Genomic DNA, 72,089 nt, shown 5'->3' with positions numbered 1-72,089 from the left:
CTTTATGGGCAGACGATGCACCACAATGTTAGTACTTAGCCCAGGTATATCTTGGTACGACCACGCGAAAACATCTTTGAACTCTCTGAGCAAATTAATGAGGTCTTGCCTTGTCTTTGCGGTGATTTCAGTTCCAATTTTCACCTCCTTTCCATCCTCTAGGCTCACTATTTCTAATGATTCCCTATGAGGTAGGATATGCTTATCCTCTTGTTCCACCATTCTTAACAAGTCCGGAGATGCATCATAATCTTCGTCATTTTCAAAGTCGCAGGATCCCTCTAAACACACTTCTTGCTCAAAAATAGGCTCCGCGTTTGAGGCAGCGTCACTCATGTCATTGATATCTGAAGACCTATGAGGGCACATCAAAGAATATACCAAGAATACATAAATTTATGAATATGTTTGTGCAAAAGAATTACAAATGAAAGAATTATTTGTAAGACAATCAACCAAATGAAAAATATAAAAGGAAAAAAAAAGTGACTGATCGAGATGAACGTAGACACGTATTTCATTAAAATAATGATACTTAGGCCCGATGCCTATTTCAAAAAAGATTCATATCGTTTCTAGGCCAACAAACAACAGGAATGTTTTGAGCATTACTCTGAATAAGCCCTAAAGACTACAGGGATTTCTTCAGCAGTTCAATTGTTTAGCTCGCTTCCAGGCTCATAAGGGCAGATCTCCAACAAGGCCCTCCTTTCCGTTGCTTCTATGGCGTTGGTATAAACGTTTTCCAACATTCCTCCCATGCCGCTACCGGACACTCCACATTCAGAATGAATAAATCCTCCCGACACAAAAGATGTAGATATGTGGGGAAAGGTTAAAGGCTCACACTTAGCTTCATGTCCATTCAAACGCGCCCTTCTTCTCTCTTGTCTCTTCTCTACTTCTTTCTTCTTCTGCTTCATGTCTGGCTGGTACCCTAAACCAAATCTATCAAACTTCTCCTTCGGCATTGGTGCCTCAATCCTTCCCTGAAGATATTTTCCCAATCTTTTCCCGGGTAAGGCTCCTCTTCCTACTATCAATCGCAATCCCATCTCAGTGGTCCTGGATATTTTCGGTACTGGAATTCTATTTCCCTCCGTAATAAACATCGCGTTCACAAATTCTAACGACCGAAAAGAACATTCTAGTGCCTCATCGTTGATGTCCACATAAGGTGCGTCGCTGGTCATCACTGCGATAATATCCTCCTCTGCATCTATTGTTACCAACCGATCCTCCGATACCAACTTCACCTTCTGATGTAATGATGAAGGTACTGCCCCTGCTGAGTGTATCCACGGTCTCCCCAATAGACAGTTGTAGGAGGGTTTAATATCCATTACCAAGAAATCCACCTCATAAGTGACTGGGCCAATCCTTAATGGTACCTCAATTCTCCCCATAACCTCCTTTTTTGTTCCATCAAATGCCCTTACTATGCTCTGGCATGCTTTCATGTGCGAACTGTCTATTGGTAATCGACTAAGAGTGGACAAAGGCAATACATTTAGTGCAGATCCATTATCAACCAAGGCCCCCGGGAGTGTGTACCCTTTGCATCGGACAGTAACATGCAGGGCTTTAGTAGAACCTCTTCCTCCGGATGGTATTTCATCATCATTGAAGAAGATAAAATTGTCAGCACCAATATTGTTGATCAACCGATCCAGCTTGTTTACCGAAATATCGTCAGCCACATATGTTTCGTTTAGCACCTTTAAAAGTGCATTCCGATGTACTTCTGAGTTTAAGAGTAAAGCCAATACAGAAATGCGGGCTGGCTGTTTGTGCAGTTGCTCCACAACACTGTATTCACTGTGTTTCAAAAACTTCAAAAACTCCTTTGCCTCCTCCTCTTTTATTGGTTCATTTACCAATGGCTCAACTTCTACTGCTTTCCCTTTCCTCTGTTCTTTCTTCTAATTCTCTTCCCTGGACGACTCTGCTTGAGCGTCATATCTTTTTCCATTGCGCGTGTAAGAACCTATTTCCTGATTTCTTTCTGCTTCTTTTCCCAAAATGGTCACATTACACCCGTAATTCCACGGCACCATTTTGTTATCCCTATAAGAGAAATTTGATGGTTTCTGGATTACAATTTTCGGTGTTACCTGAGCCCTAACCTCATTACCCTTAGGGTGTGAGATAATGACCACAGGATGATTTATTTTTGGAGCCTTTGTTCCCAACTCTGTCGCGCATATGCTCCTCATTTCTTTCGCATCTTCGTAAAACCTCATCTCCTTGTTATCCATCATGCTTTGAACCAAAGCCTTGAATCCTTCACATTCTTGGATTTCATGCCCTGTTTTATGATGAAATTCACAATAATTTCCCATCTCATGCCCTTCCTCAGAATCTGAAATAACCAACCCTCTTTTTGCCATTTCTTTCCAGACCCGTTTCAATGGAGTTTTTACTTTAGCAATGTCAGTCTTGACTTCTTCTCCCGTACCTTTGCTAACCATATTCACCCCCTTATCTGCGTGATTAGGTAACGGATTCTTTGCGCTAGGTGAGTCGTCAAGTTTGACAACACCTAAATTGATAAGTCCTTCTACTACCTTCTTGAAGGCCGTACAATTTTCTATCGAGTGCCCAGAAATTCCCGCATGATAATCACATTGCGCGTTCGTATCATACCATTTTGGATACGGGGGTTGTAGGGGACTCAAGTAACGAGGAGCAACAACATGTGCATCGAATAAAGTCTGATACAACTCCTTGTATGACATTGGGATTGGCGTGAATTGGGGCTTTTCAGTAGTTTGCCTAGCTCCCGATTCTTGTCTTGATGATCCCTGTTGATTAGCAACCACTTTTTTTGGTTGATTCACGGTAATTGACCTACCATAAGCATTCACATTATTCACTTCATTTTCTCTTTTCCTCGGGGGTGCCCTCCTATTATTTTCTCCTCCATCTATTTTTCCGCTTTTAATGGCATGCTCAATCATTTCACCATTCATGATTATATCCGAGAAATTTTTTGAAGCGCTTCCCAACATGTGAGTGATGAACGGGGCTTTCAAAGTATTAATAAAAAGCGTCGTCATCTCTTTTTCCAAAAGCGGTGGTTGCACCTGAACCGCCACCTCTCGCCACCTCTGCGCATATTGTCTGAAGCTTTCGTTCGATTTCTTCTCTAAATTTTGCAGAGTTATCCTGTCAGGCATCATTTCTGAGACATGATTGTATTGTCTCAGGAAAGCCTGTGCTAAATCCCTCCAAGTAGCAATTTTAGCTCGGCTCAGCTGATTGTACCACTTTGACGCCGCTCCCGTAAGACTTTTCTGAAAGCAATGTATTAATAATTGATCATTATTAATATGCCCCGTCATTCTTCTACAAAACATAGTAATATGGGATCCTGGGCAACTAGTCCCGTTGTATTTCTCGAATTCCGGCATCTTAAATTTGTAAGGGAGCACCAAGTCCGGAACCAAGCTCAGATCCTTTGCATCTATTCCATAGCTTTCGATGCTTTCTATTGCCCTAAACTTCTCTTCTATCCATTTCCATTTCTCCTCAAATTGTTTTGGAAATTCCTCATTCGCCTTGTCCTTTTCAACCATCTCGTCAAGATCTGGGACAGCAATATTATTCGGGCTCTCACCGGGATTAAGGCCCGCTCCGGGTTAAAAATTCATTGGGATTGAAGCATCGCCTTGGAACTGCTGGGGCCTAACTGACACCGAGGGTCTCCGCGGATGCAGCTCAGTCTGTACTTGCGCATGCGGAGGCGTGAAACCTGGAGGATAAAGTGGTTCACCATTGTTTTCTTCTTCACTAACAATCACAGGACCTTTACCCTTATCTACTCCCTTCAATAATTGCGTCATCTTAGCCACCAGATCATTTTGGGACTCCTCCATCTTTTGCACCATGTCACGCTGAATCTTTTCTATTTGCTCTTTCATTTGCGCCTGCAACTGGTCTTGCATTTCTCTTTGAAGTCGCTCTAGCTTCTCCAACCTTTGGTCCATAATTTTTGCCTTAGCTCGGGTGCCGTAACTTTGTTGGTTTTCCAGGTTAACTGAAATGATTTTATTCGATTAGGTTTTTAATGGTCATTAATGCATATGATGTGATGCAATGCATGAAAAGAATACGAAGAAAAAGAGGCACTGATTCTAATTCAACTTCATTAGAAAACTTTACTAGATAAAGAGTTTCTTTACATAAAATAGACTACATATATGGCTTTGCCCTCACACTCAAAGCCTTAACCTTTCTAAGAAGCCAAGCTAATTCTCGGCCCCTGTCCGACTCTGACTCATACTTCAAACTTAATAGATCAGCCTGAACCGCTAGAGTCTGCAGATGATCAGCTACTTCGCGCACTTGAGCCACCGCCTCTCCCATAATATAATCTCTTTCTCTAATCTGCTCTTGAGACCGACGGAATTGTCTTTGCCACTGCTCATTATTTTCTTCCAGAAGCTCTATCCGGATTTCACTACTTTGCAATGCATTCTCTAGCCCTCCTATTTGTCCTTTTAATTCTTCAATTTTGTCTAAGCTCGCCCTTAGTTCAACCGCAGCATTACGATTACAGTACTGTTGAAGCAATCTTTCTAGTTCAGTTATCCGGACCTTCAACTCCGTCTTCTCGTCTTGGCAAACTAGTAGACTCTTTCCCAAGGCGACTTCTCGAGCCCGAGTATCCTGGAATTTCTTTTCCCATTGATTAGCTTTCGTCTTTTCCTCCTGAATTTCTTGTCGCCATTGTTCTGGTGTTTTACCCAAGCCAGCAGCTCTTACCGACCTACGCAACTTCTTGTAATCTGTCTTCAGGCTGTCCAAATCTTCTTCTGCTTTGTTCTTTCCTTTCCTCAATTTATCGGCCTCTAATCTTTGAATGTCCACATCCAGTCCTAACTGCATTGTTTCTTCCTCTAGTTGTTCTATCTTCTTCCCCAATTCTAAACTCATTTTTTCAAATTCTTGTTTGATGATTTCTATCTCAGAAGGCAAAACTTGTAAGTGTTCCTCTAAAGATCGAGCAGTTTCTGAATTTGACGCCGGGATGTTGTCGTTGATCCTTTGATCACGCCACTGACTATACTCGGGGGTAATTGTCGGACCCACGGCTAAAATCTTCATTCGACGAGTCTGGTTCCAGGCACTAGATATTTCTCGAACCTTCTTCTTGTAATTGTCCTCCCTATAGGAAAAACACAATAGGCCAACCCCTGCGTCGCTGGTATGAATTATCGTGATCTGTACTGTCTTGATACGAGTAGAGGAGCATATCCGATAGCTCCCCATATCCCCGAGTAGCGGAACCCAGTCAAAATCTCCACATCGGTACAATATCTCATCAGGAATTAACCAAGGAGCCCTCCATTCAATATCTTCATCCTGGAGATTCTGGAGTATCTCTATCCATTTTCCTTCTGAAATATCATCCCGTCTTGGCGTGGCCACCAATTCTCCTAGAGGGGAGTAGCTATCAGAGAATACTCGATAAGAGACCTTTTCGACTTTCCAGAAGTGGCTATGGAACCATGCCAATAAGAGCTGCGCGCATCCAATAAACCTTCCCTCCCCTGCTTTCCGACACGCATTCAAGGATCTAAAAGTTTCAGCTAGTATTGCTGGAACCGGTGTAACCCCTTTACTAAGCCGATCAAACAAATCAGATACAACCTCGTCTATGTGTCCTAAAGCTTTGGGGAAAACCACTAGTCTATAGATACCTAAAGCGAAGACATCGACCCTTTTCTTTAAGTCAGGATGTACAAGCACCAAGTCTCGCAAACTTTTCCAAGGAACACATTTACTGTCGCCCTTCTGTTGGATCCGGGCAGCGACCCACTGCTCGCTCATCCCAGTGATGTTCATTAATTTCTTTAACAACGGAGGGACACAGGCAGCTCTGGAATAAGCCTTGTCGACTTGAATTTTTGGGCACCGAAGCAAGGTCGTATACTCCTCCACAGTAGGCGTCAAATCTACTTTCCCAAAAGTGAAACAACTGTAGGCAGGATTCCAAAACTGAGAGAGGGCTCGGAATAAATACTTGTCCACTTTGACACTAAGCAGATAAGGTAGGTCACCGTAGTTACAATAGAACAGCTGCTTGGCCTCGACATCCCATTGATCCCAGACTTCTTTCATTTCTCGAAGGTCATTCTGGATTACACTGATACGGGTAAAATCCCACAATTCTGACACATACCCTTCGGTAAGACTATCGCCTTTCTCTCGTTGTGTCGTTTCAGCCCATATTCGCACAGCCGCATTATCCTCTACTTTATCAACAAACCCCTTTTCCATGATAAGCTTTCTACCAAGAAACTGAACGTAAATCGACACCTCTTTTAGAATGAAGATGCCATGCAATCACAAACAAAGTAAATTAGCATTAAACACAGAATAAGATTTAAAATAAGCGACAATAAATACAACATTCATTTAGGTAAGCACTAAAATTTGGAGTAGCTCTACCTAGGTCAGTTCCTATGGCTCATTACATGTGGTTTGGTTCTAAAGTAGGGTACCTGAACCAGCAGATTCCTCGATCCTCACCCATTATAGGCTCATACGGACCGAGTTCGATTCAGGGGGATACATTTCCCTATGGCCATGCGGAGATGAAAATCTCACGAAGACATAGGTACGGATATATCCCGAAAGCGATTCACTATCCCATGCGGAGGTGAAAACCTCACGAAGGCGTAGCTTCTCACTCCCACTTAAAAAGGTGTGACCAACGGTCATGCAATGCAATGCGGAAAGATACCAAAATTTAAACAAACAGAGCAACTATAAACCCCACTGATGATGATTATGATAAAGACAGATAAAATGTGATGAAAGGATCGTAATTTTAAACCGAATTTTCAATTTTGACAAAAGACAAAAAGTAATCACCACGTGGCTTGACCCTCTTATCGGTCTCCCCAGTGGAGTCGCCAAGCTGTTGACACCGTTTTTTTTATGGAAAACGGGGTCGACCTGGGTTTTGAAAATGAAAAAGGGAGTCGCCACCAATCCTTTTTGAGGTGTGATTGGGTCACCTGGGAAAAGGGTTGTTTTTAATAAATAATTTGATTTTATTAAAACAATGGTTTTGGTCTACGAAATTTAGAAAATGGGTTCGGGAGTCGGTTACGTACGAGGAAGGATTGGCACCCTCGTAACACCCAGAAATTGGTACCTAGTTGATTATCTAATGTCTTGATGTCGAAAATTGGGAACTTGAAAGAACTAAAAATACGATCCTTGTATTAAAATGAAAATTTTTGGAAAAGGAATGTATTTCACGTTAATCGAGAAAGAGAATCATATCCAGTAAGTTAGCATACAATATCTCAAATTCTCGACACGCGAATGAAAAATGCTTATTTGAAAGATATTTTAGCCATCTCGGATTTAAAAATGAGATCGCGACCAGTAAGTTAGGACATGATTTTTTTTATCCCGAGGCCATCTAAAATTTGAGTTTAGAAAGATCCGTACATTTAGATTTATCGAGAGTATCGAAACCCAGTAAGTTAGGGCACGGTTTTCTCGAATCCAAACACGAAATGCCATTTAAAAAAATAAATTTTGTTATATCGAGTAAAAATAAAGCACAAAATTATAGCGAAAGCAAATTACATTATTTATGCATGGCAAAATCATAATGAACATGAAAATATAAAAACGATGCAAGCTATAGCAATCAATATGAACGATCAAACTTACAACATACAAAATAACAAAATAAAAGCGAATAAAGTTAAATCATTCATTCAAAATAATAACAAAAATGAAATAAATAAATAGCAAATACAATTAAGTATAAAAGATATATATAGACATGAACTAAGATATGTGTATACATGAATTAACAAAATATATAAAGTATATTTTATATAAGATAAATAAATATGCGTATATGTAAAAATATGTGCATATAGGTGTATAAAACTATGGAATACGAAGATAAAGGAATACATATAAAAAGTAAGTGTATATATATTGTAAAATAAAAGAAAAAGTATATATGTACAAACAAAAGTTTAAAACTAATGAAAATATACATATGTATACAAATAAATACGTTAATTTATATACATACTAAAAATATATTGAAAATGTGTATGTATATGCGGATTTAAAAAATATAAAAGGGTGTATTTTAGACCATAAAGATTATATAAATATGTATGTATTCATGAAAATGAAAATGTGTATATAGATATATATATATATATAGGTACATAAGTTGTAAAATATAAAAATATATATATATATATGTACCGGAAGTTTAAATAAAATCAATATAAATAAATAGGTAATAATAATAACAGTAATAATAATAATAATAGGACTAATTCAAAACGGGAACGAAACCTCAGGGCTGAAATCAAAAATAAAACAGAATAAAGGATCAAGATGCAATATGCGCGAAAAAGGGGGGGACCAAAATGGTAAATGCCCCGAAGCCCCAAAACGCAGCGCAGCATAGGGTCAAATTAGAACAAAGACGGAATTCTGGGGCTACATTGAAAAATAGGAAATAGCGAAATAGGACCAGATTGCAACGCGCTACAAAGTCGGAGGGACTGCACGCGCAAATATCCCATTTAAAGAAAACACGCGGATCCTTCCCCTGGGTCGGGTCACCGCGCGGGTCAGAGCTCAATACGACGCCGTTTTGGAGCCACTGATCAGACTCCAAACGGCGTCGTTTCACACATCATGCAAGGGCCAAGAAGAACCCTAATCGGGCAGCCTCCATTTCATTTTCTGAGCAATCAAGAAAACAACAAAAGAAACAAAAAAAGAGAGCTGAGAGCCCGAGTGCTCTCCTCCCTATATCTCTCTCGACCCCTTAGGCTCAGGCCGCCATCTCCGCCTCCATGGCCAATGGCCGGAGTTGCGCGAGAAAGGCCTCTAAGCCTCCCAACTTTGCTGCGTCCCCAAAGGCTAAGCCTTCTCAGCCGCAAGACCAAAAGGAAAAGGGATGAGATGCCCATTTCGGCTCGAATCCAACGACGGCAAGGGTGGGGTTCCGACACCAGCCCGTCGAAGCGGTAAGGTATTTTCTCCTCTCCCTTTTAATTCATTTTTCTTTGTTGAACGAATTCGAAAAAAAAATAAACAAAAAATAAACAATAAACAATAAAATAAAGAGTAAAGTAAATAAGAAACAAGAACAGAGAAGAATAAATTGGAGTCAACCTTTTGATCTGTTTTTCTTTTTTGGATTCAAAAAACGCTGTCCCTTCCTAATGTACAGAGATATTGTTTTGCTTTTATATCCAATTTACATTGTATTTTTTAGTTGTATTCTTTGCACTATCTGTTGTGTGCTCCGGCTTTTTCTGCCATTTTGCAGGTGTTGATGAAGCTAGGCACGGTGGGTGGCGATGGCACAAGGCAAACGGCAGAGGGATGGATGCGGCGCTAGGTTCGGCTAGGGTTTCATTTTTCTGAAACCCTAGTTGGGTTTTTAGGGGGGAATTGGGCTCGGGTTTTGGGTTAGGTTTTAGATGGGTTTGGTTTATTTTGTAATTGGGCTTGTAACGGGTAGTGGGCCACCGGGTAAATGGGCCTGCAACAAGTGTGATTAGAAAGACTAGCAAGGCACAATGTCTCTATGGACTACAATAAAGTGTTTTACGAGACCATGATTCAACTATGAATAATGAAGTGATGAGATATAGAAGAGGTGGTGGGTAAACATAAAATAAGCGCATTTCGAATAAGGATTTTTCTAACTGAATATCAGAAGGAATGTACCTATTATCTATATATGTGATCAAACATGGATTGTGGAACGATGGCTTAAAGTTATATATACAAGAGTAACAGTGTTTCAGTCATATAAACCTCTGTAAAGGGATTGGGTAAAAACTTATGAAAGATCAAATTGAAAGAGGTAAGTGGCATATCGAAGATGTTGATGTGTAAAAAATGAGCTCTAAGCAATGTATGGTATCTAACATGTAAATGAGAATAAAAATTAAGAGAGTATTCACCAATGACTAAATTGAAAGTTCAAAATGATATGATCATTTAAATAAATTACTTGTTGAGATGTGCAGAAATGACATAGTTAAATGATGTTTTCCTCACTAAGTTTTTACAACTTATATGGGTGTCTATTTTGTTATAGGTGAATTGATATAAGTCTAATCCAAGAGGGATAATGCTAGGGCTACGCCTAAGGAATGGCGTATTAGGATATTATGCATATAAAGTATGTTGGTGGCGTATTAGGATCCAACATCCTTGATTCGAGGGATTTGTTACAATCGATTCTGTAACACCCATCCGACTCGATTGTTGGGTCTGAGCTATAGGTTACTACATTCGTTGTTAGAGCAACTACGGTTAATCAGACATTGAACAATCATTTATAAATGAAATCTAACTTCAATCACATTCAATTCATGTTAACCAATCAAATCTGAGTCTTAATCGAGCTTAAAAAAGTTTTTTTTCAACTCGAACACGAAATAGGACCAAATTGTAAAGTTTTAAAACTTCAAGGCAACATTGTGACATCATCTTTTCCATGTCATGACATCACCAAACAATTTGTTACGTTACAACGTCAAGCCACTCGACATTGCAATGTCACATACTATTGGCCGGCGTTACAACGAGGAAAAATGATTGCCAGGATGAGAAATCTATTTTTGGAAAGAAAAAAAAAAGAACCATTTGGTACCAATTTCAACGCTTCAACTATAACCATTCAAGGATGCATTACATACCATTTCCAAATGACTTAAAACTTCCCTAAAACATATCAAATATGTTCAAACATACCATTTCAACTCATATCAACTCATATTATCATTTCATCAATTATGTTTAAACATTTCAATATCATAAACCAAATACTAAGAAAATCATTCTAACACCTATCTTTACCTATGATATGCTATATTGAATCATACCATTTCACCTTAGTTTCAAACACATATGTTCGTTTTACAACTTAATGGCTTTTAGGCTTTGAACATGAATGAAATTCACCAATACACATCTCAAACATATATTCAAACATACCATTTTAACTAGGCATCATTTTAGCCATTCAACTTACCTCATCTTACCAATGTAACATACTAAGTTAAATTATGTTCATATTTCAATTTCTCATGTGTATCAAACATTAGCAAATCATGCGTTAACCAACTCACTTGCCATGTAGAACATCTAGATCATCGTGTGCCAATTTCATTACCATATTCAACTCATCAAGACTTTTAAACATTAAAATATGTACCAAGAGACCTATATACATGTCACAACCCTAGGTCCGAAATGATAAAACATCTACCAATTCGATGATAGGATAGTGCGAGCTTCGAGTCGATCCGACTTGATGCATTCTGCAAGGTAACGATCTACAAGGGAAAGAGAAAACAAATAGGGTAAGCATATAGCATGCTTAGTAAGTTCATAAGCAGTAAACAAAAACTTACCTTAGCTTTCAGTTAAATACATTAGGCTACCACAATGTTGGCATAGTTTAGCTAAACATGACAATTCATAACATTAACAAGGTGAGTATTATACCACAACCAAACCAAATGATGCTATAAGTGATCAATATGCTAGTTCATGACATATTAGGGATAATCCATCACATACATTTCAACAGACTCGAATACATAAGTATTTACATTAAACTAGTTGCTCGTCCAAGCTAAGTATATTCATGTTAGGTTACTCGTCCAAGCTAAAACTTTATAAATACACTTCCAATTGCTTGTCCAAGCTAAGTATATATACATGTAAGGTTACTCATCCGGACTAAACATTTAAAATGACAGCAAGTTACTTGTTTGAGCTAAACATGTGTCATATGTATCTTTAAGTCTGCAACAAATGTTCGACCTTGGTAATCATATGTAATCAATCTCGTAGTAGCACGCACAAAACCTATTGACATGTCAATCATATCTTATCATTTACTAAGTTTAAAGGGATTTCTATTACACAAATTAACATTTCTTTACAATTTAGTCCACAACTATCTATATAATTACAAACCAAGTACACAACTGTCTATATAAGTAAATATCATATGAACTTAACTTGTCAAAACAACAAATAAGGTAAACCTTCAATGACTAATCGATAATTTTGGCTTTTCCTTGATTATCTTTGATTTGATCCAATTCTCATTCTATACAATTATTTTAAACAATTCATCAATACCAAACATTTTCATGTTATGCCATGATATGTATGAACCCATATAATTTTGTTTTTTTGATACCCCTAATTTTTTACATTTTATTCAATTTAATCACTAAAATTGAAATAGTCAAAACTTTCAATTTTGAGCTTCGATTTGAAAACTGACTTTAATTAAAATCATTATAGACCATTTACTATTTGTTTTTACTAAAATTTCACCTTAATTTCATAATTTATACATTGTAGTCCTTATGTTCAAAACTAACAATTAAACTTAACAATTTAGTCCTTTTTCATAATCTAAGCTTAAAATCTATCAATTTAACTCCAATTTCTTTAAGAAATCAACAATGGAAACTTTCAAAAACTTTAACAGTTTTGCAAATTGGTACACGGGCTAGCTAAACCAAGCTCTCGTGACCTTAAAAACATAAAAATCACAAGAAAATGACTTGGTTGGGCTTACCAATTTGAGGAATTTAACAGTTTTTGTTTCTTTAACATACGACATGAAGAAGAATGAAAGAAGAAAGATGACAAAAATCCTTTTATACTTTAATTAAAACTTAATTAACCTTAATCACAATTATTCAAAATTAGTGGATTTTTACATCATCCCCCACTAATTGATGAAACAAAATGGTTTATTTACCATTTTGAACATTTAGATATTTAAAAATCTATAGTGATATGGCTTCTACAATTTAGTCCTTAGACCTAAATTAAGCAATTAATAGACAAAATTGAAAGACCAAACTTTAATATATTTAATATTTACGGATCTGATTTACGAAAATGGGGTTCCGAAACCACCTTTTCTATCACCACTAAAATCAGGCTATTATAAATTCAATCTAGTTCAATCCTTAGGTTATGTTTCTCCAAGTAAATTGATCTTCTTTGATGGTCTTGAATCTTTCCACAATATCATTAAGAATCAAATATTTGTTTCAATAAATTATTAATCTTTCAAATAAGACAAATTGCTCTCTATCGTAGTGATGATGAAAGTAAAAACTTTCGTTCCCACATTACATTTGCCTCAATAGGTCTAACTCATTTTACCATTTTGCACGACAAGAATCATGTCATCCGATAATGTGCATTTGAGATACATAGTCCATATCTAGTAACCATATGCATTGTACAAGGCAAGTGCTATGTTATTAGCACTTATCCAAACTCGATGAATATAAGATAAGCTTTTTTTTTATTATCTTTTTTAAAAATATACATTTGGTGTTATACATTTCTATCATATAAAAATATTTTAGCTTATAGGAACTTGGATATTTTGAAAAAAAAAAAGGTTAAATGGGAGAGTTTAGCACTAAACTTTAGTTGGGAATTAAATTGTGCTTGATTAGTCTTTGTTATTTTAATTTTTATTATACTTCAATTTAATATTGAATTTTGCTACTTTTGTTTGGTTACATTTGTCACTAAAAATTGTTTTTTAATTGAATATTTCCACTTAATTTTTATTTTGAAAATTTTGAAATAAAATTGAATTTTATTTTTGAAGTTGTAATAATTCCAAGTGTTAATATGTAGTTTTTCCTTTAAATTTGTCTAAAAATATCTAATTAGTACCTAAACTTATATTTCGTCATCTAAGTTGGTACTTTTGCATTAACACCATTAGTTTATGCTGACGTGACACTAATGACCAATTCAGTAGTGACACGTAACAACATCTCAATATGACACATGTCGAACATAAAATTAAAAATTAAAAAATCTTTTAAAATATATAAATTAATAAAAAAAGTATAATTCTTATTCACATCAAGAATGATCATAGACAAACGGTTGTCCAAATACATTTAAATCTAGACACCCATTGTCCATATTAATTCTAGATTTATTTTTAGTAAGTTTCTATATTTTATTTTTTAGTAAAATATAAGTTTTAGGTTGTTTTTATTTTAAAATATAAAAATATATACAATTAAAAATATATAGAAAACAAATAATATTTTGAAATACATAAAAAATTACAGTATATAATATATATAAATGAAAAATCTAAAATTTATAAATTTATAAAATAACTAAAAAACACATTTATAATGCATCTAGACAATTGTATAGATGCATTTGAATTTGGACAACCATCTATCTAGGTTCATTTTTTTTATGTAAAAGTTTTTTTTATATTTTTTATTAATATATATTTTTAAATTTGAAAACAACAACATTGATATTTTATAAAAAAATATATAAACTTACTAAAAATACATCTAGAATGAATTTAGACAAAAGGGTGTCTAAATTAAAATGTATTTTTAAAATGGAAATTTTTTATTAATTTATATATTTTAAAAGTTTTTATTTCTTTTAATTTATATCAGCAACATGTCATACTAAGAGGCTACCATGTGCCACCATCGGATTGGCCATCAGTGCCATGTCAGCACAAACTAACAATGTTAGTGTGAAGGTATCAACTTGGATGACAGAATACAAGTTCAAATACCAACTAAGTCAAAAAAAAAATCAATACCAATTAGATACTTTTAGACAAATTCATGGATCAAACTAATATTTACTTTAACTCTAGTAGATTAATTGTTACAAACATTGAATTAAATAATTAATTCAATTCAAATTAACTCACACATTTATATTGGGTGAGACTCAAACCCAGGTTCTCAAAGTTAACATCTCATTAATTTCAAATATCTAGTTTTAATGATTTAGAAAAATTAATCTATTGCATAAAATATTAAAAACTAATAATAAAATAATACGAGCAACTCAACCCAATTCAAAGTCCATGATGGAGATGAGCTTAGTTTCCTTTAAGGTCCAACCATGAGATCTAAATTCAAGCAGCTGAAGTTAAAACTCAACTTATGCGTTCAAGACTTTATAATGAAAAAATTAAAAGAATAAGAGTTTAAACTTCAAGATGATGGTCTTTGGAGTTTAATACAGAGTGAGGATGAATTAGGAGAGAACTATTTTGTTTGTGGACTTAAAATTTCAATCCATGATGACAAGCCCATGTGGAAGATGTTAACAAGTTTAGGTGTTAAACTTGAAGGACCCCAATCAAGCCCACTCACCTAGCCGTGTTACAATCAGTCGACTTGCAGTGCATTTTTGGAAGGGATGTAGACATTTTTGAGTTAAGATGTCTTAATAGCGTTCGAAGACTTATCTCTTAGCTTTGATACATATTTTGAATTACTCGATTTCGAGTTCGGGAGCTTAAGTTAGGATCACTATGCAAGAAGAATTTTTGGACGGGATTATTACGAAAATTACAAACTTTGAACTTTAAATTCGAGTTTAAATCATATTGAGTTCGATTTTTAAGCTTAATTTATATTATATATGATCTAAATATTATATTTATTAGGTATTATTATTTGGTAGTTCTCTGCAAATTAAATCCGAATCTTTCTTTCCTGAGTTGAATAACTTAAATACGATCCAATCTTTTGATTATTTATGTCTATCATGTTATTAGGTTGTGTTTGTTCTAGGGAAATTGGTAGAGTGGTTTTATGTTTTTTGCAAGTTAGATGTGATTTCTGGTGTAGGCAGGTTGTTGGATTTTGAGTGTGATGTTGCCGGTGTTGGGGAAGTAGGCTGTTTGTGTCGGTTTAGAGGTTGACGGAACCATCTACAGCAAATATAAAATTAAGAGCATAAATGATGCAACCATTTGAAGACTCCGATAAACTCGCCATGATATTACTTTATAGTACGCGTCTGTTTCTTTCCCACCAAATAAGCCATGTGTTCCTTCATATTCTCCCGACCCTCTCTTTTTATTTCAGCAAATATAAACACACTTTGGATTCCACAATAATGTTTCGTAATTATTACCAAATGGAATAGCAAAGCGTCAAACATTTGAAAGTCAACATATCTAGGCTTTTTTTAATAATTTCATTATAGACCTTGTCGAAAATTATTCATTATCCCTCTTCAACTTATAAATAGAAGGATAATGTATTTCAACGTATTTAAACTCATATCCTTCTACCGTGTTCATACCAATTATACTAAAACTCAATTAAGTAAACTTATCTAGTTGTTAAACATGAAAATGGAAGAATTTAATAACGTGGAAGGCAGTAAACTTTTGTAGAAGTCAAAACTATGAAGGTGCGCGTACCCCGTTTCCGTTTGGCTTTTTTTGTCTAGTCAAACAAAATGGCAATGGAGTAGGTGGCTAATACGTAATGCTAATTAGAATCTTCAAATCCATACCACACCTTCTTTGAATTCCAATCCTTCCCAAAAAAAAGTAATTAAATCAAATCAAACAACACAACTAAAAAAAATTACATAAATATCCTAAACTTTGCTCAACTGGTAACATATTTCTTCATTAATGACTTAGTTACCATAGGTTATAGAGTCGAGTCGAGTTAAGCCGTGTACAAACTCTTCCGTTTGTTCTGATATTATACGGCACTCTCACTCTATAAACCGAACATACGCGGAAACCATCGTCCAACTCCGAGTTGTGATCACGTTTGGCAGATGGTGACAGGCACAGGTGGCTTCTGATCATCGTCGGAAACAGAAGAGCGTTTGATGAATTCCAAGCAATCTGAAATGGCCTCGGAATAAAAAGAATTAGAGTGGCCCAACGATGATCTCAAGCTGCAGCTGTTGGTCAAAGGTACATGGTTGGTCCTGCTACGCCAGCTGCGGCTGCTGTTATTTCTGATAGCCAGGATATCGCCACCCATTTTCTTAATTATGGATCGCAAAGCTCGGCCGTATGATGATCTCCATCTACTTATTTGGTTGAACAAATAAAGGAATCTTGCCCTTAGACCTTGAACCGAGAATCTTCTAAGCCTCAAACCTTTGCTTCTCTTCCCAAACCTGGTGTAGCCCATATGACGAAAGCTCATGTTTCTGATCAAGCTATTTAGAACTATTTACACCAACAAAAAATCGAAACCCTTAGTGGGGAAGCCTTATATAGAATGTAAAGGTGGGCAGAAGAAGAGGTAGTGGTTTCCAATGGTAGCTTTAGACTTTTAGAGCTTTGGGGGTATTACAATTATATCATGAGGAACATTTGTTTTGTAATTGAAAAGTAATTGGGCAGGTAAGTAGGGTCGGTTAGAAGAAAATAGAATTAAAAACCAAAAGAAAAGAATGCATTACAGGTGTCTGTCATTGAATTGGCCATTTGCATTTAATTTATACGTTAAGCTTATTATTCCTTGGCGAAAACTGAAAAACAAAATGAGCATTAGACTTTTCATGGTGAGGACAAGAGAAATTTCTGTACAGAAATCAGCTACACCTCAATGCCCTTTTCTTTACCATATCTTATCCTACTCTTCATAGTTTTTTAAAAATTCCTATCTCCATCAACCACCGCCTTCCATTTTGGATGCCTAGCTCACTTCCTCAATCTCCTAGGTTTATGCTAAACCCACTTTCCAGTGCTTCACTATTTCATGGGTCAAATTCCATTTTTCATTAATGTTTATGGGTCAAAATCTCGAAGTTTTATCAGTTTTTGTCGAAAAATAGACTGAGGATCTTATAACACATCTCTAGATAGGATAATAATTATACTACTGCTTAATCAAAATGACCTTTAAGAAGGAAGAGGATCTACAAACATACAAAATTCCTCCAAAAGAGATTTCTCTTAGTTTAATTTAATCTTTCCATTTGTTTATTTCTAAAAAAAAATACACCACAAAAGTTAATAAAATTACAAGTTCTCAATCACAAGAATTAATAAACAAACAAATAATAAAATTTCCCCAGGTCTAGTTCAAACTAAGTCCAAACAACTCACTGATCACTATATTTTTTCTTGCCAAAAACAAATCCCTACTATTTCTAAAATACTAAAATAGTTCAAAGGTCGGTTTTAGACTAACATATATACATTTTATAAGTAAATTCAAACAAACATATTATTATTAAATACTAATTCAAAGTTGACATGCTTGTTGTTTGAATCATATTAGACCAGTTGAGATATCAGTTTAGAGAGAGTTATTACATCGGTTGACCCACAAATCGGTATAAACTAATTAAATAAGACTAACATTTTTAATAATTTATTTAATCAAATTGTACGAAGCGGTCAATTGACCAATAGAAAGTTTCACCAATTCAACCGTTAGTCCAGTTCTGAAAACCTTGGTTTTCTTAACGTCTCATGTTGCAATGGAAACACACACTACAATCACCCCAAGTTCACAATCATCGTAAGAACAAGAATTAATTGGATATCCTCTTATTCAATGGTTGAGGATGTTGGTACGTAGGGATAAAAAATAAACTTATGAGAAATTAGCTAGTTTTTGAGAATCATAATGCTAAAGTGTTAAAAGTCTCTTCACTAGTTGTGAAAAATTTTTATTTATAGATTTTAGAAAATGAGAATTACAAAGTTAAGTGTGGGTTTGGATAGGCGGTGGGGTACGGTGCAATGCGTTTAGCTTTTTTTTTCTCTCATGTTATAGTATCGCTACAGTATCTAATCTTACCGTCACCTCTATTTTTACACTAATTATAGGTAAATACACCGTCCATCCAATCCCACCCTAAGTAGTTAAATTGAGTAATAAAATTAATTTTCAGTTACAATGACATTAGTAGTTATATTTTTAGTAAAGGGTTTGTTTGTTAATGGTGAATAGTGAAAAAGAATTCACTATGTTTTTGAAAGAAGTGAAAAACACTCAATGTTACTGTAATAGCCCTCACCCAGTCCGGTCATCGAACCTGAGTTATTGGATGTTACTACTGTTATCAAAGTAAAACATATAAAATTCATAACCAGTAATTCATTTAAACTCCAATTCACTCATAATTCCATACATAGTATGATTTGTAAACAAAATCAAAACTTAATCAAGCTTATGAAAGCTTTAAAATTGACCCAAGTATGAAGAAGGATCAAAATGTAAAGTTTTCAAAGTCTAAGTATAGGTATTGATACTAAAATTCAGTATCGATACCGTTTTGGCATTTTGTCAATTTTCAAAATCTAAAACAATTCACTTAGTATCGGTACCATTATAAAATGATCGATACCCATTCTCAAGGATCGATACTTTATATTGGTATCGATACCCAATTTGCATTTTTGCCATTTTGAAATACTGTTCATTTGGTCATGTACCGATACTTTTATTCTAGGTATCGATACTTTATGCCAAAAAGGTCAAAATCATCACATTTTAGTACTTATTTATGCTCAAACCAAATGATGCCTAAAATGGTGTCTTAGACACAATCAAGCATGAATAAAATCGTTTATAATGTAATACATATACTCATCAAATGATCCTAAATTCAACTAACCAATATGTCATCATTTGGCACTATTTCACAACAATATTTCAAGCAAATCATTCAACCAAATTATACCTTTCATACCATTCATATGACTTGATAATTTATAAGCATATACATATAGCATAACACTAATTATAAACATGATCAAGTTGTCATTCCTAAAGGTGCTCAACAAGTGAATTTCCAAAACAAACTAGATGTTTCCAAGGAATATGATAAATCCTAGTTACATGCCACATATAACTGAAATCAAACGATTGAAAATCTACCAAATCTGAGTTGAATCGTGTGAGCTTCTCGAAGATCTGATTGGCACGTTTCGAAAATCAAAATCTAAAGGAAAGGAAAACATCGGGTAAGCATTACGAAACGCTTAGTAAGCTCATATGTAAATAATAATTAACTTACCTCCAATAACAAGTATGTATGTAAAACTAATATGAATATTCAAGTTTACCTAATTCATCAAAACATAATACAACAAGGTGAGTTATGCTCATAATATTCAAACTAATCCCAAATCATACTTAAGTATACATATAATCAAAATTGTCAATTGATCTTTCACCACGATATCTTTAAGCATAAACACAATACATCTCATTATGTTTCACTTTTCATATTACTGTATTACCCAATGAACTCAATAAACAACTCGATTACACAAGTATTAATTCCATCAGAGGCTTAACTGAGCTGAGTATACAATCGTGTCAGGTTACCCGTCTGGGCTAAATGTTTTTATCGACATATCAAATAGCTTGACTAGAGCTATAAATACATACAAGGTTACCAATCTAGGCTAAACTTTTAAAACGACAATAGATTACCAATCTAGGCTAAATTTGTGTACATGTATCTTCAAGCTCGGTATAATCGAAAATCAAACAGTAGTCATGTGTAAGATACGTTCACAAAGTTTCATCAGGGTAATTTCCATCGCTCAAGATCATAGATTTTCCGTTTTCTATTGATTCCAAGTCTCACCCCTTTTGTACTAAATTGTAAATAAATCTAAGTTCACTAATATAATATATATTCACATTAAAATATGAAAAAAGGTTCAAAACATAAATATACCATATGAACTTACCCGTAAAAATTGCTAACGAGTTGAAGTGTGAGGACTAATCAGTAATTTTTCCTTTTCCCTGGTTCTCCTCAACTTGAGTCAAATCCCAATCTATATAGTAATTAATTTCAAACTATTAATTCTAAACATTCCAAAAAAACATACTATTATCATATATCAATTCAATTTCATTTATCGAATATTCCTTAAACTTTTACATTTTATTCATTTTAGTCCCTAAAACCAAAAATGTCATAACTTTCAAATTTGAGCTTCAATTTTGAAAATGATCTCAATTTCATCCTTCTACGGCCTTCTAATATCTAAAATTTCATGTCAAATTCAAAATTACTACACTTTAGTCCATAGGTTCAAAACTAACAATTTTCACTTTACAAATAGGTCATTTTTCATACTTAAGCTCAAAATCTATCAATTTAACTCCAAAAGCTTCAAGATTCACCAATGGCAACCTTTGTAAACTTTAAAAATTTTATAAATTAATCCCTGGACTAGCTAAATCAAGCTCTCAATATCTCAAAAACATAAAAATTATAAAATAAAATTAAAATTTTAGGGTCAAAATGTTGAAACCGTAAAACTTTTCTCCCTCCACGTGGAGCTTATGAATTTTCGGTGAAAGAAAGTTAAAGAAGATGTTGCTTTTATCTTTCTCTCCACTTCCAAATATTGAATTATATCTTGTACCTTAATTTTTAAATTTCAACTTTAATTTACTTAAACTTTTGACAACATTAATATATAATTCACATGTTTACCGTCCACTATACAACCAAATGGTATTTTTCCCATTTTGGTCCTTTAACAATTTAGGAATACACTTTTACCACTTTTATGATTTAGTCTTTATACCAAAATTAACTAACTAATTAACAAAATTAAAGGACCAAGTTCTAATTAAACTTTATATTGACCTCATAAATATTGAATAATACTATTTACGAACTAACTCTTCAGAAATGGGATTCTAAAATCACCATTTTCAACACCACTAAAAAATGGGTTATTACAGTTACATGAAAAGATTAAGAGGAAACATCCCAAGAGTAACCCAAGAATCTTGTCATATTTTGAAGTTACTTCCACTTCTATTTTGGTGAAATTGTACCATGTGAAACATCTTCTGCGAAACATCTCTTAAAATGCAAGCCGAGAGTTGATCCTGAATAAGAGTTGTTGTTTTCTTCTTTGCTTGAGCAAAATAAAAACTTTATTAAACTCCCAAAATGGGAGACTAACTGAAAGGTTAGTAAAACAGAAGCTAATAGCCTGAAGGCTCAACTACACTGCTGCAAAACACAATCACACACCTTACACAATTAAAGACAACATAAACGAAAGAGAGACACCCAAACCAAGAAACACCCAAATAGTTCCTCTCGAAAACCCAAAGCAATCCGCAATAAAACATAAAAAAGGAAAATTTTAGCAAAAACAACTCCTAAAAACCAACATTAGAGCAGTGCAAAAAAACATGCAAACTCGCACACTATAAATATACATGCTCCACCATAACCAGTAAATGCAAAGATCTTCTCCAAACGATTGCCATTTAGCCTCAACTACATGAAGAACACAACTCTCAATTGCATCAAAGGAGGCTTCCATAATTCATTGTTACCATTCCAACAACATATATGACATCTAACAATTAGAAACCGCCAACAAGTGTTTAACACATATGAGTCTTGCATAACCTTGTCCTCACTGCCAAAACTAAACCAAACACCACCATTTCATATCCATAATCTCAAATTATCCAAAAAAGTCATCATCTAAAGTTAAATCCATAACATATACCACAAACAAAATTTTAAAAGTCAAAAGAACTTCATCCATCACCTAATCCAAAACCATCATCACCTTACAAACAAATAATGCAAAAACAAAAATAATAACACCTTTCATGTCGTGGCTTCCACCATGAGAAAAGTTTCAAATCATTAGCCACTTTAGAGGATCAAAATGATTTCCATGAATACTATGAGCTTTTATAACGTGAGAGTTGTTCTGTTCCAAATATAATTTGTTTTGTAGTGACTCAAAAAACTTTTTAATGATTTCCAAACATCCCAAAAATTATTAATTCTATCAAAATCGATTTTTTTTTCATTGGATATACGAATAAAGTTATCGAAAAAGTCTTGTAAGGAGAACTAAAATTTTTTGAGGTGACTCATCTTAAATGGCTACTAAATTTTCTAAATTAACTCACTAGCATTGATTAAATACTAATTTTAATTACATTACATTATTCAACATTCATAAAAAAATGATTTTGCATTGTAAAATAACACATCATATTCTTTTAGAGTTCAAGTATACGGTATCGGTACCAAAGCCCTTCCACTATTTTATGTTGCTTACTGATTTGCGGGTATCGATACTTAGGCAGTCCCAAAACAGGTCTTATTCACTCTTAAGACTTTCCATTTTTAACAATTTTTAAACAGCAAAAGAGGGTATTAACCATAGATTGACTCGGCAAGGTAATGAAGCAACCGATGGCAAATTCAATAGTAGAAAAAATCATAACATTAGCCTTACTAATGGTAACTAATGAAGCAGCTGCCTTGATAACCAAGTAGCTTGAACAGTTGATGACAATAGCAAGTCCAACAAAATATGAATACAGAATATGTTGATTGAAACTTGACTTAATTCATACACTTACCCTTATATAAATACACAAGACATTAATTTGAGTGTGTGTAAGCGTATTTTTCATTTTGTTTTAGTTACACATTATTTTTGAAAAGTTTAATTTAAAATTTAATTATTTAATGTTATTGTCAAAAATACTTTTAATTAAAAAATAAGTGTTCAAAGCCGATTGAACTCGATTGGCATATGCAGGAGGATGTGGGTTCATTACGCTGAAGCGCATTATTATGAGTTGGGGAGAAGCTATAAGTCAAAAAAAGTAAAAATGATAACAACCTAAACTAACAGTGAATTAACTCGACTTCCATGGCATTCATTCATCATAGACTTTCATATCTTACAACGGGGCATATTAGTTGTCCAAAATTGACTTCAACTCCCCAAGGAAAGGGTCACATCCCATGTTTCTTCCGTCACCAGCTTTGATCCTTCCTTCAATCTGTTATTACAACAATAGCTTTTAGTAGTGGATCCTTCAACCTTGATACTCCATTAGTAAAGACGAATGGCAACTGCTGATCCAAACTTTATCCACTTATCCTCACCTCAAAAGGAAAATGGTGTCTCAGAGTCTCCAGGACAGCTTGATGCAGGAGCTCTTTTCGTCCTCAAATCACGAGGTCACTTTTTACTTTATTACCCTGAATTTCGATTCCCATGCTCATCTGAAACATCGTGTTTTGGTTGTAGGTTCTTGGTTGCACTCTGGGTATCACTTGACCACCTCAATTGTTGGCCCTGTTATTTTTAGTTTCCCCTTTGCTCTGTCCTTACTAGGCTGGGCACCTGGACTTCTCATCACAACTCTTCAAGCTCTCATCACTTTTTACTCCTACAACCTTCTCTCTGTGATATTGGACCATCATGCGCAGCTTGGGAAGCGACAACTTCGTTTTAGGGACATGGCCAGAGACATTCTTGGTGAGTAGTCTTTGACTGAATTCAAGATTAAATGGTACCAGTTTCGTGATAAGGACCCGTATATGTAGCATGTCCTCGATTCAAATTGGCAAGGCACACCTAGTGACAAAGCCTTGAGGGGTCAGTAGGTACCCCAACCCCAAGAAAATAATATCCATGAAAATATACAGTATCTTACCTTGCGGCTCTTCTGGTGGAGGGACTAAATCTCTTCTTCTATATTATTACTTGAAACACCAGATTTTTTCCTGCTGCTTTGCATGCACAGATACACCATGTTGCCTAGGCGTGTCTTTTTCTGCACCTTCTGTCTGGGGCAATATATATATGTATATAATGGTTTTAGTAGCTAGAGTACGTTTAGTGCCCTCAGCAACACCGGGACAAACCGTTGTTATTAACCAATTGAGTGATTTGGCAGGACCTAGATGGGGCAAATACTTTGTTGGTCCACTTCAAATTGCAATATGCTATGGTGCTGTTATTGGTTGTATTCTTCTTGGAGGACAAAGTCTTAAAGTCAGTTTCTCCATTCTGCCTCACTAACCATTAATTTGTGCCATATCACTTATGTATTCTAGTGTGATATTTGCAGTTCATTTACTTGCTCTACAATCCAAGTGGGAAAATGCAGCTGTACCAGTTTATAACTATCTTTGGAACCGTACCACTATTCTTGGCACAGATACCATCCTTTCATTCGCTAAGACATATCAACCTTGCCTCTCTACTCCTTGTTCTTGCTTACAGCGCATGCGTCGTTGCTGGTTCGATACACATAGGTCAGAAATCCGTATAATTAATCGGATGCAATGAGGCTCCATCTAATCGATCTATTGTGTTTACAGTGCTATATGTTGACAGGTAATTCCAGGAATGCACCTAACAAGGACTATTCAATAAAGGGATCAAAAGAAAACCGCATTCTTGGTGCCATCAATGGTATTTCAATCATCGCCACCACCTATGGTTGTGGAATTATCCCAGAAATACAGGTACTGTTCCATTCACTTTGCAAATTGTTATATATGCTTTATGTTGAGTTTTAATAATTAAATGTTTATTGTAGGCAACTATAGCTCCCCCAGTGAAGGGGAAGATGTTCAAAGGTTTATGTGTGTGCTTTGGTGTGATAGTTAGCACATATTTCAGTGTGGCAATCTCTGGGTATTGGGCATTTGGCAATCAATCTCAACCATCAATTCTTTCAAATTTTATGGATGAAAACAGGCCATTGCTGCCCTCTTGGTTTCTATTGCTCACCAACATCTTCACTCTTATGCAACTGGCTACAATCACTGTGGTAAGAACTCTTCATTTGTGGAACTCTGGAATTGGTCTACTCAATACTAACTAAAATCATTCTAAGGATTTCAATTTGGTCTATTGGTAGAGTGTTTAGTTCTAATAGATGTCAAGGATCAAACTTTGACCTATTAAGAATCAAAGGATGCCTTTTAAGCTCTGAAATTCGTTGCCCATTTACAGATGGTTAAAAACCTTCCACCTATGAACCATGCCCCTCCCTCAATAATGTCCCAGTTTAACCAAGAAGAAATCATGTCCCAGGTCTATAGGATGCCAGATTTGACTTAGCTTGAAGGAAAGAAATTTGAAGCCTGTTATTTTCCCCAACACTTTAACTCTATGTCGGTAATGACAATATATCAAAGAAAAGAAAAATAAAAATAAAGATTAACGATAGTTCTAAAATAAAATAAAAGAAGGTAGTTCTATAGGGATTTTACTTTTATTTTATTTTACCACTATATTTTATTTAAATAAGGATTTTACTTAATTCTAACATTAACGATTAAAGTGGTTCTCCACTTGCCTCTTATTGTTTCTTTTTCCTCCTTGGAAAGTTGGATGTTGATCATTCCATCCACAATGTCGAGCTCATTTTCCATATCTTAAACTGTTGTGTGGTGAGTCATCATGTCATGTTCCCAAGAGTGGTTCTCGGTCAGGGAGGCACCGGAACATGTCCCTTGTTTAGTTTGGTTACATCTGCCTATTTGAACAAATATTCATGCATTTTCTTGACCATTGTCCATTGCAGATTTACTTGCAACCCACAAATGAAGTATTTGAAAAATGGTTTGCAAACCCAAAGATGGATCAGTTCTCTGCACGTAACGTGATGCCAAGATTGGTTTTAAGATCACTCTCAGTGATAATTGGCACTACATTTGCTGCAATGTTCCCTTTCTTTGGTGATATTATGGCATTGTTTGGAGCATTTGGAGTTATCCCTCTAGACTTTATTTTGCCCATGGTTCTATATAATCTCACTTTCAAGCCATCAAGACAGAGCATCGTATTCTGGGCAAACACATTGATAGCAGTAGCATCATCAGCATTAGTGGCAATGGGAGCTTTAGCTTCAGTTAGACAGATAATTCTTGATGCCAAGACATATAATTTGTTTGCCAACGTGTAACAATAGTAGATAATAAACTAGCCACATTACCTGCTACTACACCTTATATTGCTAAAAAAACAAGAGGATCAATCTTGAAATTCCAAATGTATTTTTGATATGATGTGTAACGTGATGCCAAGTCCTTGCTTCTTGGCTGCTATTTATGGTTAGTCCTAGTATTTTGACCTTATCTCGGACCTCTTCTTCCATAACCAAAGTCATGAATCTGAAATGTTCTTTGTATGCTAAGTGTCATGTATTGAGCATATCTCAGCAATCTTGAATGGTTTGTCCTTTGATTTTGAGTCCGTTGCTGCAACCATATGATGTTGATACTATGGCATCCATGCTCATTGACATGGGAACAAGGCAAAAATTAGTAATGATGTCAAATGTAATCAATGCTAATATGGCAGCCAAGTTATATGTTCCTGGTAGTCAGTCAGCCAATTTGATCATGCACAGCCATAATCAATTTTAGACAAGTGGAGGCCGAGGAGGATTTGGATCTAACATAAGACTACTGTAACATCCCCTGCTCAGTTGGGAGACTTGACCAGGTGGGGGATGCTACATTTGCTGGTGGAGAGCTACAGACAAATTAGAGATTCAAACTAATCAAAACTGGGTCTCAAACTCTATCCGAATCCACCCGAAGCTTGAGAGTCAGCAAAAGCCTATATCAAACATTTTCGACTCAAATTTATACTTAATAGGAACAACACATTTGGGTATCTAAGCTACATATAACGAGGCGTGTGATGTTGGTGCTCTTAAGCCTGCGGTCAGATTGGGTGTCCAATGAGTTCCAACGGTAGGTAACACCGTTAAATTCAGTGTTGACGAGTCGGCTCAGGGTAAACCAAGTCCAGCAGGTTGTGGAGGAGTTCTAAGAGATGCTAAGGGCCATGTCGAAGGTGTTTTTTCAGGATCAGCCGGTTTTGCTTGCTCAAACGAAGCTGAATTGGTTGCTTTTTTGCTTCTTCTCAATGGCTGCATTCTATTTTGCTCGTGATTGAATCAGCATTGTAAACAAATATGATACACACACTAAACATATTATATTAATCTTGGTATTCATGTTCAAAGGTATAATTTATGTCATAAAATCTGGGTAGCCGACATTATGATATTCAAGTAAAAAGAAACCCTGTATTTATTGATGATATAAGGAAGAAAACATGTTAATGAGATAGATTATGGAGGTGGAAGGTGGGAAAGATCAGCAAAGGCGGAGACAATCGTCTTTTTTATACCAACATTGCTTTTTGGGGTCGCCCAAGCAGCACCAACAGGCAACATTGGGGGTGCATTCAGGGTGCAGGATACATGGTCCAAGCTTTATGCCCGTTTCAACCATACTACGGCCTGTGTTTTAAACACCAATATTAATAATTAAATAGAATAAATCATGGGAAAGACTGGTTTAGTTGACTTACATTCATGTACAACTACCAAGGAAGTAAATAAAATGAAAATAAGAGCCATGAACTTGAGATTTCTCATCATATTTTTTTCAATATACAACTTCAAGGAAGGATCAATTCATTTATACTGTTATGGACTAGAATGGTAAGATTACAAAATCCCATAAATATGTGCAAAAAATCCTTTATTACCATAATTCACACTCACTACCATATACTAATTAATAAATTGGATTACATCATCAAAGTGATTGTTTCTAGGTTGGTATAGTTTTTGAAATTTTTAAATTGATTTTTTATTTTTTGAAAAAAGTTATTGAAAAAAAAATATTTTGTATTTATATGAGTTTGAAACAAAGTCAATTCTTTTAAGATTTAAAATTTCTTGTCGGTTGAGACTTAACTCGATTAGCATGGGTATTGTTGTCAATGCAGGAGGACGTGGGTTCGAGTGCATTGAAGCGTATTATCCTCCTATTTACGAGTTGAGGAGGGGTTATGGATAGTTTTATACATTATGTCAAAAAGAGTAGATATGATCAAAATTTCTTTTTTTTAATACAATTCTCTAATATCGTAATCTTTTTTGTTATTACTCTAAATCGTCGTATTTGTATATTTATGGTCCCTAAATATAATATCTTGATTTGCGCATACATTGGATTGGACCAAGTTAAGTTAAAAAAGGGTTAGACTATTTCAAAAACAAAAACTTGTAACACCCAAAACCCGGCCTAGACATTATGGCCAAATCAGAGAGTGTAACAAGGAAGCGTTTTGAAAACAGTATTACTTTGATAAAACTTGTGCAGTTGTTCGATAGACCATCCAAGTTCATAAAAACCATATTTATTTGTATATCTATTGCTGGAAACGTTATTCAATTGTTTCATTTGCCAAAATACAAATTACAGTGGAAGTTAAATAAAGCTGATACATTTTGGAAATCTGGTTTGTATTTTTAGAAAAACTCTTATTTGCATAAAACCGTCGTTTTCATAAAACATTTTTGTCGAAGCATGCAAATTATCAAACAAACAAAACCAAAATCAACAGTTAAAAACCATACAGTCTAGAGAGTTCCAAAAATTACAAACTCTCAAATGAACCCAGAATTTTAAATAAACCATAAATTACTAAGTTTAAGTAGTTTACGGTCAAGTGGTCACCGCTGAGTCTCCATTGCACCGGTTTGCCTAAGCCTGAGGATCACCTGAACGGAACAGACAAACAGAAGTGAGTTTACGTAAACTCAGTGTGTAACCCAACAGACATAGATATGCTATACATATAGAAATCACATACACAGTCTAATTCAAATTTAGATTCGGACTTAAGTCCTTTACAGATTCAGATAATAGAAATAGATATGCAGAATCCTACCCCCATCCTCTACACACCAACTTCAACCATCCCATCACACCATGTGGGGTTAAAAAACACCCACCATCCTTACAAATCATACCGTGCCATTACGACACATATCAAATAATGTGCAGCCAAACTACCAGAGTATAGGCGATGATCACCATGCAGAACACTTCCTCCACATATACAACTCCCACCCCAAACAGATATATATAATCATAATAATCATGCTTATATGCTCATTTATAGATATCAAATATATACATATACATCAGAAAAACAGACATGCATAACAGTGTCATACACAGAGCAGAATATCAGACTATCAAATCACATAGTTTTAGGGTTTGGTTAGCCATTACCGACCCTACGATAGGCCCACAGTCAATCGGAACGACCCGTACGACCCTAAGGAAAATTTTAGAAAAATGGCCCCACATGTCCGTGTGGCATGCCCGTGTAGGCCCATACGCTTAATTTGACCTAGCCTGTGTGGCCGTGTCGACCACACTCACACCACTACACGATCGTGTCTTGTGCACAGCCATGCCCTCGTCAATCACACGGTCGTGTCTTGTACATGGCCAGGCACACGCCCGTGTGGCGTCAACAGTAAGGTTTTTCGAATTTTTCCGAAACTTATTTTTTACGTTTTGGGAACACACATGGTACTATTTCGATGCAAAAACACTCTCGAGCCAAACAGCACCTAATATCAACAGAGCAAACCCCAAAAAAAATCTAAAACTAAGATTAATCTGAAACCACGAAACCAACAAAAATTCAATTCAATCGTTAATCACTTACTCCAACACCCCGCACGATTTTGACTACAAAATAGCACGAGGAGAGCCCCACTCTACGCGATTCACTGTTTCCAAAACGGAAAATATAAACTTCTATTTGGCAATTTAGAAATCGAAACAGCAGAGCACTAGAGCCACTTACCAACAACCGAGGGAAACAGAGAAACATATTACAGATATGTAACGACCGATCGAAACAGAATAGAGGAAAACAACAATTGAAAAATGAAAAAGCAAAAGGGAAATAACACAAAATTAACGTCAGTTTTCTTTTCTGGAAAGAGGGAAAAAATTTGAAAAAAAAAGAATAAAAATAATAAAAATTAACTCCTAAATCCCTCAAATTTCTCCCCACTAACCCACTAACAAACAACCTTCTCAGAAACCCAACTCTACCAAAACCCTAACACACAACTGAGCAAAAATTAACTTCCACGCTCGCACAGGGTCTCAAACACAAGACCTCCAACACACCAACCCCTTTACCACTCAAACCAACAAGCTCATTCTGATATGAATTAACATACAGTTTAATATAAACCCATTCAAAAAAGGTAATGCTAGGATAAAAAAAAAGACAAATTTTGGCAAACGTGAGACTTGAACCCAAGACCTCACACACACCCAAGAACACTTAACCACTAAAGCAGATACACACTTGTGATAGATATTTACAGAAACGGAAATTAATTTACCAGGACATTAAATTTCGACCTCGAAATTTACCTGATCAGAACAGATAAAGATACTACTGACGCATCAAGTCATCGGGTTCCCATGTGGCTTCCTCAGTACCGTGATTCTGCCACAGAACCATTACTAATGGAATGGGCTTCCTCCTTAGAACCTTAATATCACGATCTAGAATCTAAACTGGCTCCTCCTCAAAAGTTAAATCCGGTTTAATCTCAAACTCCTCAACAGAAACAACGTAAGATGGATCAAACCAATACCGCCTTAACATCGAGACATGAAACACATGGTGGATACAGTCTAACTCTGGAGGTAACTCTAACTGATAAGCGATCGGTCCCATACGCTTCAAAATCTGATATGGCCCAATAAACCTAAGACTCAATTTGCCCTTAAGACCGAATCTCAGAACTTTCTCTCACGGTAAAACCTTAAGAAAAATAAAGTCACCCACAGAGTACTCGATATCTCTCCTCTTCAAATTTGCACAAGACTTCTGTCTATCAGAAGCCACCTTCAGATGATCCCGAATAAATCTAACTTTATCTTCGATCTTAAAAACCAACTTAGGACCCAAAATCTGACGCTCACCCAACTCAGTCCAACATAGCGGAGTACGACACTTACGACCATACAAAGCCTCATAAGGTGTCATCTGGATGCTAGACTGGAAACTGTTATTGTAGGCGAACTTAACTAGTGGCAAAAAATCCTCTTAACTACCTCAAAAATTAATTACACAAATCTGAAGCATATCCTCTAATATCTGAATCAACCTCTCAGATTGACCATCAGTCTAAGGATGGAACACAATACTGAAGTCCAATCTCAAACCTAGAGCCTCGTGTAATTTCTTCCAGAACCGAGAAGTGAAGCGAGGATCTCTATCAGATATTATCGAAACAGGAACCCCATGCAGTCTTACAATCTCGGACATATAGAGCTTCGCTAATTTCTGTAGAGAGTAGTTCGTTTGAACCGTAATAAAATAAGCAGACTTGGTCAATCGATCCACAATGACCCAAACAGAATCCTTCTTAGTGGGTGTTAAGGGCAACTCACTAACGAAGTCTATCGTTACTTGTTCTCATTTCCATAAGAGAATCTTAACGGGTTGTAACAAACTCAAAAGCAACTGGTGCTCAGCCTTAACTTACTGGCACGTCAGTCATCGAGCAACAAAATTCGTAACCTCATGCTTCAAACTCAGCCACCAGTACAACTCACAAAGATCGCAATACATCTTATTACCACCGGGATGCATAGCATAAGAGCTACTATGCGCCTCCCTCAGAATCGACTGCCTCAGATCAGAATCATTCAGCACATAAATCTGACCTCAAAAACATAGAACCCATCTTTATTCAGCCCAAAATTAAAAGTACTGCCACTCTAAATCTGACGGAATCGCAAACCCAGAAACTCACCCTCTAACTGCTTACCTCGAATCTCCTCAATCCAAGTCAGCTTAACTTGTAACTCGACTAACAGACCTCCATCATCGAACAGACTAAGACCAACGAACATCGCTCTCAAATCAGTCATCGCTCTACGACTTAGAGCATCGGCCACCACATTGGCCTTACCAGGATGATACTCTATCGTGCAGTCATAATCTTTGAGCACTTCAATCCATCGATGCTGCCTAAGATTCAACTCCTTCTGGGTAAGGAGATACTTGATGTTCTTGTGATCAGTGTAGATAATACACCTCTCACCATACAGATAGTGCCTCCAAATTTTTAAAACAAAAACCACAGCAGCCAACTCGAGATCATGCGTCGGATAATTCCCTTCATGTGCCTTAAGCTGACGGGACGCATAGGCCACAACTTTATCGTTTTGCATCAATACACATCCCAAACTAACGTGCGACGCATCACTGTAGACCACAAATTCTTTACTAGATTCAGGTTGTTTCAGCACAAGAACCTAAGTCAGAACAGACTTGAGCTTCTCGAAGCTCAATTGTTGCGCATCCATCCAAACAAAAGCAACACCCTTGCATAAAAGCTTAGTCAAAGGAGTTGCAATCAGAGAGAACCCCTCGACAGAATATCAATGCCAAACTCAACTTCTCGATTCGAAGGTAAACCCGGTAACTCCTCAGGAAAAACATCCAAAAAATCCCTCACTGTTTCGATATCCTCGATAGAAGAGTCCCTAGAAACAGAAACACTAGTGTAAGTCAAATACGCCACACACCCTTTTCAAACTAATTTTTCAGCCACAAGAGCGGAGATCACATTGGATAGATAATCTCGACGCTTACCAATCACAACCACCTTCTTATCATCCCTAGTCCCCAAAACGACCCCATTAGTTGCGCAATCCAAACTGACTCGGTGCTCAACCAACCAATCCATACCCAGAATCAAATCGAACTCCCCAAACGGTAACTCCATCAGATTTGCCAGAAATACAACCCCTTGCACATCTAACAGAACATCCCTATAAAGTTTACTAACCCGAACAGACTGCTCCAATGGACGCAGTACAGTAATCTCACTAAAAGTGCTCACAATAGAAATCCCCAGGTTTTCAGAAACGATACTAGCTACATAGAAGTCTGTAGAACCTACGTCTATCAAAGCAGTATAGGATACATCAAAAATTGAGAACGTACCCGTGATAACATCAAGTTGCCTGGCCTCTGTCTGACTAGCACCTCTACCCGGTGCTCTCTGTCCACCACCCATACTATTACCACCCCTAGTTGGCTGCTGAACTGCCCTCTGAGGCTGTACAGAACCCGGTCCTGAAGCTTGCATCTGATCAGCCCGCTGTGGACACTATCTAATATGGTGCTCCAAAAATCCACACCTTAAACAAGTCTCTAACCTCCTCCAACACTCGTCCGATGGCGCCTACCACAGTTACTACATGGCTGAATCCCAGTAGGAGCAACATGAACCCCCACTCTAATAGGTCCATTAGGCCTGGCTCATTTCTTAGGCCTTTAAATTGAACTAGAGGGCTCTGAATCCCTCTTATTCTTGTCTCCCTCACGGTCTCTATTCTGGCGCTCCACGCATTTAACCTCTTCGGCTATCTTCGCCTTATCAACCAGAACCGCGAACTCTCGCTCCCTCTGCAGAGCAATCAAAACCCTCAAACTATCCCTCAGATCTTTCTCAAAGCAGATATGTAACGACCGATCAAAATAGAATAGAGGAAAACAGCAATTGAAAAATGAAAGAGTAAAAGGGAAAGAACACAAAATTGACGTCAGTTTTCTTTTCTGGAAATAGGTAAAAATTTTAAAAAAATAATAAAAATTAACTCCCAAATCCCTCAAATTTCTCCCCACTAACCCACTAACAAACAACTTTCTTAGAAACCCAACTCCACCAAAACTCTCACAACCGAGCAAAAATTACCTTCCACACTCGCGCAAAGTCTTGAACACAAGACCTCCAACACACCAACCCCCTTACCACTCAAACCAACAAGCTCATTTTAATATGAATTAACAGAAAGTTTAATATAAACTCACTCAACAAAGGCTAGGATCAGAAAAATGACAAAATTTAGCAAAGGTGAAACTTGAACCTAAGACTTTTCACATACCCAAAAACACTTAACCACTAAAGTAGAACTTAACCACTAAAGTAGATACACACTTGTGATAAATATTTACAGAAACATAAATTAATTTATCAGGACGTTACAAAACTAGTCAATGATGACCCTCCATACATTCACCTATATAAGCCACAGCTAAAGTTGCAAAAATAAGAGCTTGAATCCCACTTGTAAATAATCCAAGGAACATGACAAGTATTGTAACACCCCTTACTCGTATTCCTTACCGGAACAGAGTACGAGGTATTACTAAATTTTCTTTTTAAAAATTTCGACAGCATTTCTGCTTGTTTTTGCTTAAACCCCCTACAATTTCCAACCACAATTCAAATTGCCAACCAAAACAGTTGTATAAAGATACACAATTTAACTATTTATAAACGCCACATTTTAGATCGAACCATAACATATATATATACAGTGACGCCACATTACATAAAGTCGTCTATACATGTCATAATTTCCGAAATACCAGTAGCAAAATACCCAAACGCGGATGATAGTGTGGATGATTGTCCGACTCCGTCCCAATTCTAAGTTGATGGATATCACTATAATCAAGGGAAAAATAAAAGCAAGTAAGCATATAGCTTAGTAAGTAAACATATGACAACTGGATAAATTTTCCACATGATTACACCAAAATATAACTTTTATCACAAACAAATTTCATTATTTGGTCAAATTCCAGCAAGCAGTATTTCTGCGTCATGGTCACTAATTTATTTTTATCGGGAGCTACAGGGCTTCAAATCAAATTCTGTAAATTTTCCCTGAAACTATATTTATATATCTTTCCACCATAAAATTTTTAGAATTTTTGGTCGGGCCAATTAGTACAGTTTATTCATTAAATTTTCCCCTGTTTCACTACCCGACAGTCCTGACCTCCCCTTACAAAAATTCACATAACTCTCTATACAAGTTTCAAACAATGTTCTAGTTTGTTTCTATTAAAAATAGACTCAAAAAGGAATCCATTCATATAAATTTTAAGCTATAATTATTTTTTTATAATTTTTGGTGATTTTCCAAAGTTGGAACAGGGGATTTCGAATTCAATCCAACCCTGTCTCAGTAAAATTTAAATATCCCCAAATACATAATTCCTTTGCTTTCCCCACTTCTTTCATATGAAAATAGACTCATTCAGATTCAATTTCATATTTTATTCAACCTCCAATTCATTTTTCACCATTTATGGTGATTTTTCAAAGTTTCCCAACTGCTGCCATTCAAAACAGTTTTGCATTCAAATTGTTTCTTTTGTATATTTTTTTTCCTCCCATCTTATACATGGGTTGATTAAGTATCAAATCCGATATTCCTCCCATAAACTCGTCCACCACATATATGAATATCCACCTTCTCAATTTACTCGTTGAACACTTGGAATGTTAACCGTTGTTGGTGGATTCCGCACTTAGCACCACCAATGAATCGGGGAATCAGCACACAGCAACCCCTTGGGGGAATCAGCACTTAGCAACCCCTTCACATTTCAGATGCGGTGGAATCAGCACTTAGCAACCACCAAATGGGTCGGGGAATCAGCACTTAGCAACCCCTCGGGGGAATCAGCACTTAGCAACCCCCTTTCACATTTAAAATACGGTGGAATCAGCACTTAGCAACCACCAATAGGTAGGGGAATCAGCACTTAGCAACCCCTCGGGGGAATCAGCACTTAGCAACCCCCTTCCACATTTAAAATACGGTGGAATCAGCACTTAGCAACCACCAATGAACAGGGGAATCAGCACACAGCAACCCCTTTATATGCAATATGCTCCGGCCTATTCCGAGTGTTCAACCAAAAACCGTGTTTTGCAACTCCTTACCACCTTTCCCAATTTAACAACATTTTTGGAATCTTGCCAAACATTTATTTTATATTCAAATAAATCTCAACACATATCAAATAATACCAAAATAATACATTAAGTCACGTGTTTACTTACCTCGGTGCAAAATATCGAAATTTTGCAATTCACTCCACTATCTTTTCTTTTCCTCGTTTGAGATAATCTTCCCGTCTCTCTTGATTATGAGCTTGAAAAAGCAAAGAAACCTTAGCTATGGAGAAGATGATGATTTTTGTCATCTTTTTCCCATTTTATTCTTTTTATAACCAAATGACTAAAACGCCTCCACTTAAAAAAAATCTATTTCTCTCATTTCTTATGTCTATTTTTGTCCATCAATTACTAATGGTCTAATTACCACATAAGGACCCCCAACTTATAATTTCATATCAATTAGACACTTCTACATATAGAACTCAACTTTTGCACTTTTTACAATTTAGTCCTTTTGACTAAATTGAGTGCCCAAACGTCGAAATTTTCGAACGAAATTTTTACAAAAATTTTCCGTGAAATTGTAGACCATAAAAATATAATAATAACCATATTTTCCCTCGTCGGATTTGTGGTCCCGAAACCACTATTCTGACTAGGCCTAGAATCGGGCTGTTACAAGTATAGGGACGACTGAAGGTACTAAAGAAACAATAACAACAACTACTAATTCATCAGCTAATATATTCCTGAAAAGTCGAAAACAAAGTGTTAAGGATTTTGTAAAATCCTCTAAAATGTTAATAGGTGAAAAAATTGGAGTAGGTTAATCTATAATGAGATTGTTCAAAAAAATATTTAAAAACTCTTATTTTTAACTTTTTCGATCACGTATTTTTATTTTTCAAAAATCATTTTCACCAAACGAAACATTTACTTTCTAGATATATTATTTCCTTTATTTATTATTTTTTTTTTTTGCTTTGGTAGCAAAGCTTACATTGATCTTGCTAATTTTAACAAGGGATAAAGTTTTTTGTTAAAGAGATAAATATCAAATTTATGCATGAACTTTAGTTAATTTCTAATTTGATATATAAATTTTATTTTTGGTACAATTATACATATGAAACTTGAATTGGGGTTCATATGTATATATGAAACTTTGATTTTGATTTAATTATACACATTTTAAAAAAATGAATACATGCATTTATTTTCATGTTGGATTAATATAATTGTTTGTATATGCAATAAATCAACGTAAAATGGTATTATTGTTTGTATATGCAATACATCAACGTAAAATGGTATTAACTCGATAATTTTGTAAGTGATTTGTGAAAATTGAATCAAATAAAAATTTCATGTATAAAATCATACAAAATCAAAGTTCATATATGACATTACATATTAGATCAAAGTTCATGTATAGTTTTGATATTTATCCTTTTTTTTAACCCTTGAGCTTCGTATTTTTTCCAAGTTAACACCTTATGTTTTTTTTTTGTCCGGATTAGTATTTGAACTTGTTTTCTATTACACAAATACATCCAGAAACATTAACTTGATTTATATTTTAATCAGACCGCTAACCTTTTATAAATTGACATGTGTCTTATTTATTATATTAAAAATGAGAATTCATTAAATATAAAAAAATGTAAAAGAATATTTTATAATACAAGAAGAAATGATAAAATTACACTATTTTTTTCCTTAAACCTCATCTCTTGTGAAAAAGAAAAAAAAGGCAAAACCCTTCGATCAATAGCTCTCATCTGCAACAATTTAAAAAGTATAGATGTGATTTGAGTTCAAGTCGTATTAATTGCGTTGTTGTTAAGACTTTACTCTCCTATTATAATCAACCAAAAAATATATATAAGGAGACGTATAAGTCCCTTAGTTTGAAACCCTCAAAAATCTACTAATTAGTTTATGATGGTAATTAGAGGGTTGGTGAAACAGAAGCCATAATGAGTGCGACTAAATTTGAGGTTTTACGAAAGTGAAGAAATAGAAAAAAAAATTAATAAAATTTTTAATTTTCTTTTTGGCCCTTCAATTCTAGATATATCATGGGTTGAGCTAAGTTTGGGTTAGGTCAATGTAAAATTTTACGTCCATTTTTTAGGTTTGTTTAAAAAATGAGCCTAAAATCTATCCGAGTCCAGGTCAGATTAAAAATAGTAAACCTAAATCCGACCCGGCTTATCCATATTAATTTTTTTAGATTATTATTTTTTATATAAAAACTAATTTGATAAATATAATACATCAAATGCACTAAAAATATTAAAATAAATGTTTCTAAAAAATTTAAAATACATTAAAAAAAGTTTTTATACTTAAATAACACTAATATAGTTGCAATAGTAACAAAATTAACAATAAAACAAGAGTTATACAATATACAAACAATAACAATAAAAAAAGTAGCAATATAATAGCGAAATGACAAGTAAACAACTGGCCAAAAAAATCTTATCGGACGCTCGACCCGTTTAGAAAATTCGCATTATTTTTTATCCAAACTCATTTTTTGAGCTTATAATTTTACTCAAATCCTCTCACTTTTCGGGCGAACTAGCTCTTAAAAAAAATTTAAAATCAACTGAGCCCTTAAAGAAAAATTGTATCCAAATTGAGCTCTTATTACACACAAAAGAAAAATCAATTAGGTCCTTCTATTAACAGTTTTCGTTGTCGACTAATTTGATCGTTAACGGATGTAACATGGTTGACGGAAGCGACGAGAAACTAATATGTGACATGCCATGTGAACAAGTGTGTTGACGTGACATGCCATGTGGACATATATTTAAAAAATAAAAAATCTAAAAAATGAATATAAATTTACCCTCATTTATATTAACTATAAATTAAAATTTAAAAATAATTTATATTAATTAAGTAAAAATATTTAAATTTTATATTCCATATATCATAATATTTATTGTATTATATGTGTACTATAATTTAAGTTGAATATTTGGTCATACCAAAATAATAATAACATGACATTATGGGAATAATAATAATAATAATAATAATAATAATAACTAGAAATTGTATCACACACATATGTGTATAGAAATCATAGATTTAGAACGCATATGTGTGTTTAAAAATAACATACAATAAATAATAAATCATAAAGTTTGAAACTAATTAATTGTAATAGCACATAAAATATGTACGATATTAAAATAAAAAAATAGATTAAATTGTGAGTTAAACAAAATTTAAACACATGAATACGTCATATTAATAATATTAAATGTATTACAATTCTCTATAAAATATGTTAAAAAGTTTTTGTTTAGTGGTAAATTAAATATTTTATCAATCCAATTGGCACGGGTTCAAATCTCACCATATGCATATTTTTATTTATTTTTGTTAAAATAAAAATATTAAAATAATCTCAAATAATATAACTTATTTTAATTACCAAAAAGCATTTCCATAATTTTCCTAAATGAGTTGGTGACCCGGTTGAGGGCGACACCAACTCAACAAAACACTTATTAAATAGAATAGGTAAATAATAATAATTATTATTATAATAATAATGATAATGATGACGACCACAACGTGAAAATAAGGATTGTGAAAATAAAAATACTTTACATTTGGAGTCTTATAATTTTTACAATATGCTTTTTATTCGGTAAACTACTTTAATTTTATAAAAATATACGAAATGGTGCAAAACTACTTTAATTTTACACTACAAGTAAATTTCTCTCCATATTTATTTCATATATCATAATATAAGATTTTGAGTTTATATATTCCATATATTGCACACATCGAAATATTAATTACTTAATAAATCAATTTTAATATTTTGCCAATACGATTTCAGTTAAATACATTATTAAAAATTCATTAAAAAATAAAAATTATCCAATTCAACCATCAATTCAAATCGATTTGTTATCCCAATTCAAAGTGGTTCACAATGTAACCGGTTCAACCCATTTGTCCGAACTAACAGACCAATCGATTCCTGAATCAACTGATCAATTTGGTCCGATCAGGTTCCAACAATTATGCTTTTAAGAAACAAGATATGGTTTATAGTCCAATTGATTCAACCCTTTTAACACCGATTGATTCCCGGAGTAATTGATCAATCTAGTCCAATCCGGTTCAAGATTCAAATTACTCTCCAAGTTTCCAAACAAAACATGAGAAAATCTAGACAGGATAGGGGGAAATCGGAAATCAGAAATGGTAGATGAAAGACATTTATCCAAATATATATGGGATTGATTTGACACAGTATCAAATATAAACCCCCTAAACAAAATACCATTCAACAAAAAGCAAAACCCAGGCTGCTTAGGGACAACCCAAATTAAGAGTGCCAAATCCAAACTTGAATTTATTAGCAACGATCCAAAATGAAGCCAAGTTTCTAAAAACCATGTCTACGGCAATAACTGTAGCTTTTATCATCAAGCTTGAAAGAGTCAGAGAAGTGAAGGATTATAACCCCCACCAGAAACAACAAATTTAACTTAATATATCCTTAGGGCAATAAGTTTTAAGAAACCTCCATTTTGGCCGCCGGAGATTCTGCACCGGACGTAGAAGCTTCCTTTGCAGAAGGACTAGTAAACCTCCACAGCACAATCTGGAAAACATTCAATACAAATTGTTAATAACTAAATGTTTAATATAGTAATTCCAACAACTTTCATAAGTATAACCCGGATTAGCCAATTAAGTCTTAGTGCAATTGGTATGAGCATTGTTGCCAATACAAGAGGATGTAAGTTTAAGTACGTTAAAATACATTATCCTCCAAGGTTGAAGAAAGACTATAAATAGTTCTAGGCATTATATCAAAAAAAGAATAGATATAATCAGAACTTATAATGAGATTATCCAAATATATATATATATAACCTAAATTATCTCAACAATCAAGACTTTACTCCAACTTTACAGCAATTGTCTATGTTCACATTTGTACAAAATTATATTAAGGATTTAGGGTTGAAGGTATTTTTAATAAATAAAAATTGCTTTTAATAATATAAACATATTTGGCACCTATTTTCCTATAATAGAAATAAATTAAATAATATACCTGCATTTATATGAATTTGAACTAGGGTAACAAATTTACTATTTAACAACTTTTAAAAAACATTTGTTTTCAATTTTACAAAATATTTTTAGTGAAAACAATAAATTTTTTTCTTTTTTTTTTAATTTTCACATATTTTCATTTTCTAAAAAATCATTTTTTAAAATTTTTAACCAAACGCTCTTCTTCAATATTTTCCATTTTCTAAAAAAATGAAAACCAAATGGAAACTAAAATTTCCTCTGAAGGGAAAAAAAAAATTCTCTTTGGACGTAATAAAAGCTCATATTGGACAATCCAACATATAATGCTTCACTAAATAAAGAGGTTTTTCTTTTTTCCTTTCTTTTATGCTTCAACTACAATAATGTTACTAAATTTTGATATTAATTAAATTAATCCTTCTCAAAAAAAATTTGAAGCAATTTAATCTCTACCTATTTAAAAAATGAGCAATTAAAGACAATTAATCAAGGCAGTTAATGTTTTCAGCCAAATGTACATAAATTTGATTGATATAATAAAAACTAAGCTCTAAATACTTGCATATTTAGTCAATTTGATACTAATCTAAAAAAATTATCTGAAAAATTTGTATATTTAAAAATTTTAAAAAGAATATATAAAAGAATTTAGCTTCAAGTATATATAAGATATACAAAATGAGTAAACTTTTAGAGCTAAATTTATTATTATAGCAATCAAAACTATGTGAAATTTGACTAAAAACATTAATCATGTGATTAGTTGTCCTTGTATGCTCAATTTTGAAATTGTCAAAGATTAAATTACTACATTTTTTAAAGTAACCAATTTGCTCAATATCGAAATTGAAATGGATCAGAGAGATCTTTTTACCAATAATCTAATATCTACTTAAACTTAGGCAAAATTTAAAAATTTTGTCAATTTAACCCTTATTCTTTTTTCTAGCTAAATTTAACCATTAACCTTTAAAAAAAGAGTCAAATCACTTCACTTCAATAGAAAAGTTGACTAAACATTAATTTTTTACCATGTTGGTATGACAACTCATATGAAAGTCCACACGTATTTCATGTTGACATGGCACTATTTATCTCATATGCCCAACAATTAAAAAGTCTAAATGTCCAATACATATATATAAAGTTCATAAAGTTCAAAAAAATATATATATAAAGTACACGTGGATTATCACGCGGGTTGTCATGTTTAAAGATTTAACCTTTTAGTATGTAAATCTATTAAAAAACAGCAATTTAACTCTTTTTAAAAAGTTGATTAAATTTTGACTCTTTTTAAAAGGTTGATAGCCTAATTTAGCTAAAAACAATAATAAATAGCCAAATTGACAAAAAGATATAAACATTGAATGCTAAATTTATCATTATACCTTAAATTTATTCACACAAGACTGAATTTCCTACGGCTGATATAATAAACCAACAGGGAAATCAAGTCCTTACTTGAACATTAGTTTTTGCCATCAAAGGGCCAGAAACATAGCCCCCGAACACAGAATCATTTTTGGATGCCAAAGTGATCAGAATTCCATAACCATTACTGCGACCAAGGTTTAAGGGCATGGAGATGTGCCCTGTCAGGGAGACTATTTCATATGATCCCTGCACGGGAAATGAAGAAATTGTCAGAGCCAGCAGTCATCAGATAAGCGACACGGTGCTTTGAGGGATAAAGCAAAACTGTGGTATGAGAATTTAGAAGCCTCACTATCTCCAACAAAGATTGTGCAAGCAAGTCTAGAAGATGATAAAAGATTCAAACAGAACTGAAAAAAATAAATAAAGAAGTGGAATCATATCTATCATTTCTCTCATAATCTGTAACATTAGTTCAAGAAAAGCCATGAAAATAATAGGAAGTAATTTGGTCTATGAAAAGGAAAAGAAAAAGAACAGAGGAAACAGTTAAATTAAAACATTTTCCTATGAAGAGTAAGAAAGACAAAGATGAAGTGCAAGAATGAAGGCCTACTTAAATACCACTGCCAACTAATGTGCAGTTACATTATGTTTGTTAGCGAGAAGCATTAGTATTAATACTGGTAGAAGCCATTGCATTGCATCATTTACCGGAGAAAATGACATATGACAAGTGGATCCTGCACTAGTTATCAGCAAAATAATACACACAACTTAGCTCTTTCCAGACCAAGAAAGACAAGCAATTTCTCATGCCTCAAGTTTAACGTTATGCCACTGCCAGTCAACTGCATTGTTCTGGCTGACTAGTATAAAGGAGTATTACAAGTGCATCATGATAAAAAGAAATCCTGGGTACCCGTTAAAAATAAGATAATCCAATGTGCTAGCCAATCACTTGTTATATCAAGAACACTTGCAAACATAAAGATACAACATTTTATCACAAAATGTTCTGCTAGAAGCATGTTATAAGCACCATAAAATAAGGCAGGCTAACAGAATGCCTATAAGAAACAAACGGTAACTCAATTGACAAATATCACTTTCCTATCATTTCTTCTCATACCCTGCCCCCATACATTAAATATATTTTCTTTACTCCATTTGTCAGCTAGATATAATTGGCTTCAGTAGAAAGAAGTAATTTTGTAATATTTCTAATATTGGTTTTAAATAGTGTTGCCTTCAACATGGCATATAAAAATGTAAGAAGCTGCAGCCGCAAAAACCAATTAAAAATGTGCAAGGATTTTGAAGTGAATAAGCAACATTCTCAAAAGCAATTAAATGCACAAAACTTGTAGTGAAACATAGCTCTTTTTTAGGACTTGTTTAAACAAAAAATTATTACATAAATATCACAAAGAGACAGAAAACAAAATGCAAGATATGACTCACACAAGAATATAGTTCAAATAATACCCTATTAAACCCTTAAAAAGGCCTTAATGTGCTTAGGATTAGGGTTACCCTTAGCCAGGCTAGTGGCACCAAATAAACACACTTATGAACAGTTTAAAATAAAATACCTCACTTTAAAAAAAACAAAAAAAAAAACTCACCATGAATACTACTTTAATAACAGCATAAATTTGAAATCAAGTGTTTCAAATCTAGGCTACATTCCTTACATTATTCTTTCTACCCCTGCCTATTACAATGTTAGGTTTTCCTTTCTCTCTCCCCATTCAATATGACTAGAGAGCACCTATGAATTCTTATATGCAGCTGTTTCCCTATGAGAGAGAAAAAATAACACTTTGTAATGCCTAACATGCTACATGCCCTGTCATGGAATCAAGCAAAAGATGGAGTTAAAACAGTGTAGAAACATTACAAATGTTACAATATCTGAACCACAAAATCCAATCAAGACTAGTTGATGGTTTCTAATTAGCCCTCATCAATATTAACCTAGATGGGAAGGTGCCAGTGAGCTTAGTTCCTAAATTCTTTGGTGGCTTACCAAAGAACTGAAATTGAATCCTGCTTTATCAGGGATGGATAGGTTTCCTAAAATGTATAGCCCAACAATTGTACCAAACGAACATTACAACTAGCATGGGAACCCCAAATACACAAGTGCACTAACCATAGGGCTTTTGGCTTGATGGTCAATCACCCAGCCCAAAAGGAGTGGACAGCTGCAAATTTAGACTCAATGCACCTTCCTTAGATGATGCATAGCATCGAAAAGAGAGAAAAATTAAATTAAATAAGAGGAAGAAAAAAAGTAACAGAAATTTGTATTAAAATACCAGTCAAATTAAAAATAGAGAGCAAGGGAAAAAGAAAAGGTTGAAAAATTATAGGAAAATAGTTTTAAACATACAAAACTTTTGGTTTTGGTGAAGCGAGTAAAACAAGATGGGGGTAGAACAGCAAAACCAAGTTGGTGAGCAACTCTTTTTTTTTTTTGGGGGGGGGGGGGGGGACTAACTAGTTAGCAAGAAAATTATTGAAATCCTGCAAGTAATCCAAACCGGCATCAATCTAATACTTTGCCTCAATAGACTAGCATAGACACAAATCACCATCCAATTATCTTAAGTTTAAAACAATAACATAATTGAAACTTATCGCCAAGGAAAGGCTATTGATTAATTCAATCAAACAATAAATACACAAACAAAAAAATTACTTGGCCGGAATTAATTCATTTACACCTCCACTTACCATTAACTAGTGATACACATAAAAGATGACAACTACAGAATCACATAAGAAAAATATAAAGCACTTGATGAAAGACCTTGGAGAAAGAAATTAGTTGTTAATGTGCATAAACTCAAATGCATATATACAGTATTAGTATGAGAATCTACAGTGATATGGTATGATTTGAGATCTCACCTCATGTGTAGAAGCCGTACCACATTCAAGAATGCTAGCACGAGCAACACATCCGGCAGCAGAAGCAATGTAACAGTTACAAGAACAACTCTCAACAAATGAAGTTATTTTTGAGATTATGTCCTGCAAGCATAAAAAATTGTCGTCATCATTTTTGTAAATAACCTTCATCTAATAGAAAATTACTTACAAAATTACTATAAATCTTAATAAGTAAACAAAATTCTTAACATAATAGCATTAAAAGTAAAGTAGCCTTACACATGACTTACCTCCCCAGAACAGACAATCAATGAACAGGGAACAAAATCTCCCCCAATTTTGTTCAGATCGAAACACTCTGCAAATATGATAATCCATGTGTGAAAATAACACATAAACCATGTTAATCGTAACTTAAAAAGTCAAAATTAACAAAATGTATGCCAGTAATTCTAACATCTGAATCTTTTTTTTTTCTTAGTATAGTCTCACCAAGAAATGGATTGAATTTGTAGTGGTTCATGTTAATTATCTAAATAAATATGCTTAATCTAAGCCAGAATCCAATTTACCTTCATTTGAAAAGTATTCAGCGGGGCTGCAATGGAAAGAGTCAGAGGTTGATAACTTTTCATTACAAAGAACAAGTTTCCTCGGGATTCCCTTTCTCTTCCTTTTCCTAGCAATCAACCTCTTTTGCTCCTTTTCCCTTTGGTCCTCATCCATGCCAAAAAGTGCAGCATACATACTCTCCCTATCCTCCATAAAAATCTATGCTTCTGTAATACACAGATAAACTATATGGTTAAGAGAAAAGAAAAGAAAGAAGAAACAAAAGGCAAAAAAGTTATCACATTTACCAATAAAGAAAATCAGAGAATATCTTAAACACCTGATTCTTTTAGGTTAAAATACTTGTGAATGTACTTATAGGTGGGCGTATCCAATAGCACCACTACAGTCAGACATACAGAAATGGCATATCTGGCAATGCTTGTTACCAAAAAACCAGTAACATTCCAGGTTGCATTTTTATTGAACATCTACTGATGTATAAGACAGTGAAATTAGAAATTTCTGTTTCTGATATGTCTAATTATTTAAAATACAAAATGACTTATCAAGCATATCTTACCTATAATGTCAAGATAAGCATGTGATCTATCTTAAATTTTTCAATTGGAAAATGTCTTAATGTTTTTTTTTCTGCATCAACTTTATTCATTTTAAATTCAATAAACTGAAAATAATCATAGAAATAAAACTTGAACATGTTTAATGAAGACATAATAACTCAGCAACAGCAAATATATGGTAACATATTGAGATAAAAGGTTTAAAAGGTAGAATTCTTTACCAGCCCCATATCCGTTACGTTTTGGATTCAGGTACTCTATAGTTAGTAAAAACAACTATTCGTCCAATCAGTGTCAAGAAAGGCACTACAAATCAATGTGCATACTTTCCACCATTCATATTGCTCAACGTGGACAAGTTGAGTAATTACAGTGTCACCTAAATTAGGCAAAATGTTAAGCAAATGAGTCAGTGGTTAACAAAATCTGCAATTGCGACTTATATCTCTACATACGTACTGATAAATATTCTAGTACCTTCCAATATTGGAAGAAAAATAAAATGATTAAAAAATATATTAAGCTACACAACAAGAAAAGCAATGGAAGGGCAAGATACAAAACTATTTAGTACTGTTTACAGAGATGGATGTTCTTTTCCTGCAAATTTTACCTTGGAATTAGGACTTCACTATCAATTTTCTAAATTTTGATGTCAGGAGTCTTATTTGACATTGTTAAATAGAGTCAAAGGGCAGATACAAAACTTCACAAAAATAAACTGGCATAATTTCACATTACTAACCAAATCAACTCAACTAAGCTCAACCTAACATGAATCCTTTCCATTCACTCCATCCCAGATTCTCTAAAAGGTATTGAGAAATTCAGTCCTTCCTAGTTACATAATACCATGTACTATGATCTTCTTCTCTTCAAAATGTATCAAATAATCCTCCATCCAAACCATCTTTTCACATTTCCACCCCAAATGTCCATATGTGAACTTCATCATTTTTTCTTTGCTGCCCCCTCCCCCCCAACACCAACAGCATCAGCATCACCACTACCATGTGTCTACAAGTGCATGCATATAGAAGCACAAAAATGCATTTGAATAATGGCACAAAATGTTTTAATTTCTTTTCTAGTCTCTCACTATTTACTCCATAAAATGCTTCAATTTCACTATGAAAGGAGAAGCATTTTAGTTTGAGTTTCTGATATCCCAAATTCCACTGAACTGTCGTTTTAATTGTATCCACAATTGAAAATGTCTTTAAATAGCTAGAAATAATCAAAAAATGATGAGGTCGGAAAAACAGTTGATTAAATCCAAGTCCCAGCTGTGTTCATACCTTGAAGTAATCCACCAGGATAATTTTGTAGGACTATAGGAATCAAATTTCCCATTTCATGATAATTCAAATTATAAGTTATGAATAGGAATTGCACTTAGTTCATTTTTCCCCTTGTCTATAGCTACGCAATTATCACTACAATAAATAAGACAATTACATACATTGCGGTACAAATGTCACCATAATTACCCATTTGCCTATCCTAGTCATGAAGAAGTAATGAAGATACCATTAGAGAACGCTCACATTCTGAATTGAAAATATTCAATTAATGAACTTAGGGCTTAGTCTAAATGGTTCACCAACATCCTTTGGGAGATGGACTCAGCGAGTCAGCAGTTCGATCCCTGGCATTTACAAATTCCCCTTTCCTAGTTCCTCCTAGGCCTTGGCATCCTTTTGTGCCAAAAGAAAATATGTGGATTTTAACCAAACATAATCAGTATTTTTAATAAATGGGTAGAAGATAACTAAAATAACAATATACTATGTAATTTTCTTTATAGAAATGCACAATCAATTGTGAAAATAGGCTTCTACCTGCTTTTGTAATTGACAGCAAGCTCACTATAATGAGAATCTATTGCCCTCCAATATACTTATATAGCCATTCATATGTCCAAAATTTATGACTTTGGATTCCATGACTGCGAATTATAGAGATGAAGGTTGTGCAGAAAAGTAATAGTAAAACTATACACACACACAAAGCTTGCAAGCAGCTATTTTTTTTTTTTTAACATTCAATGGAATTTACAAGTTCATAAGAAGTATTCTTCTTCAAATAATAGGTTTGAAGAAAAGTAATTTAATAGTGCCCAATTTTTAACTTTTATTTTTCTTTAAAGTAACTTCTGCCACAAAGTTGGTATGCATTTAAAAGCACTTCAGCAGCATCTTTCTTCGTTACATAAGCACAAATAATCGAAATTCAAAGAGAAACGAAAACCTAAGATTAAAAGAAAAAACGTAATTCCTGACTAACAGTTTCAAAGAGAATTCAGCTGGCATTTTAAAAGAAAAACTAATATATTTATTTCGAAGTGAATTACCGTAAAAATGAAGAGAAAAATGGGAGATTCAGACTGGAATCCTTCATTTTAACTGAGCAGAAAAGATTTTTGTTTTTCTTGCTCTTTTTGCCCCAGTTGTTCCAGGAATATATTTACGCTTAAATAAACTACTCTTATGCACGCCATTAATAAAAAACTAAGGGTAAATTACTAAAATAATAACTTTTGTTTATCTCAAATTATATTTTAGTCACTTACAATACTGTATTGTAATATTTTAGTCACTAAACGTTAATTACCCTTAATGGTGTAACGGCAAGCTGAACTGACACTATAAATCATCATTTCAAATAAAAATTTTAGGTTAAATTATATAATTGATCCCTATACTTTTTTTCGATTTAAGCAATTTATTTTTTTTCTTTTACTTTAAAAGAGATGGAGAAGTGAGGAAACTAGAGGAGAAGCAGAAGAAAATGGAATAAAAAGAAGAAAAAAAAGAAAATTATAAAAACATAAAATAAAAAATTAAATTGCTCGAAATGAAAGAAATATGGGGACCAATATTTTTGTTTGAAATTATGATTTAACGTGTCATATCAGTTTATAGTTACACCATTAACGAAAATTAACGGCTCAGTAACGAAAATGTTGCAACATGTTAACACAAGTAACCAAAATGTAACATTTTAAATATAAATGACTAAAATGTAACCTGAGAGAAACAAAAATTACCATTTTGATAATTTACCCAATAACTAATTATGCTACACAAAGGTGCAAAATGAACCCTAGCCCAGAATTTACTTTTTGAAATTGAATCATGTTTAAATGATTTAAAGAAAATATTTTTTAAATAAAAAATATTAAAATATAAAACAAGTCATTCAATTTTATATCTCCCGACAATCAATTTAATTTGATTTAGATAATACTGAATTAAATATGATTTCAATAAAAATTTGTCAACAAAGTAAGGATGATTTTAAAAGATTTTGTTCAGCACTTCAACCTTCTGCGGATAAACCTCGTACCATTATTGGCTGCCAGCCCCCTTTGGATTTGCCTCTGTATGGCTAGATCATTGAACAAACTGCCCCAAGTCTCAAAATCTCCGACGTCAAAGGAGAAGTCCCCCAAAATGCTCATATCTAACGAATCCAGCATTATTTTTGGATTAACTATCATTTTCTAATGAAAATGCCATTAATCAACAGGTAATATCTCTTTAAAGATCATACTATGTCATTAATCTCATTTGTATAGTCTTGGTTTGGAACTAAATTTTCTATGGCTCCATATTTGATTCAATCAATCAATGTCTCTTTTACTTTCCTATTATGACTAATACTCTGAGAATTCAAGAAAAAGAATAGAAAAATGATAAATTAGAGAGAGAAAAACCTACAAAAAAAAAGGATAATTAGATCTAAACTAGAAACCAGTTGAAACTATAGCAAAAGAAAAAATCAATCCTAATAAATTTCAAAGAAGATGAATATCCTCCTTGGTTCTTTTCTGTTAAAGCAAAGAGAACAAGAGCAAAGGGAGATTTGATTCCTTATCTTTCCAGAAAAAAAAAAAAAAACAAAAAACAAAAAACTTTGCTTAATCCCCACATGTTTAGCCTCTCCTTTGTGCTAACTTGTCAACACCTATTTAAAGAAGAATTTTTCTTTTTCTTGTTCTTGTTCTCAATTCTTGAAATGAAATTTAAGCTTCGCACGAGTGCATTTTGTCAGTTGCAAAATGCGCAGTCGAAGCATTCTATCCCAAAAACGTCCAGAGATTCTTTATTTTTCTCCTTTTATTTTTAAGGTTCCTTTGTCTTATAATTCACAAGCCAATTTAACATGGTTAAATTTTGTCATAAATCCCTATACTCTTCCGAAATTTAGAATTTAATTTTTTTGTCTTTTACATTAAAAGAGATGGAAATTTGACGAAAATAGAGGGAGAAGTAGAAGAGAATTGAATAAAAAGAAGAAAAAAAGGAAAGTTAAAAGAACATAAAAGAAGAAAAATTAAATTGCTCGAAACGAAAAAAATATAGGGATCAATTGTATAATTTAACCTAAATTTTTTGTTTGAAATGATGATTTAACATGTCATATCAGTTTATAGTTACACCATTTACAGAAATTTACGACTCAGTGACTAAAGTGTTACAACATGTTAACGTAAGTGACCAAAACGTAACATTTCAAATATAAATGACTAAAATATAACCTAAGAGAAACAAAAGTGACCATTTTGATAGTTTACCTAATAACTAATTATGCCACACAAAGGTACAAAATGAACCCTAACCCAAAATTTGACCCAAAAAACTCCCCAAACTTTTGAAATTGAATCATGTTTAAATGATTTAAATAAAATATTTTTTTTAAATACAAAATATTAAAATATAAAACAAGTCAATCAATTTATATCTCCCGACAATCAATTTAATTCGAATTATATAATACTGATTTAAACATGATTTCATTAAAAATTTGTTAGCAAAATGAGGATGATTTTGAAAGATTTTGTTTAGCGCCTCAACATTCTATGGATGAACCTCATATCCATTATTGACGGCTGTTGTGAGTAGCTTGTAGCCATTACTTGGGTATTCTATGGTTGTAAGGGCGAAGCCAGAAATTTTTTTTAAGGGGGGCCAAAATGAAATTTTAATTTTTAATAGTCTATATCGTATATTTTTAAAGGATTAAGTTAAATTTTCATAAATTTAGGGGGCAAAGTGCAATTTTACATTTACTAATTTAAAATTTTAAAATTTTCTAAATGGCCAAATCAATAATTTTCCATTTGAGGGGGGGGGGGGCTGGGGCCCTTGCCAGCCCTCTAGATTCGCCTATGTATGGTTGGATAGTTGAACCAATTGCCTCAGGTCTCAAAATCTCCAACGTCAAAGGAGAAGTCCCCCAAAACACCCATACCTAACAAATCTAGCATTATTTTTGGATTAACTATCATTTTCTAATGAAAATGCCATTAATCAACACGTAATATCTCTTCAAAGATCATACCTATGTCATTAATATCATTTGTATAGTCTTGGTGTGGAACTGAATTTTCTGACTGCTCCATAATCGATTCAATCAATCGAAATGCCTCTTTTACTTTCGTATTATGACTAATACTCTGAGAATTCAAGAAAAAGAATAGAAAATGATAAATTAGAGAAAGAAAAACCTACAATAAAAAAAGATAATTAGATCTAAACTAGAAACTAGTTGAAACTATAGCAAAAGAAAAAACCAATCCTAATAAATTTCAAAGAAGATGAATATCCTCCTTGGTTCTTTTCTGTTAAAGCAAAGAGAACAAGAGCAAAGGGATATTTGATTCCTTACCTTTACAGAAAAAAAAAATTTGCTTATTCCACACTTGTTTAGCCTCCCCCTTGTGCTAACCTGTCAACCCTTATTTAAAGAAGAAATTTTCTTTTTTTTTCTTTTTCTTGTTCTTTTTCTCATTTCTTGAAATGAAATTTAAGCTTCGCACACGAGTGCATTTTGTCAGTTGCAAAATGCGTAGTCGAAGCATTCTGTCCCCAAAATGTCCACAAATTCTTTATTTTTCTTCTTTTATTTTTAAGGCTCCCTTGTGTTATAATTCACAAGCCAATTTAACATGGTTAAATTTTGTCATAAGTCCCTATACTCTTCCAAAATTTAGAATTTAATTTTTTCTTTTACATTAAAATAGAAAGAGAAGTGAGAAAAATAGAGGGAGAAGCAGAAGAGAATTAAAGAAGAAAAAAGAGGGAAAGTTATAAGTACATAAAATAAAAAATTTAAGTTGCTTGAAACGAAAAAAAAAATGGGGACCAATTGTATAAAATTTTTATTTGAAATGATGATTTAACGTGTCATATCAATTTATAGTTAACCTTAACGGAAATTAACGACTCAGTGACTAAAATGTTACAACATGTTAAAGTAAGTGACCAAAATGTAACATTTCAAATATAAATGACTAAAATATAACCTGAGAGAAACAAAAGTGATCATTTTGATAGTTTACCCAATAACTAATTATGCCACACAAATGTGCAAAATTAACCTTAGCCCAGAATTTAAAACCAAAAAACTCCTCAAACTTTTTAAAATTGAATCATGTTTAAATAATTTAAAGAAAAAAATTAAAATATAAAATATTAAAATATAAAACAAGTCAATCAATTTTATATCTCCCAATAAACAGTTTAATTCAATTTAGATAATACGGATTTAAACATGATTTTATTAAAAATTTGTTAGCAAAGTGAGGATGATTTTAAAAGATTTTGTTCAGTGCCTCAACATTCTGTGGATGAACCTCTGTATGGCTAGATAATTGAGTCAATTTATAGCAAAAGTAGAAGCCATTATATGAAGTTTCTGATGATTAACAGATGTGAGAAAAACATCTTATGCCTGGTCCTGAGTGCAATTCAAATGATGGGATTGCAAATAAAATGGATCATCCTTCCAGCATAGGATAAAATCATTGTCTCGATTTATGCTATTCCAGTCGTGGTTTCTTCCTTAACCTTGCCAACTTGAGATTGGCTTGTCTTATGGTTTCTTCCAGCATCTTGATCTTGGTTTCATGCTTCAATATTTTTTCGCGACTGTTTGTCAATTTTTCTTTCATCCACAAGAGTTCTAGATCGGTGAACTCTTCATCTCTCACCTTTAACAACATATCATCTATCTCAGTTACTCCAAGCTCAGAGAGATCACTTTCTAGTTTCTGATGAATGTCATCAACTACCTTCAGAAAGTTGTTCTGAAACTCTGGATGCTTCAGTTGAAAGTTCTTGGCAAACTGTGGATGGTTTTGGAAAATGTTGTTCAGAGCCCCAAAACTTTGAGGGTGAACTTGGTATCCGTGACCGTGAGTGACGGCTAGAGAGTTGAGTCAACTGCTACAGGCCTCAAAATCTTCAAAATCAACCCCCATGCCTAACAAATCCACCATTAGTCCATTTTCTAACGAAAATTCCATCAATCAACAGTCAACACAACTCTTCAAAGATCATACCTATGTCACCGAACTCACTGGTATTCTTTTGGTTTGGAACTAACTCCATAATGATTCAATCAATGGGAATGCCTACCAATACTTTGAGAATTCAAGAAAAAGAACATTAGAGAAAGAACATTAGTATAATTTTTAAATGGGGCCAAAATGAAATTTTAATTTTTAATAGTTTATATATTTTAATTTTTAAATGATTAAATTAAATTTTCATAATTTTAGGGGGCAAAGTGTAATTTTAGATTTCCTAATTGAAAATTTTAAAATTTTCTAAAGGGACAAAATAACAATTTTCCATTTTAAGGGGGTTGAGGCCTTTGCTAGCCCCTTGGATTCGCCTCTACACATGAATGAAAGCTCTTACACCTATTTATAGAATTTAGTGATCGTTGGATTGTTGACACATATCAACATCCTTACCATTGATTTTACAAATATCTAATAACTAGAATGTTCATGTATAATATCTAATCTTCTAGAAAATATCCTATTTCTTTATTATATATATTCTAGAATCTTCCAAAGAAAATATCTCTTAAATGATAATTTTTGTTTTTATCTAAAATTTGTTTTGGCTTTTAACACTCCTCCTCAATGCAAACTTCTTTCCACAGATGATTTGCAGATCATACCGAGTGCTTTTCTAAACTTATCAAACTTTGGTCTACTCAGACTTTTCATGAATATGTCTACAACTTGCTCATTTGTTTTTGTTGGCACCATCTTGATCTCCCCTTCAAGGACCTTCTCGTGAATATAATGATAGTGCACTTCTATATTTTTTTTTCTTGCATGAAAGACAGATTCTCTGCTAGATGTATGTCTGATAAATTATTGTAGAGAAGCCTTACTTGATAGTCTGTTGACCGATGAAGATCTTCCATCAGTTGTTTCAGCCAAGTACTCTCTTGCGCCGCTGATGTTGCTGATCAATATTCTACTTCGTTGCTTGATAATGACATTGTTGGTTGTCTCTTGTTGCACCATGATATTGCTCTTGATCCAAGGTTGAAGATGTACCCAGTTGTTAATTATCGTGTATCATAGTCTCCAGTATAGTCGACGTCACAATATCCAGCCAACATACATTCTTTTGTTTTCTTGTATAAAATACCAAAATTAATTACGCTTTTAACATACCTTAGGATACGCCGTACTGCATCGAGATGAGGCTTCTTAGGATTGCTCATGTACTAACTAGCCACTCCAACTGCATAAGTTATGTTTGGTCGGCTTAGAGTGAGATAGATAAGATTTCTGACCAGCTACCGATACATAGTTACATCTTCTAAATTTTTTCCTTCATCTGCTCGTAGTTTTATATTGGGATCCATGGGAGTGGAGATAGGCTTGCAGTCAAGCATCCCATACCTCTGTAGAAGATCCTTTGCATATTTCTGTTGGCCCAAAAATAATCCTTCCTTCATGCGCTCTACTTCAAGTCCAAGAAAATGTTTGAGTTCTCCTAGTTCCTCCATATGAAATCTAATAGAATGATTTTCCTTTGTTTGTTGGATTTTCTCGCAATAATTTCCTGTGATGATTGAGTCATCCACATATACTAGCACTATGACTAGTTTTCCTTGATTTGCTTTCATAAATAAACTAGAATATGAATGAGCAACTGTAAAACCACTTTGTATTAATAACTCACCAATCTTCCCGTACCATGCTCTTGGAGCCTACTTCAAGCCGTAGAACGCCTTCTTCAATTTGTAAACATACTCGGGATGGATCTTGTTCTTGAAACCTCTTGGTTGCTCTATGTAGATGTCCTTGCCAAGTTCTCCATGTAGGAAAGCATTCTTGAAATCCATCTGCCACAACCTTCAATACTTCTAGCGGCCAATGCTAGCAAGACTCGAACAGTTGTGATCTTTGCCACCGGGCTAAATGTTTCTTCATAATCCAGCCCATATTGTTGAGAGAAACCCCAAGCAACAAGTCAAGCCTTATACCTTTCTATTGAGCCATCTAGTCGGGTCTTCACCTTGTAGACCCATTTGCAGGATATTGGCTTCACATCTTTTGGCTTTGGCACTAAGTCTCATGTTTGATTTTCTATTAGTGCCTTAGTATCTTCTTCCATAGCTGTCTACCACTCAAGGCTTTGTGTTGCTTCTTCATAAGTAGATAATTATATATATTAAAATTCCTAGCCAAGAATTTGACCTAAAAAACTCCCCAAACTTTTTGAAATTGAATCATGTTTAAATAATTTAAAGAATTTTTTTTTCAAGTCAATCAATTTTATATCTCCTGACAATCGATTTAAATTGATTTAGATAATATTGATTTAAACATGATTTCATTAAAATGTAAAAAAAAATATTTTTTATAAATGCTTTAATTATTAATTCTATTCTAATAGTTTGTAATAATAAATTAATTATATATAATAAAAGAGTAATTATTTAATTTTTAATGAAGCCAAAATCTATAAGGTTTAAACTTTTAGGTTATTTGGTTATGTTATCAAATATTAATACATGAAAATATCATTTTTTTTGGAATTTAAAATAACATATTTTTAAATTATTTTTTTAATACAAATATTTTTTAAATTATTATGTTTTATTATTTAGTATTATATTTTATCAAAATTTCATACTACTTCAAAGTAGACCTTATTATGGATCAGGTTGGACAAATGCATAATTTTAGGCTCAAAAATTGGGCCTAAATTTTACCCAAATTTGACCCAAATAAAAAATAATAAACCTGAGTTTGACCTGACCCAGCCTGCTCATATTAAAAATATTTTGTATAAAAATAAATTTAAAAAATATAATACATCAACTACACTAAAAATATTAAAATAAATGTTTCCCAACAAATTGAAAATACATTTTTTAAAAAAACTTTAAAACTTAGCAAGTAAATGTCTCTAGAATAGTAGCAAAATTAATAATAAAATAAGAGTTATACAATATTCAAACAATAATAACAAATAGTAGCCATAGAATAGCAAAATGGCAGTGAAACAATAGTAAACAACAGGTAAATTTGGGTCGAGCAACGAACCTTATTCTTTTTTTAAGCCCATTTTTTGAGTTTATATTTTTTTTCAAACCCTCTCATTTTTTAGACAAACTTTCGAGTTTAGACAAATAACCTGACTCATAATCAAGTCTACTTTAAAGTATAATCATTCTACTAATAAAAATTGAATGTCAAGTTATATTTTTTTTTCACAAACATAGAATTTTTCCATTATTTCAGAAATGTATAGTTGTTTCATTTGTTATAAGTTTCTTATTTTATAGTTCATAATAATATAAATGTATAATGACACAAAAGGCCCTTAGCATTTGCACTTTTTAGCAAATTTGCTTTAAGCAATTTTGTTTCAATTTTGAAAAAAAAAGTAATGCTTTTAAAAAATAAGGGCCAAATTGCTAAAAAGTGCAAACATTAAGGGCTTTTTTATCATTATACCTAAAATAAACTATAATGTATTATTTGAGAATCTAAGTTTATCAATATAGTTAAGTTGTAATATGTCATGTCTTTATAATAAAATTATTAAACACGAATGATTTTATATAACAAATTTATGATATATCATTTTGATGCTAACAAATAACTAAAAATTTATGATATATTCCATTAAAATCTTAACATGAGAAATGCAATTCATTATCTTTTTATATATATATATATTTAGGTTCGCAAAGCTCATGGAGGAAAATGGTAAAGTATGACAAAAGCTGAGTTACTTTTTACACATAAATTTTTTAATTTTTATTTATTTTTGTACTACCAAACCAACATCTTTCAGTAGTCGCTAACAATCATATCAATGATTCCATTAGAAACTAACAGTCAACATCATTTCAAGTGTTGATTATTTTATAAATTTATAGTCCATTTAATGTAAAAATTAAGAAGGACTTAATTGATATTTTTTAAAATTTTTGAGGACCTATTAGAATTTTGCATATGATGTTAATATATAAAGCAAAACAACCAAGTGGGTAACTCCTAATCATAAATAGTAGAGTTGAAAATCTTTATAAATGAGGCTTCAATTCCTTCCTTCCTACCAAGTTGCAGTCGCAACTTTTTGGAAAAAGGAAGAAAAATTGGTCTAAAGTTGATCTTTTTGAGTTCAAAACAAGCAAAAAAAAATAACATGAATTGTTCATTTATGTCCAATATTTTCCCACTTCTCTGAGTTATTATCAAAGGGTTCGGTCTCTTAAAATAAAAAATTTTTCATTTAATTTATTTATAATTTATAATTAAACTTTAACTTCCAAAAATAATAAAAATTTAATTTAATATTTTAAAAATTATAAAGATATAGACTATTAAAATGGTGAAATTTTATTTTTACTATTATAAAATATATAATTTAATTCCGGCCCCAACAATTTTTCTCATAGCACCACTACCTTTAACCTTAATAATTAAAAATAAAAACTAACAATTTCCATTAATGCATGCTTGTTATCATCACCTTTTCTCCGAGAAATTTCATCTCAATTTCAAAAGGCTATAAAGAAAAAAGAATAATAATAAAAGAAATTGTTTTGTTTTTATTCAATCAAAAATACTAATTATTTAAATTTGATTATAATATAGGGTAAACTACTAAAATAATCACTTTTGTTTGCCTTATGTTACATTTTAGTCACTTACGTTATCGCGTTGTAACATTTTTGTCATAAGCCGTTAATTGCCATTAACAGTGTAATAGTAAGCTGATGTGGCACGTTAAATCATCATTTCAAATGAAAATTTTAGGTTAAATTCTACAATCGGTTCCTATATTTTTTCATTTTGAGCAATTCAATTTTTTTTCTTTTATGTTCTTTTAACTTTCATTTTTTTTCCATTCTCTTCTGCTTCTCCCTCTGTTTTCCTCCCTTCTTCATTTCTTTTAACATAGTTTTTTTTTATGTTTTTCATTTGTTGAAACTAGTCCACAAGCTGCCTCACTCAAAAAAATTAAATTGTTCAAAAAAATAAAAGTATAGGGACTAGTTTTAACAAAGGAAAAACATAGAAAAACTCGTTAAAATAAATAGAGAAAGGAGGAAAACAGAAGGAGAAATAGAAGATAATGGAAAATAAAGAAAAAAAAGTAAAGTTAAAAAACATAAAAGAAAAAATTAAATTGCTCAAAATGAACAAATAAGGGGACAATTTGTATAAATTAACCTAAAATTTTTGTTTGAAATAATTATTGAACGTGTCACGTCAGCTTACCGTTATAACATTAACGGCAGTTAACGACTCAGTGACTCAAATGATACAACGCGATAACGTAAGTGACTAAAATGTAATATTTCAAACATAAGTGACTAAAATGTAACCTAAGTCAAACAAAAGTGACTATTTTGATAGTTTACCCTATAATATATAAAAATATTTTTAATTTTTAATTTTTAATATTAAAAAATAAGAAATTCGAGATTTCATGCAAAAAAACAAACTTGGAAAAAAATAATTAAATGTAATTGGTGGTCTAATTATATTGTCATCAATCATGTTTTAAAATTTTAAAAGTTTGAAATTCTTATACAACACTTTTATCATTAATTATTTAATAATAAAATTTATGAAATAATCATGTATTAAATAATGGCTGAATTCTTTCCTAGGGTTTTAAAAATTAACACTAGACCTGTCCAAGGGCCGGGCCGGGCCGGGCCCGGAAAAAATTTTCGGCCTGCCTCCTAGGCCCGGGCCCGGCTCGGCCTGAAATATGGGTCTGAAATTTTGCCCAGGCCCGGCCCGGGAAAAATATCATAAGCCCGAGCCCAGCCCGGCCCGGCCTATTTTTAAAATAAATATTAAAAAATTATTTTAACAATAAAAAATAAAAAAATTATTTTAAGAGTATTTTAAAATTAAAAAATAAAAATAAAAATATATATTTATTATATTTCGGGCCAGGTCGGGTCGGGCCCAGGCCAAAAAAGTGGTGCCCGAGGCCCGGCCCATTTTTTAAACGGGCCTCATTTTTTTGCCCAAGCCCATATTTTGGGCCTATATTTTTACCCGAACCCTCTCATATTTCGGGCGGGCCGTCGGGCCGAGCCGGGCCGCCCGGTCCATGGACAGGTCTAATTAACACATATTGATTCCTGTTCATTTTCTTTTACTATTTGAATGAATGACTTTATTGATTTCCATGAATTAATGGTTGAGTGATGTGTTAATTTTCTTTTATTTTTTATTGCTAAAGATTGTGTGACCCGAATCCCGTCATTTGTTGAAGAAATAAATATAGTGGCAAAATAAGGGGATCCGTATAGAACTATTTGACTTTTATTAGAACAGAATTTTTCAATCATTAAATAAATGTAGTCGCTCCTCTTTTATCATTTATTTTTCAACATTAGTTAATTTCTCCTCCTCTGCCCATATAAAATCTGTGTGCTCTTATTTTTCTTTTCTTATTACTTTTTGATAATTCTACCGCTATTATCTACGTTTATTATAATATTTATTTTTTATAATCAATCACTGAGTTTGGATGATTGTTCTTTGTCTACCAAAAATTATGCTATCTACTTATTATAGATATAGATATTAATGGCACCCAAACTTTTTAATTTAGGTCCTGTTTGATTGAGTGTTAATCAATAGAAAATTAATGTTTTCGATAATTTAATTTTTAATTATATTTGATAACCTACCATGAAAATTATTGAATAGAATTTTTTTCTTCAAAAAAGTGTGAAAAATGATAAGTAGATAGGGACCTACTTATCACTTACTAGAGAATAAATTTAAATTTTTTATTCTATTCTATTTCATTTAGAATTATATTATCATTTATCAAACAATCTAATTATATCCGGTATGTAATTTTAAGTAATATACCAAAAAAAATTATAAGTTAAATTCTACACTTATTTTTTTCGGCACTTAAATATTTAGTTGATCGAATGTAGCATTACTTTTTAATTTTAGATTTCTTTCTTTTAGTTTTGTACTTTACTTTTTAATAGTATTTTAAAAGATAATTTAGGGTCAGTTTGTTTACATGTAAAAGGTTTTACGAAAAATATTTTCTACATTTTCCTGTGTTTGTTTCACAGAAAATAGCTTGGTCAACGGAAAATGGCTTACAGGTCAATGTAAAATAAGCCTTTTTCCTTGTAAAATGACTTACCCTTTTGAAAAGCGTAACTCGTTTTCCGAAAAAGAGATCCTCAATAGATAATTTTACTTTTAAATAAAAATTAACTTAAATCAAGTTTAATATTATTATATTGATAATAAATTTTATTTTTATTTTTAAATATATTTAAAATTATTAAAATATTAAAATAAATATTATATTTTAATATTTTTAAACATACGTATTTAATTATTTATATTTAGTCATATAATAAATTATTAATATAATTAACATAATTTATTATTTTTAACAAATTATTTAATATTTAAATTTTATTTTAATAGTAAATTTTAAAAATAATATTTTTAAATAATAGTATTCACATATTATTGAAAATATCAATATTAATATTTTAATACTAAATATTTATTACAATTATAAATATATTAATAATAAATGTTTTGTAGTATAAATGTTAAAATATATCATAAGTCTATATACTCTTCACAAATTTGCAATTTAGTTTGTGTACTTTTATTTTCAAGAATTTAGTCCCTCTACTTTTTAGATTTGAAAATCAAGTCCAACTGCTAGCATTGTTGATTTTTTTGTCAATTTTGTTAATGTCACATTTTTAAATAAAAAAATACTCAGTTGGTAGTCATGTAACTAAAAAATGTAAAATATAAAATTATAGATATAAAATAAACTCAATTAAACAATGAAAAAAAAATCTCAAATGTATGTTTATTTAATTGAAAACGACTTTTATGAAATATTTTTAAAGAACCTACCAAACAAAAAAAAATATTTTACACTGATTCATCCAAACACCAAAAAAGTTTGAACTAGAAATTGATAAGGTAGCTCGATCACTACGAAGAGAAGCTATTCGACGCGGAAAACAACTGCAAGTAAAATACGAAATACTGTCTTACGCAGAATAAAATGACAATAAACCAGAAGAAATGACGAATCAAACCATTCGACAACTCGTTGCGGCACCGAATGAGCAATAGTCGCTATGCATATTTTATCCAACAAGAGGAACAATGATGGAATGGACAAGCTAAAAATGGCGAAAAATGCTTTCAGGACGTGCTTATGTGATAAGTCAATTACATGGTTGAGGTTTTAAAAACTAAAATTAAATTTCTTTTATGCCCATGCCTTGTCAAATTTCAGTGTTGCCATTTGTTGAAACAAACTCTTAGGACCGAACTAGACAGAACCAACCCGAACTTCCGAAACCACCCTCCGAAAATTAAACATAATGGGGAGTACACTTGACCCTTCTCTTTCTTATCTTTTTAAATTGCACATTGAGGGCAATGTGGGCTAAGTAGGGGGATTTGTAGGACATGCCATGCTATTACTTGTTCTTCATTGCATGTGTTAATTCTCATACTGAGATTATTCCTTAATTTGTTTTGAAATTGAACATTCAATTTCTATACTTAGTTAATTCAAATAATTGGGCAATTCATGAATAACTGCTTATTTCTTAATTTGATTGCCAAGTGTTTTGTAGAATTGAAAATATTGTGGCCAAGTCAACATGTCATGGAAATTGTGAACTCTTTAAACTTGCTTAATTAAAGTACTCGAGTCTCATATAAGTAATTTTATCTTTTGTAAAACAAATGTTGAAATAGTAAAATATATATACATACTTTGCTAATGGCTTAGTTATGAGTGAAGATTTCAAAAATGTGACAGAATTTAGTAACTGGGATGAGGTGCTTGGGTTGTAATCTCATTTCACGTCAAAAGATTCAAGTGGCAAACCAAAACTTGTAGTATTCTGGTAATTGAGTTGCCATGAGTAAGGAAAAATAATCTATTTTAGAGATGTGTCAAATTGAGTAACCGGGGAGAGGTGTTTTGGTTGTCATCTTATTTTGCGTAAAAAGATTCGACTACATCCAAACTTGTTGAAAAATTTGATTGAGAACAACCGCCTTGCAAGTTTGATTAAGTTTTAATTTTGTGAAGTAGTTGATTTTTGCATGATGTTAGAATTTTATAAAGCGCTTGTTGGTTAAACTTAGCAATTGCTTATTCATGCTTCACTTAAATTGTTTGCATTCTGTTTGGTTGTGGAAGGAGACTTGATTTCGGAAAATAAATTGTTGAAAGTTTTCTAATATGGGAATACACAACATGCTTGAGGACAAGCATCAACAAGTAGGAGGATTTGATAGCAAACTAATTTTGTGTGTTTAATGTACCTATTTTTTGTCAAATTTTGAATAGAATGCTAGTAAGCTTGTGATTTCTTATTTAAAATTTGTCAAGATGCAATTGGAGTGCCAAAGTTCAAATAAACATGAAAATTGGGGTAAATTGGAACCAAAAGCAATAAAAGGGGCAAATTGAAAAGTGGCAAAAATAGTGGCTGATTAAAAATCAGATTGTGAATTTGTCAAACTCTATACATAGAAAAAAATCTGATTTTAGTTGGTTGTTAGGCATAATCTTAGGAGAAATCATGCTAAATTTAGCATATGAAAAGTGTATAAATACCTTAAGGTAGTGGCTTGGAAAGACACACTTAAATTGAATGAAAAAGTAATTTTTATTTTTATTTTTTTCACACGTCTGTAGCTTGGGAAACCATTCATCCATTTCATTTCATTTTCTTATTTTTAGTTGAACAGCTCTCTTAAGTCCATTTTCCTTTCCACCTATCACCATTACATTAAAATTCACTTTTAAACCCCATTCGAGTATGATAAATTTCATACTCAACTAATCCCCATTCAGCTTTAGGTTGGTTGTCATTCTGATAAAAAATCATGAAATATGAACCCACACTAAAACATTACAACATAGTATTCATTATCTCTTCAGTATATGGGATAGTCACAATCATCCCATAAAGTTAATTCAATTCCAACTCAAAAATCGTGTATTGGGTTGGAGTTGTTTGGCATACATTTGGGAGAACGAGACAATCGTATGCCACATTCGAGTTTTCGCGAACAAATTGGCGTGACCAAGTGGGTAATGGCCGATTAGACCTCCATCAAAGGATATAGTAGTCGAATTAAACAACCCATGCATGTGAGGCCATTAATTCGAGTTGGGCTCTTCTAAGTCACAAGGCTGTCGAGATCTTAAATTATGGACGTGTGTTAAGTGATTAGATAATGGGTAAAGGTGGGTTTGTAGGTTATATCGGAACCAACTACATAAGGAAGAGTTGGCGGTTGAGGCGACCTTGATCGTTATAACCAACTTATAGTTTGTAACACCCTGATACCTACCCTAGAAGTTTAGACCAAATTCTGAAAGTTACAATAGCCACCAAAAGCGGCGGATACGAAAACTCTAATTCAAATCAAGAAAACTTTTTGGTTGCTTCATCTTTAGAAAATTAAATAATACTTAGCTATATTTTGAAACAAAATAAGAAAGTCAATTTGATTTATTCCTAAATGCTTTTAACACCAATTAAATACTGTTTCAAAATATAACAAAGTATTATTTAATTTCCTAAAGATGAATCGACCAAAACGTTTTCTTAGTTTGAATTAGAGTTTTTGTTTCCATCACTTTTGATGGCCAATGTAACTTTTAGAATTCGGTCTAAACTTCTAGGCTGGGTATTGGGGTATTACATTTAGTGGTATCAGAACCAGGTGTGCAAAAACTTGGTCTGTGTTTTTATGTGTCCACGAGCTTGTGTTAAAAATATTTTCAATAAACATACCACAGTGTTTTGAAAATAATTTGTTTTTGAAAATGTTTTGCGAAGATGAGATGTCTGAGACTTCGATGCTAGTCCGTATGAAACTCTGAGATTGTAAGTTTAAAACTGTAAAATTTGAACTGTAGTGTTCAAATATTTATTTTTGTGTTTGGTTTCGAAATTGTATATATTTTAAGTTTAGTTACAAGACTGATATGGATTCTAGTGGTAAGCAAGATCGTGAGGATCAGTATGGTGAGACTCTCGAGGAGTCATTAGCTTCTTCGGAACGTCTGTCTATTCAGGAATAAGAGGTCAATGCGGTTCCGCCAGCCACAGGTAGCGATAACCCGGAAGTTGGTATTGAGACGTTGACTAGGGTAGTGAGAGAAGTTTTATAGAAAGTCTTCGAGGCTAGTTTAAAGGCAACCAGATAAATGGTTCAAGGTAGGTGTATGGAGTGTGGGAAGAAAAAGGATCGTAGTCCTTTGAGTTTAGAGCCTCGATTTGCTAAGCGTGTCAGATCTCAGCAGGATGTCAGTAAAGGTAATGTCGAAGGTTTTGCTAATGGCATGAAAGTTTCGGTTTGTAGGCATTGTAAAAAGCGCCATCCGAGCGAATGTTGGAAAAAGTCGTTAGCGTGTTTCAGATGTGGCTCCACGGAGCATCAAATTAGGGAGTGTCCTCAGCGACGTTGAGACAAGTATGGTTGTAGGTTATTGTTGACTTTGTGTGTTATTATTGAGAATGATATTGATTTTCTATTCGTTGAATAGTGATGTTTTGTGTGTATGTTAGTAAGGTAAGATTGTCTTCATTAGAGGTTAAGTATGTTATGGTGGTGCGTTGGGATTAGATTGCGTAGCAGGAGCGTAGTGGTGGGACTTGTATTAGACGAATGCTCTGTTAGTGGAAAATTTCAAGGACTAAATTTCTTTAAGGAGGGGTGAGTTGTAATACCCTGAAATTTAGGGGTAGAAGTTTTGAGGTTTGTAGTTAGAGTCAATGAGTAGGTCGAGCAATTGAGTTTATTGGCACATTTCAAAGTCATAATGAGTTTGTTAGTTTGGTGGTAGTAGGTGTGTTAGTTTACCTTTGGGTCTTAGGTTCGAATCCTCATGTGTGTTTTAAGAAATTAATTTTATTCTAGATTTGTTTTTTTAGTTTTAGATATTTATTTTATTATTTTTATTTTTACTAGGGAAATAGGAAGTTATTTGAGAGGTTTTCTCACATTCTTCCTCTCTGACCTTGGTCAATTTTCTCTCTCTCCCAAAATTTTTTATTTTAACTTTTTTATTTTCAATATTCTTTCTTTTCAAATGTTCTATATTCTTCTTCTTTGTTCTTCGATTTTTCCTTAATCTTTTGTTCCCCAATTGTTGTTAATTTCTGTCTCGTGGGAGGTTCGCGTGTTTTTCTCATCTTAGTTCAATTCAGATTCAAGTAGAAGAAGATTACGTTCATTGGGGTTTAGAATCAGAATTGGTGGAATTGAAGTTTAGAATCAGAATTGGTGGAATTGAAGCATATCTATCAATTCTTGATGCTTGATATCTCGATTATTAGGTGTGTTTCTGAAACTGTTTAACTTCGGTAGCGAATTACTGTTGGATTTCTGGGAAATATGCAATTTCTGGTGTGGTTCTGAATTGTTAGCGATTGGGGTTCATTTTGGTACCGCAAAACCTCAATTTCAGCATATTTCGGTGTGGTTTCGTGGCCACATGGGCGTGTGCCGCACACGGGTAGTCCACATGGCTGTGTGACTTTGGGAAATTAAGGTTTTTGACGATTTCTAGTGCCACATGATCGTGTGGCTATTGTTTGGATATTTTTGTTGACTTTTACATGGGTGTGTGAGCTTTCCACACAGCCGTATCTACACTACTACTTAATTTTGTTTAATTTTTTTCAAATACACAGTGAGTTACATGGGCTATTCACACGACCATGTCACTCGGTCACACGGGCGTGTGTCTTCACTACACGGTCGTGCGTGTGCTTTTTTTACACGGTCGTGTGTGTGCTTCTTTTTCACGGGCGTGTGCCTCTTTCACATGACCGTGTAGACCTTCACACGGCCTAGACCCTTCCACACGGCTGTGTGGTGCTGTTTTACAATTTTTACTTCTGTTTTGCTAATTGTTTCATTTTAGTCCCTGACTGCTTTCGTGCATGTTTAAGCCTTGGTAGAGGTGTTTGGAACAAGGAAATTGTTTATGGTATGCGTGTTACTATTTGAATAAATTATTCATAATCGTTCGTAAGGTTTACTTCTAATAATTGTATAAGTTATGAATACCATTGTGCTATATATGAATGTCGAATTCTGATTCTGCATATTTATACTGATTTCCCATATGTAATTGAATATGGAAATTGAGATGAGCATGTCCGAATCTATAATTCTGTGTGTATGATATGGTTTGCATATGCATTTTTGGGGTTTTTGGTTGTGAAGAGAAGGAAGACTGTTTTGGGCAGTTTATCTGCATAATTATCTGATAGCGGTATGTTCACAATAAACATATGTCAGCTCAGTTGCATAACTTAATTCGAGTGGCTTAGTTCCACCATTGTGGTGTGTTGGATGGATAAGCCTACTATGGTCCTATGTGGTGTGCAGGGTGGATGGGCTTTCTTTAGTCCAATTATGGTGTGTAAGGGGTTGGAGTGGTGTTTGGCTGGTTGGGCGGGATTCATAATATGTTGCATTCATTTCATGTTTGGGTGTAATTTTTGTTTGTATATTTGATTGGGTTAATTGTTAAATATTTTGAATTGTTCGACGTGATTTAGGTAACAAGTGTGTTGTCAATAATATCATTATGTTATGTTTGATAATGGAAACTGTTGACACCATTTTTTGATAAAACGAGGTCGATTTAGATTTTGAAAATAAAACGAAAATGGGAGTCGCCACCAATATTTTTTTGATGAGGTGTGATCGGGTCACCTCGTAAAACAATTGTTTTTAATAATCGATTTAGATTTATTAAAACAATGCTTTAGGTCTGCGAAATTCAGAGAAACAGGTTCAGGAGTCGATTACGCACGAGGAAGGGTTAGCACCCTTGATACACCCAAAATTGGTACATTGTTGATTAATTAGCGTCTTAATATAAAAAATATGCAAAAGATTTTAAAATACACTCCTTGTATTAAAAACAAACTCATAGAAATCAAATTAGTTAATGCCCTCTCTTTTCGGGGAGAGAAAATGTCATACCCAATGGGTTAGGGCATGATATTTCACTTCTTCAAAATGAGCTTGTCCAAAAACTCGTGCAATAAAATTTAAAAAGATATTCAATTATTTAAGTCAGATAAAAAAATCGCAACCCAATACGTTAGGGCACAATTTCTCAAAATTCTAAACATTGAATACTGTCATTATTATTATTTTTTATAAAAAATCCTCATCTCGAGAAAACAACTTGTCATATCCAATGCGTTAGGACACAACATATTGAATTCCCGATAATGAGCTTTTTATTTATGTTTTTGATTAAAGAGCATTCTCGATTATTTAGATTCAATGAAGAAAATTGAAACCCAATACGTTAGGGCTCAATCCTCTCGAAGATCCCAAATACCGAATATTGCCCTTATTTTCAAAATTTTCTCTTTTTTACGAATTTGGGTAAAAATTATATATGACGGAATAACAATTATGATAATGCAAGTAAAAATAATACGAGCAACAACAATAAAAATGAATGAATAAAAGGACAAATTAATAACATGCAGAATAACAAATACGTGAACAAATTAGATTGAAATATTCTTTTTTAATAATAATAAAGACGTGAATAAATAATTAAAATGAACATGAAAAAAATTATAAAAATATAAAAGTATAAATATGTATATATATATGTACAAGGAAATTATAAAATCTAAAAAACAAAATAACAAAGATATACGTAAATACACCAATAAACATCAAGTAAAACAAAAATACAATAAATAAATAAATAAATAAAACTATAAAAAATATGAAAATATGTGTGTGTATATATACATTTTAAAATTATAAAATATAACAAAAATATATGTATATATAAATTATAAAATATATGTACATATATGTATTATAACAATGTATAGATGTATGCGTATGTTTTAAGACTATAAAATATATAAAAAGAATATATGTATGTATATATAGTTTTAAATTATAAAATATATATAAAAAATGTATGTATGTATGAATTATAAAATATATATATGTATATTATATTAGATATACATAGAAAATATATAAGATGATATATGATGAAATTAAATATTATTATATGAAGAAACTTAATATAATAATACGTAATAAATTTATAATATTGGTAATAATATATTATAATTTTAAAACAATATAATAATAATAATAATAATAATAATAATAAGAAGAAGAAGAAGAAGAAGGAGGTTAAAAGATATTTAAACTTTGATAAATAAATAAAATAGAAATATATGACGATAATAATACAAAAATAATAGCATCATATAATAATATAATAGTAAGGAATAAATAAATAAACCGAATTAATCATTAAAATAACAAAATGACAAAAAAAAGGATTAATTTGGATACTAAGACAAAGATTTGGAGCGAAATCAAAATAAAATGAAAGAGGGGGACCAATATGAAAACCCGCATAACACGGGGGGACTGAAAAGACAATTTTACCTTCCACTAAAAACGACATCGTTTCATTGGGGGCCAAACTGAACTAGGAAATAAACTAAAGGGGCAAATTTGAAAATATAAAGAAACCTGATTGAGAAAACATCAAAAAGAGGAGGGGCTGAAAGCGATATTTGTCCCTCCATAAACAAACTCGGATCCTAGGCTGTTCGAGTCGGGTCGGTCCGATCCTGGCCTAAACGGCGCCGTTTTGGCATCTTTGGTTTGAGCCTAAAACGACGCCGTTTTATATCCCTATAAAAGAATTTGCTCATTTCTGCCACTGTTTTTCAAAAAAAATTTCAAAAGCTTTTTTTTTTCTCAACCCTCCCCATATCCGGCCATAGATCCGACCAATGGCCATTGATCCGGCCGCCGAATGCCGGCGAGAGAAAAAGGTATCCACTTTCTAGATCTCAGTCCCCTGAGTCCGGATCTGGCCTCAAAATAACCAAAAAAGGGGTAAAAGGCCGTTACGCTCCCCCACAGTCAATTTGGCCACCGGAGAAGGAGCCTCCGACGAAGCGACGGCAGGCGTTCAGGTAAGCCCTATCTTCTTCTTTTTGTTTCTTATTTATTATATGTAAAAAGAATAATAAAAAAACGAAAGGAAATAAACCGAATCCAAAAAAATATTTCACCTTCTCAAATTTCCTTTTTATTTCTCCATGTTTTTTTAAAACAAAAATCCCCCCTCCAGTTTTGATATTACATTCGGCATTTATAACCGATTTTACAATTTTTTTACTGCTTGCCTGTGTTCTCCGTTTTACAGGGTTGATGGCCGATGGGTGGTGTCAGAGGTCGGTGGTGGCAGCGGAGCAGAGGGCAGGTGGCTGAGGTGACAAGGGCGGTGCTAGGGTTTCAGAAAAGCTGAAACCCTAGTTTGAACCTTGACATTTGGGCTTGGGTCTGTTTTGTTATTGGGCTTATTGGGCCCGGGCATAAAAATTGGGTTTGCCTGGGCCCCGGGCAAATTGGGCTGTACAGAAACGATTGGTAAGACGAATTATCTGTCTCGTACTCAGGATTTGTGTGTGTGCGTTGTGTGTGTCTACCTGATATTTCTTGTTTTGGTTTGGCATCTTACCATAAATGTGGGATCAATCAGACAGTCCTGAAATAACTATTTGAAGTTTAAGTGTTCATGTAGTATCTCTCTTACGGTTCAATCTATAGTTTGAAAAAGATAAAATAGACGGCCCGTTAAAGAAATTAAAGGGATGGCAAGTTCTACATACATGCCAGTAGGAGTTAAAAACTTAATTGGTGGAAGAGTATCGTTATAACTGAATATTGAACTTCATTTTTGCATCATTCATTAAAATGATAGAAAAGAACTTAGTGGACAATGCATGCTTGCATTTTCAGGTCATAATTTGCTCTGTGAAAATCAAAATTCAATCCTTACCATCTTTTGGTCGCTTTTTTGCATTTCCAATGTTAATCCCACTAGTTTTCCTTCCACATGTATTAGGGAAGGATTCAGTTGCTCAGTGAGTTTCTGTTGATCAGTCATCTACATTTGAAATATATAAAGATGAGTAGCAAAGTAAAACAGAGAACAGAACAATAGAGGCAGGCAAGTTGCTAAAGAGGTGAACATTTAGTTGTTAAAGTCGGAATGGATAGAATAAGTTACCTTGTTTAAATTCATTGATTTAGTATTTGTTTTTTTTTTTGTCAAATATGATATATGTATGTGTCTATATGCCTGCCTGCCTTTTTTTTTCTCTGTCAAATCAAACAAAAGTGAAAAGTTCGGGCAGCTTTTTTGGGTCAGGAAAATTATTAGTGTATCTCATTGTCCCTTTGGCCAGAATCGGTTAAAATAAAAATTTGATGATTTATTATTGTTTGATGAGACTTTGATTCACATGCCTTCTTTCCTTTTTATTTTTTAATTTCCAATGGCTAGGATGATGAGACAACACTGTTGGAGGAGGAGGAACTAGCAAAAGCAGATTCTAGCAATCCCATAGATGAGGTAATGGGATACTCAATATGGCATATATTTATATGTATCAATTTCCTGAGTTTATGGTTAAAATTTCTTCAGTTGTTTGCATCCCCACTTTGGCTGTAGAAGTTTCTTGTCCTATTTCTATGCCGTTAAACATTGCAGCTCTTATGCAAATTGCCTTACTGCAAAAGGAGAGTGAAATTCCTGTGGAAGAATTGCTTCGAAGGTATAAAAAGGTAGGTTAAAGAATTGTTTCTTTGTTTCGCTTGAGCATTGCATTTCCTGTATCTAATTTTTTCGTTATTCTCCATTCTTATTAAATAGGACTTCAGTGCTGGTGGTGCGTCTGGAGATGAATCGGACTATGCCTTAGCTTTTTCAGAGGACATCTTGGATTCTTCAGCAATGCATCAAAATGTTGAAGCAAAGGAGGAGGGTGTTTCTATAAATCCAGATGATGCTATTCATTCAGGAATTCTTAGTGAAATCAAAGCTGGAAATCTTAAATCCTCCTGAAGGAAATGCTGTTCAAACTATTTCGCCGGTGTTTAGATCTCAGTGCAGGTTGTTGG

At 33.3% G+C, this 72,089-nt stretch overlaps 3 protein-coding genes across 17 annotated transcripts in view; 2 read left to right on the top strand and 1 right to left on the bottom strand.

Moving 5' to 3' along the window:
• Positions 1-23,583: 23,583 nt before the first annotated feature.
• Positions 23,584-26,737, top strand: LOC107927542 (GABA transporter 1). The gene is made up of 7 exons (XM_016858632.1): positions 23,584-23,841; positions 23,912-24,142; positions 24,564-24,661; positions 24,738-24,924; positions 25,007-25,137; positions 25,212-25,445; positions 26,205-26,737. The coding sequence occupies exons 1-7, from the start codon at positions 23,727-23,729 to the stop codon at positions 26,583-26,585; spliced, it is 1,377 nt and encodes a 458-aa protein (XP_016714121.1). The 5' UTR covers positions 23,584-23,726; the 3' UTR covers positions 26,586-26,737.
• Positions 26,738-40,488: 13,751 nt separating this feature from the next.
• LOC107927537 (AT-hook motif nuclear-localized protein 1) lies at positions 40,489-49,231 on the bottom strand. Of its 3 annotated transcripts, XM_016858623.2 has the most exons (7): positions 49,104-49,231; positions 46,972-47,129; positions 46,187-46,393; positions 45,905-45,972; positions 45,633-45,755; positions 42,801-42,959; positions 40,489-40,893 (listed from the first exon to the last, which is right to left on the bottom strand). In XM_016858623.2, the coding sequence occupies exons 3-7, from the start codon at positions 46,377-46,379 to the stop codon at positions 40,804-40,806; spliced, it is 633 nt and encodes a 210-aa protein (XP_016714112.2). In that variant the 5' UTR covers positions 46,380-46,393; positions 46,972-47,129; positions 49,104-49,231; the 3' UTR covers positions 40,489-40,803. The 3 variants fall into 3 exon arrangements, with proteins under 3 accessions (XP_016714112.2, XP_016714113.2, XP_040947641.1); XM_016858624.2 differs by lacking the exon at positions 46,972-47,129; XM_041091707.1 differs by lacking the exons at positions 46,972-47,129; positions 49,104-49,231 and adding an exon at positions 46,475-46,502.
• A 20,602-nt stretch (positions 49,232-69,833) lies between these two features.
• Positions 69,834-72,089, top strand: part of LOC121216243 (protein PSK SIMULATOR 3) — a 5,244-nt gene continuing 2,988 nt past the window's right edge. For 3 of the 13 annotated variants that reach the window (XR_005912333.1, XR_005912335.1, XR_005912334.1), the window contains exons 1-5: positions 69,853-70,096; positions 70,330-70,553; positions 71,473-71,541; positions 71,614-71,753; positions 71,842-72,089. The exon at positions 71,842-72,089 is cut by the window's right edge and continues 748 nt beyond it. Coding sequence is in view for 6 of the 13 variants with exons in the window: in XM_041091702.1 (XP_040947636.1) it covers positions 71,972-72,089 (118 nt within the window). In the remaining 7 variants the exon portion in view is untranslated. Of the gene's footprint in view, positions 70,097-70,329; positions 70,554-71,031; positions 71,153-71,472; positions 71,542-71,613; positions 71,754-71,841 lie in introns of all 13 variants that reach the window. The other 10 variants (XR_005912337.1, XR_005912338.1, XR_005912336.1 and 7 more) reach the window with 10 other exon arrangements.

This window comes from Gossypium hirsutum, chromosome D04 (genome assembly GCF_007990345.1).
Source record: "Gossypium hirsutum isolate 1008001.06 chromosome D04, Gossypium_hirsutum_v2.1, whole genome shotgun sequence".
Lineage (NCBI taxonomy): Eukaryota > Viridiplantae > Streptophyta > Magnoliopsida > Malvales > Malvaceae > Gossypium > Gossypium hirsutum.
Note: the sequence above shows the minus strand (reverse complement) of the source record. Positions and strands in the feature narration are given on the sequence as shown.

Coding starts and splice junctions, on each gene's coding strand:
- LOC107927542 (XM_016858632.1), top strand. CDS start 23,727: ATGGCAACTGCTGATCCAAACTTTATCCACTTATCCTCACCTCAAAAG. Junction 25,138..25,211: donor GAATTATCCCAGAAATACAG/GTACTGTTCCAT, acceptor TGTTTATTGTAG/GCAACTATAGCTCCCCCAGT. Junction 25,446..26,204: donor AACTGGCTACAATCACTGTG/GTAAGAACTCTT, acceptor TGTCCATTGCAG/ATTTACTTGCAACCCACAAA.
- LOC107927537 (XM_016858623.2), bottom strand. CDS start 46,379: ATGGAGGATAGGGAGAGTATGTATGCTGCACTTTTTGGCATGGATGAG. Junction 45,756..45,904: donor TGATTGTCTGTTCTGGGGAG/GTAAGTCATGTG, acceptor TTATGCTTGCAG/GACATAATCTCAAAAATAAC. Junction 40,894..42,800: donor TGGCAAAAACTAATGTTCAA/GTAAGGACTTGA, acceptor AATGTTTTCCAG/ATTGTGCTGTGGAGGTTTAC.